The sequence below is a fragment of the Condylostylus longicornis genome, unplaced genomic scaffold (genome assembly GCF_029603195.1).
Source record: "Condylostylus longicornis isolate FDR11 unplaced genomic scaffold, ASM2960319v2 ptg000040l, whole genome shotgun sequence".
Lineage (NCBI taxonomy): Eukaryota > Metazoa > Arthropoda > Insecta > Diptera > Dolichopodidae > Condylostylus > Condylostylus longicornis.
In genome coordinates, this window is record NW_026578009.1 from 8,057,049 (window position 1) to 8,129,137 (window position 72,089).

Genomic DNA, 72,089 nt, shown 5'->3' on the forward strand with positions numbered 1-72,089 from the left:
TCCTTATATATAGTGACAGAAAAATTGCATGAGGTCGTGACAGAATTTAAATTTTCAATTCATAAATTATAAAAGTACAATGTATATTAAAAACTATTTGCCAGTACTGTATTTTATTACGTATTTATTATTGCTCATTATTATTATATTGTAATCAATATGTAGTTTATATGATCCATTTTTATACATTGTTTCTTCTACACACAATATACAAAGTATAGTTTTTATATTCTATTTATAACATGTATAGATGTTTATGTTTAGATTTTAAATTTCAGAAAAAAAAAGTAAGAGGCACTCTACTGTCTACAGCTACACAACACTAAACATACTACATATATTTATATTTATATTAATAAGAGATGATAAGAGAAGAGAAGAGAAGAGCAAAGAATATAGTAAAGAGAAGAGATGTTTCTTCTCCTTTTTTCCCTCCATAAGAAATTTTTATTTTTTTATATTTCTATTTCAGGTTTCTTTTTTTGCGGCACACACAAACCCAATACAAATTTAATACATACCGTACTGTAAATGTAAATATAATATATTATGTATATAGAAAAGCAGAGAAAAAAAAAATTTTATTTGATATGATGAGATAAAAAACCAGCAACAACAATACATAATAATATAATTTAAATAATAAAAAAAAAGGAAAAAAAAATTAATACACTGAAAGAAAAAAAAATTATTTTGTTTTTTTTTTTCTTTTTCATTTTTATACGGTATACGTACGAGTGTGCACAACAAACACAAACAAAATCGAAGAAACACAAAAAAAAAATATAAAAAAAAAAATTTATTTACTTTTTTTTTTAATACCAAAAAATTTTTATTGAAAAAATTTTTGAATGGTGGAGGGCCGAAAAATGAGAAAATAAAAAAAAAGAAAACTATAATAGAAAAAAAAATCTTCCGAAAAAAAAACACAAAACAGAAGAAGTGAAGTTTTTTTTTGTGCAATTTAAGAGCCAGTCGAGTTTTTGCTTTGATGGCGATGTGGTCATAAATATACATATTAGTGTTTTTTTTTTATATACACAACTTTTGATTTAATAAAAAAATAGAAAAACACAAAAATAAAAAAAACAGAGTGCCGTTTAAACGAGAAGAGGTTGGAAATATTTTTGCCTTTTTTTTTCCTTTGCTGCATTCTTTAATTATTATTGTCATTACTTTGGTAATTTTTTCTGGTTTTTTATGGAAAAAATTTCAAAAATAAATAAAAGAAAAAAAAAACAAGGAAAATCAAAATATAAAATAAAAATTATAAACAAAAATTTGAAAGTAAAAAAAAAAATAAATCGGTGTTTTTCGAATTAACTTTTAAATTTCAATTTGCGGTTCTACAAAAAAAATTTTTTCAAACAATTTTTTGAATTAAAATCAGAATTATTGTGTTATTTACCTAAAAATAAATAAATTATAACACGAAAAACCTACTAAGATATTAAAATTAAAAAAAAAAATAAAAATTATTTTTACCCACGTTGTTCATAATTAGAAAAATTTTGTGTGTTCCCGGATGACGGACAACAAAGCACAAGGCAATAATATTGTAATCGAATCGAAAAGAATTAAAAAATCAAAAAAAAAAAGCAAAGTACCGGTATTTAAAAAGTGAGTAAAAACATATTGAAAGAAAACAAAAAAATAAAACTCACCATACGCGCACCACCCCGTCGGATAAATGTGACATTTTAGGTGGTGTTTTGAATGAATTTCGTTTTTTTATTTTAATTATTTTTATTGAATTTTGAATTTTTATTAAACAATTTAACTATTATAATCGGAATTTTGAAGTATAACAATGTATAATATTATAAATAATTAAAATAAAAAAATAATTTGTCAAAATATTTTGAATTACAAAAAAAAATATAATTTACACATGTTGAATTTTTTTATGTGAGAATGCCCGCCCGGTGTGTGTAAATAAATTAGTGCATGCGAAAAATTTATTTAATAATAATTATAATCTAATTTTAAAAATACAAAATGTATTAAAAATTGATTCACCTTTTTTAATTTAAAAAAAAAAAGAAAATTATCAAAAATTCTGAATAAGGAATAAAAAAAAAAATTTCAATCTGAGTACTAAACCGAATTCATGTGAAATTTAATTCAATTTACCGATAATTTCAATTAAAAATAAATTTTATAAATAAAACAGTAATTAATTACGGATTCCCATTCAATGAAATTTAAAAATAAAAATACAAGTGAAATTTTAAAAATAAAACGTGGTTATTTAATTTTATTGCCAACAAATAATAAGATTATTATTCCGTGTATTAATTCTAATTTAAATAAATTAAAATTTTGAAGAATTATTAAAAATATTTACCTATCAATAATTATTTTATTGGATTAATTAACAACATACATACATACATACATAAGGTAATATAAAACAAGATCAAAAATTAATTATACAAAAGTTTTGTACAAAAAAAAAAAAATTCACAATTTTTTATGAAATTTTGAGAGAAAAGAAAAAGTGACATGAAAATTTTTACCACAATTTTAAAATAGAGAGAAAAAAAATTACTAATTTTGTTTTTTTTTTTTTTTGTTCCTCCATATTTTTTTTTATTTTCTATCGCTTTTCTAAAAGTTTTTTGTAATCATTTTAAACATTGTATAATAGTAGGTATATTTGTATATAAAATATGAAATGTTTAAATATCCTGTTATAATTATGTATATATGTACACATATTCATATTATTTTATTTGATATGGTTATGAACATATATACATACATATTTTAATGAAAATGTGTAAACTGTAAATACGATATAATATGTAATAAAAATGTATGACTTTAAATATAATATACATATAGATATATGAAAATGCTACATGGGTATATAAAAGTAAATAAATATTAAAATATAAAAAGTATGTTCGTACGTATGTATGCATATTTTTTTAAAGCATGCATACAACATAATGGAACCAAAAAAAAAAAAAATCCTAAAGTGTTGCCCCCTTTTGTCTTTTATTTTTCTTTTTTCTTTCAATATTCTCTATCTCTGTTCTTTTCGATTCGAACTCCTCTTGGCCCCTTTATCCGTTTATCATAAATATAGTTCAATTTAAATTCATATTTTTTTAATACTTTATATTTATATATATGTATATGTATACACACATTTATATTATATAATAATAATAATCATAGGGCAGCATTTTTTTGTTTCCCATTATATTTTTTTCTCTTTTACTCATATAATTTTTTTTATACATTATTATAATATTTTGTTAGTGTACTGTAAATATTAAAGGTACTCGTAAATATTATGCTCCAATATTGTGTGTAAAATATGTACTGTACTGTTTTTGTTATTGTGTAAAAGGGAATAAAAAAAAAAATTCTCTCGAAAATATTTTTTATTTTTCAAATTTTCTCTCAATTTCTAAACTAAGTATATAATATAACAACAACTACACCACCACAATATACTTTATTTTTATATTACTTATTTTTTCTGTAAATTTTTTTTTTTCTTCATTTTTGATTTTACTGTTCTTATTCTACTCTCCTACACCTCTCTCTAAAATATCATGTTAATATTGATATTTATTATAAAATATTATAAATAGCTACATATATATGTATATATATAAATGTACTATCATCTAAAAAAGAAATTAAAAAAAAAAATTACATTTACATATATTTTATTATACGAACTTTGTATACCGCCGCACCGCAATTTAAAAATATACATTGTAATTTTTATTTATAATAGGTGTATTATGTATGTACATATGCATGTACTCATGTACAATACAGTAATACACTTACAATATCTAGCTATATATTAATTATAATAACATAATAATAATATCAGCATGGCATTATAAAAGTTATTACGTACTAGATAACATTTTTGGGAATTTGTCGGGATTTGCGATACTAGAAATGATACATAGCCTAAAATTTTTTTTATTATATAGTCTTCCTGGCTGTAGAAAAACCTAATTGTAATTTGTTTTGCTTTTTTTTTTTTTGGAATATAGCGCCTTCGTTTTGTTATTTTCTTTATTCAAATCCGTAATAATTAAGAACATGAACGCGAAAGAAATTAATAGAAAATTTACAAAAAAAAAAAAAAAAAAACGTTTAATGTCACGGTCATTTGTGTCTTTTTATAATAAAAACGAATTGTATTGTAGTTATACGGTGGCCAAAATCAAAAACATAATACATATACATACGTTACGTATGTCTGTACATTATTTACAAATAGCAAAGTAGAGTTGGAATATAAAAAACTACTATTGCCTTTGAAAAATTAAGTTTAGAGCTTAATGTTCTTAAAGGTTACTCGTAAATAGTATGATCCAATATTATATGCAAAATATGAAACATTTTTATAATTTTTAATAAAACATTCTGCTTTACTCAGTTTATTTTAATAAAAATTCATAAGAGATGTAAAAAATATTTGCACATTCTTGTATAAACGTACTTGGAAGACAAGATTTCGAATAGAAATTAAATAAAAAAGCATAAAAAATATTAAGTAATAGGTGTGTCTTTGCTTTAAAATTTGTTTGATATCTAACACTTTCGTAAAGCGATAGCTTTGCTTTCCTTTTAAAAAGTCAGTTCATAAATTCAAATGCAATCCGATTTTATAAAAAACAGCTTTTAGCAATCAATTGAATTTAAAAATTAAAGAAAGTACTTACTTAGTTGATTTTAATTTGCTGAAATTTTAAAAAATTTCAGAATACGAGTAGAGAGTTCTTTCAAAAAATTCATTCGTTTGTTATAAGTATACTTATACAATATAAATTACAATTCAACTACTTCTTATTTTTATACACCTCAATTATATTTAAATTAATAAATTTTTGTATTAATTTGCATGCATATTATTCTTTGCTCTTGTGTAAAATGTAAACGTATAGAATTTGTTTCATGAAGAATCAATTAAAATTTATTCGAATAAAACAGCACAATTGAATTTTTATAACATGCAAGAAGTACCCATTTGTTGTTTTTTCAATAAAATATTTTACAATATTGCTATTTAAAAATGAATTAATTTTAGTATTGGCAATTTACGGTATTAAATAAAAAGTCGAACTCGAAATGTGGTAATGTAAAAGGTAGGGCATATGAGAAGATTCCGTAGGTAAAACAAATTTTTATCCAAATTAATTATTAAAATATTTTGGAGCTAAAATAATATTTTTGAACCGGCGGCAATTGAAACGATAATGCTGACGATTTTGTTTTCGTGTGCATTTTCGAAAATTTATTTAAAAATAAAAACAATTTAGAGATTTAAGCGAATTTTGTTCAAAATATACAATATATATGTATTTACAATCTTTAATTATTTTTGTACTTCAAATGGCAAGTATTCAAAGTCATTTTAATCTATATCCAAGAGTCTTTATCTTGTTCCTTTAAATAAAATTATGGATTAAGTCAAAAGTGAAAAAATATAGGAAATCCAAAAATTTTTTCCCCAAAAACTAATTTAACTAGGATTTCCGTCTGGTATTGATTCGTTGAATGTTTTTCGCGGAATACCCTGCAGTAGATTTAGAGTTCTATTATAATTCCTTCAGACTAACAAGCTCTTATTTAAAACCCTTAAAAAAATGGTCTCCCAACATTGCTAAAATAATTTTATAAGTTAAATAAGTATTGAGCAGCACTCTTCATCATTCCATACAAATATTTGCTAAAAAAATAATAAGATAATAAAAGTATTGCTAGATCGACTCTTGGCTATTTCAATTTTCCTTAATCTTCAGAATAAAAAAAAAAAATTTATAAATTCTTAAATAATTTGCACTTTTTTATAAAAAAAAAAAATTACTTATTTAACATTTTTTATTTGAAAATCACAAATAATTGTGCAATACTTAAATTTCATCAAAAGAGAGACAGAGAGAGAGAGAATGAGGAAAAAAAACATAAATTCATGAATTTTGCACATCACCCGCGCAATTTTTAGGCATAAAAAAATTTTATTTATTTTTTTTTTTTTTCTATTCGCTGCAGTACTGAGTTTGTTTTCAAATACATACCCGACAAAAAAAAATCTATACTTACAAAATAAAAAACTACAAATTACGAGAAAAAAAGCACTGACTTTGAATAATTTTTGCCCTATTCTCATACAAAAAAAAATTCACAAAAAAAATATATGTAATAATAATTTTATAAGTTGCACATAAATACACACAAATGAGATAGAATGAACAAAAAAAAAAAACACAAAACACTGTAGAAAACAAAAAAAAAATTATTTATTTAGGTAATGTTGCCAAATATACTTACATACTTACTTGTACCACACAACTTCACAGTAAAAGTTACAATATTATAATTACTAAGATTTAGAGAATTTATTGGAGAACAATCATTCTATATTCCATATTAAACCATTCTACTTAATACATAATATTATAAATCCCTGATATAGCTCAGATTTAATAAAATTCAGATTTCTTATGCCCAACAATAAAACGATTATGCCTGCTATTGCTTCAAATATTCACTGTCTCCTTTTTGTAGTTTTAGCGGAACAGCGAAATAATAATTAAGAATAAAAATTAAGAATAAAATCTAATATAAGTTTACATTTTATATCATACTGTGAAACACAAGTTATTCGCTAACCATATTTTCATAAATTATTTTAGTCAGTTACCATAAATTTGACAGCCTTCGGGAAGAAATTTTGAAATCTTTTCTTATGATAATAATCACCCAAATTCCAGTCCTACTCTTTTCATCAGCAACTTAAATTGCCGATAATTTAAATTTCATTTTCAATTTAACTAAATTTTTATTGTTTTTGGGTTGTCAATTGTTTAATTTTGTTTTTTTTTTTTTTTTTCTGTCTTTTGGACCTTTCTCCCACTTCGACTTTATTGTGAGAAATAAGACTGTTCAAATTATATGAGTATTATTTTACTTCTTTAATGTCAAACACTTTATTCTAGAAAATATTTTTTAAAAAGTAAAGAAACCTGGCAATGTCTACACAAAAAAAATTACAGCATTTTTTAAACACAATTCCATAGTCACAAACCACCCCCGTTCAATAAAAAAAAAATTGTTTTAGTTTTTAAACTTTTTTTTTTATTTTTAATTTTTTTTTTCTTTATTTACTTTTTGTCTTTCTCTTACACTTTCAAATAATAACATTGTTGTTTTCTCTTTCTATGCCAGTTTTATTTTTTTCCTTTTTTTTTGCTAAACATACATACAATACAATGTATGGTATAGATAGACTAAAAAAAAATCCTGAAATCCTGACGTTTCAAAATTTAGACCGAAAATTAAAAAAAAAAAAAAAATTTTTTATAATGCTATTCACGTGTTTGTGTGTTACCTTTATAATAGAGTTCATTGGAGAGAAGAAAAAAAAATTTTTTTTTTTTTTGGAGCATTAGCATTTGATTGTGTGTAGGAACAAAAAAAGTAGAAAAAGAAAATAAAAAAAAATTTTTTTTTTTGTATCGCGCCTTTTTTTTTGTGTGTTTTTGCAAGTGCAACTTTTACTTGCCATAAGTGCAATAGTGTGTGTGTGCGTATTTATTAATATTATTTGATTTTCCATTTTTTTTTTATTTAAAATATAATCTATTATAAAAAACCAAAGCATAAAAAAATGCCAGTGGTGGAGTTGGGTTTTTTTTTGTATTAGATTGCTGTTATGTTGGTTTGTGTCATGTGTGAGAAAGAAATAAAAATTAAAAATTAAATTTAAAAAAAACAAAAACTTTTGGGTAATTAAATAATTAAATTTTCATTTTATTTTTCACATAATAATTGAATTTATCACTTATTAAAAAAAATATTGAATTATTTTAATCATTCTATATGAAGAACGCACGCCCAACGCAAGGGTTGTGAACTGGTTCAGATAATTTTTTTTTTTTTAATGAGGCGCTACAATTTATGAAACACCTAACAAGTCACCAAATAAAATTAATTTAAAAGAAATTGTATTAGAGTTAAGAGTTATTTTTTAAAATAAAATTAATTTTCCAGTGCCGGAATTTTCCTCATCGTAGAGAATTTATCTAATAATTTGAAAACCTACTAGTCCCAAGCTTATTAGTTTGTAGATTTTAAACCATTAGTTTATAGATGTTTTGACAAAAAACAATAATATTTCATTTGGTAATGAAAACATATGGAACAATTTTATATCTTATTAGTTGTCACATAAAGGGCCTCCACGGAACAGTGAAAAATTGATCTAGTAGCGATCACTTAACATTTGCAATCATCTGTAATTTTTTATTTTGCAATTTCGTACTGTATTGTATGAACAGGAATAGGCTATTACATATTGAAAAAACTGTAGATATTAATCGAATTCACTTTTCTGGAGAAAGAAAAATTTGTATATATGTATATGCATAGTCAATTGTAGTAAGTACACATGGCCGGCGCTATTATTATTGTAAAACATCATTGACTATAAAAAATCTCCATTTGAAATACAATCAACTTGAAGCCGACGATATGTCGAATTGTCAATTTGCATAGTCCGATAATTTTAGTACAAGAGATTTTCAAACTTCTTTTGACTTAATATGCCACAAAAAACAAATAGAATGAACGAAGTCGGTAAAGAAATTCGGAAAGTACTACCTATATCAGTATTCGATTTGATCAAATCGAATCAATCTCTTGATTAGAGAAATTTTGTAATAAAAGTTGGTTAACACGCACATTATGATTTTTAGAGGCCAATGTAATACAAAAAAAACGAAAAACCACTTGTTTTGATTGTTTTTTGTTTTTCTATTGAAGACAAAATATCCTTAATAATTAGTCCTTTATTTGTTGATTTTTTGTTTGTGTTCTTAAAAAATCCTTGACGTGTAGTATGTGAACAACAACATTATAATAAAAAAAAATTTTTTTTTTGGTAGATTCCTGCCCATCCATACATTTTTATTAGTAAACATAGAAATCTTTTTTTTTTTGTAAATATGTCTGTTCATACATGCCTACATTAGTAGCTACATACTTACATACTTAATATAACTATGTTATTTGAGTTGAAAGTTATTTACATTTCATATCATAAACGGTTCCATACACACATTTACATCTGAATATATTATATAATAATATGGGTTTGATAAGGAAACTGTTTGTTGGGCTCGTTTTTTTTTTTTGTTCGACTATATTTGCACATTTTTATTTTTTGTTTCTGTCTCTGTCTCTTTTACTTTTTTTTTTTTTTAATTTGGATTTTTTTTTAATAAAAATTTTGTGTCTCTTTTTTACTTTATTGTGACAATTTTTATTGATTTTTATTATGTACTGTCCAAAAAACACAGAGAAAAAAAAAGAGAAAGAAGAGAAAAATTAGAAAAAAATTTCCTTTTTTTTTTGTGTTGTTTTTGTGGTAATAATTTTTATGCAACAAATTTTTTTTTCCTATTTTGATTGGTAAATTTTAATTTTATTTTTTAGGATTTTTTTTTTACTAAAATATTAAAAAAAAAAAAGAAGCAAAATTTTTTAAACTAAAATCATATTTTTTGTTTTCTTTGTTTTTTGGTTTTTTCAAATGGATAACAGCATTAATGGTGAATAGTAGGAAGCAGAGTTTTATTTTTAAAAAAAAAGGAACAAACTGAGTGAAATTGAAATTTTGAGCTGTTTGAAAACATAAATTAAAAAATTTTACTAATAAAAAATTTTGAATTAAAAAAAAAATAATAAAACAAAAAAATAGCGTGGCCTTATCCAAATTTTTTAAATATAAAAAAAATTAAATAAAAAAAATCATAATAGTTGAGCAACAGCAAGCAAAAGTGTATGTAAAAGAAAAAGAAAGAAAAATTAAAAAAAAAAAATTACAAGGAGAGAAAAACTCCTCAACAAAGGATAAAGGATTAAAGTGCCTTATTTTGTTGTTGTTTTTTTTATTATTATTTTCCAAGAAAAAAAAATAACAAAATATTTTTGTTATTTTTTTTTTTTTTTGCTTTTAATTTTAATTTTTTTCCTGTGTACTTATTTTTTTTAGTGAAAATTACTCAGCTCATATTGCTAAAAAAAATTTTGCAAGGTGTTTAAAATAAAATTTTTTAAAACAAGAAAGAAAAAAAAAAACAATATTTTTAAAATATTTCGGGAGAAAAAAATAATTTTCATCATTTTATTTAAAAAAAAAAAAATAAATTTAATTTTCTGTGCTCTAAACCCAAACAATTTTATTCAAACTGAATTTTAAAATTAACAAAAAAAAAAAAATATAATTTGAAAAATTAAAAAAAAAAAAATTTCCTTTTTAATAAAAAAAAAACTCTATAAAAATTATCACACTGGAAGGTCGTACTATTGAATACCGGCCCGGTGGTGGGCTGGATTATCACAATTCTCCATTAATGGCTGAAATACCAGGTGGTGATTATTTACATCGTTCAATTGATCAATTAAGATCAATGAATGAACGTGGTGTATTAGGTCCATTAGGACATTTAACATCAAGTGATTTACGTGCAACATTAGTACACGATTATAAACCATTTAATATAACTGATTTAAGACAAAATGTTGAAAGATTAGATTATGCTGTTAAAAATAGTGTTTTAGATAGACATATTTTAAATAGCAATGCTAGTCAACAGCAACAGCAACAACAACAACAACAGCAGCAGCAGCAACAACAACAGCATAATGGTAATATTAATGGTGGACAACAACAACAACAAAATAATGAACAAGATCAACAACAATCTCAACAACAACAACAACAGCAACAAGATATGAAACAATCATATAGTAATCCATCGACACCAACAAGTCCATTATCAGAAGGTCATATGCAAGATACTAAGGTAAAAAAAAATTTTTTTTTTAATTTAAAAATATTTAATTTTAAAATTGTTACTTATAATATTTTTTTGAATAATTTTTTTGAGAAAAATTGAAGAGAAATTTTAATTTCAATTTAAGCTAAATGTGATTTTTAAATAACTTCTTTAACACTCCCTTGAAATAGAACATTTTTATTTTCAATTACATTTCATTACCATTTCAACAAATTGGGACCCTTAATTTTCAAATATTTGCTAAAATTCTTAAAACGGGTGTTTGTAAGTATTTGTAAGCTTGTAGAAGTTCGTCTTGTGCATTTATACTTAAATTTGAGACTCGTATTTAATGTCAGCATAAGCATATTTCTTATGCATTAAAAATTTTAACCGGAACTTTGATTTATGAACAAAAATTAAGCTTTGATTCAATTGCCATGTTCACGAGATCTGTTTGCCGTAAATATGTGGACATGTTTACAGTTTGTTGGAATCCTAAATAACTACTTCAGATCAAAAAAATTCTATTAAAAATTAATAAATCTTCGAAGAAATGTCTTCATTTTTTTTTTTTTAACTTTATCGTCTAAATAAAAATTTTAAGTAATAAAATAAAAAAAAAATAAAATTTTTAAATTTATTATTAATAAGTCAAAAAGCCGCTTTTTTTACTACTAAATTTATTTAAAATTTACTTTATTAAAAATTAGCTGATTTTCGGTTGTCGTTAATTTTTTGGAAATTTTTTTTTAAATTGTTTCATATAAATAAATGGTTTTTCGATTCCCCGTTATATGAAATTTGTTATTCTGTTTCTTTAATAACATCTCATTACCTATAATACACTTAAATTTGTAAGAAAAGCTCAAAATATTTAGAAGTTTATATATGATTCTATACAATATCCGGTAATGAATTTAAACTAACAGACTATATTCAACACTCTGGACAGTAATAAATAAAAATTTGGCAATTTCCCAGAATGTCTTCAGCAAAGACAAAAGTCATGAATTCCAATATTTTTTGAAGCTAATGTCAGAAATTTAACTATAATTACAAAAACCTGCGGAAGCATTTGTGTGCTACTCTACTGCATTTTGAGGGTACAATTTTTAAAATATATTGCACCATTTGCAATTGAAAGTAATTGACATTATTCCTATAATCATCAAATTTATTAAGGTTTGGGAAAGTACCGTTAACGTAAATTTTTAGATGGGTAACTGTTTCAAAATTTATATCAATAGTGTCCATTTGTCAAAGTTGCTTGAGTAGTTGCGTGTTGACAAGACTTTGACCGATTTTTTTAAATCTTATTTTTATCGTAATTGTCGTAGATTGAAACTCCTGTCGCTTTCACTCATGATTGTTTTTAAAAATGCACCCTGTTTTTACTGTGATATTGAAAATTGAATTTTTTTTTCGATCACTTTGTACTTTGTGTCAGACGGAATGAATTTTTTGAATTTTTCATTCTAAAATTTTTGTTAAGAAAAAAAAATATTTTTCCCTCGTAATCGAGCGTTTATTTTTTTTTTTTGCTTACTTTTGTTTTCATCGTTTTTGCTTTTTTTTTTATAAAGAAAATAATCTTTTTTTTTTTTAACTTTGTATCTTTTTGCTTTTATTTATTTGTTTAGTATTTTTTTTTATCTCTTTACTTTTATTTTTTTTTTTTGTTTTAAAATTAGACCCACGTGCCAAAATAGTAGTAGGTATAAGTATGTATGTAATTTATACATGGTGTACATACAAACGCACACACATTTTTGTACGTTAAAATTTTTTTTTAAAAAGAAATTGCTATTTTCCGTTTACTTCTGCTTGTCTTCTTATTTTTTCATAAATTCTTAATTCTAAATTGGACATTCCAATATAATAATTTTGAAAATAAGAAAAAATAAAAAAAGTTTTTTTCTCTCTCTCTTTTCTTTATTAATAAATAAATAAATAAATAATAACGAAAAACTAAATAAGAAAATTTGTTAGTGAAATTAAAGCCGACATCGTCGCCTCCAACGCAAATAAAAAAAAAATTATACAATATCAAATGAGCAAAAATGTTATAAAATAACCAATTATCAGTGTGATTATTACATTTAATGTTGTTTATGCTTGTATGAATGAAAATAATAAAATAAAACGACTTTAGCCATATACCCAGTACGAACAGGTAGTTTGGTTCTGGATTTTGCTGATTTTTGTTGTTAAACACCAAGTATACACAGTGTCAAAATTTCAATCAAAGCCGAAGTTTGAAATGGACTTAATAATCACAATATTTTATAATCAATCTCAATTATTAATTATATTTTTCGACTGTAGAATGTTTATATACATACCTTATTAATTCTACAACATCTTCTGAACGAAGCATATTGTTTTTAGAATTTATTTTAACCATAGTTATTCAGGGTTAAAAAATTTTTATAATTTGATAATTAACATGTACATGTGCATGTATATATGTATGTATGTAAATATTATAATTTAGTGTAAAGGTACTATAAATGGCATTACAAGTTTCCGTAATGTTTACACGTTTACAAAAATTTTTTATTTTTAACTCTTTTATTGACCTATACTACTTACTATTAAAAGGAATATTTGAAATTTAAGTACTTAAAGACAAATATGAACCGAATACATACTGTGCGGTTCGAAATTTGCAAATAAAAGAAAATTTTATACCGTTATCTGAACAGCAAATAATTATTTGATTTACTTCAAATTATATTTGGTTGAATAAAATTGTGTTTTTACTATTATTTTAAGTTTCGGAAAATTTTTATATAACAATTTGAATATTAAATTTGCAATTTGAAAATACTTTTGCAAATAAACAAATTCATATATCCATGTTGCTTCAAATACGTTTTGAATGCGCTGAAAAAAAAAGACAAAGAACGTCAAAAAAAAAGAAAAAGTCAATGCTTTATATAAAATTTAAGAATGCAATGCTGGTAAGGTTTTAGTGTATTTGATTCATTTTATTATTCTTCAGCCTAAAACTAACTTCATTTATGACTTTTTATTTTTGTTATTCTCTTCATAAATTGAAATTAAAGTTTGAGAGTTTTAAGACAAGTTATCAAAATTTTAATTGTAAATGATATTTCAACGAGCATTCCTATATAATCTATTTCGAAATACATATTCAAACCCTTTGTCCGATATTTGTGGTAATAATTTGCTGTCCGATTTGTTTGGATATAATGTCCGAAACTAAATACGAATTGTAGAATTTGAATTTCGGCAACACGCAACAATGCCAATTCAAAACAAAATATTTATGTACGTATTTGATTGCATTCCAATTTTCGAAATTCAAAATTCGGAATTCGAAATAATATATCGAAAAGTGTATAATAGTACATATAGAATTTTTCTTGTCTTTATTTCGTAATTACTAGCATTCTTTCATGTTATTTAATTAAAACAAAAAAAAAAAAAAATCTAAAAAATCTCAACAAAAATAAAAATAAGAAAAAAATTCTTCATTTTTTATCTTTTCTTTTCTTTTCTATTTCGATTTTAAATTTTCTAAATTTAGAAGAAGAAAAACATTCTTTTTTCGCATTTTTTTTTTTTTTACAATTTTGTAGAAATATGTGTTTTTTTTTGTCAATATTTAATTTTTTTTTTGCCAATGTGTTAGTTTTGTTTGCTATACTTTAAAAAATATAATTACAAGTATATGTACATACATTGTTATGTATACCTATACTCTTTAGAGCTATGCTGGAATGAACTGAAAATTATAGTGAGTATAAGTATAACATGATAGATAATAAGCATAACATAAGTAAGTAATAGAAAAAATATCAAGTTATACACCCACCCACACATATGCAAATGAAAATTAATATTTTATTTAAATAAAATATTAAAAAAAATAAAAGCAAAAAAAAAGAAAAGTAATTTTTTATCGATTTTGATGAGGTTGATTTATTATTTTTGAAAATTTACATACAAACGGTTTATATATAAGATATATATATATATATATATATGCTATTTGTATATAATATATATATATGCTATTTGTATATAATTATAGGGCTACATATTATTGACTATTATAATATACGAATACGATATATATGAATAGTGTGTCTGTATGTTTAAAAATATGTAATCATTTTGCATATATCTGTACGCAATGTATGAAAGTATGTTAAAAATTAATTCTATTTTTTTGCTTTTTATTTTATTATTTGTTCGTTAAGAGAATTCTTTAATACAAAAATCTTAAATAAAAATTTTCAACATATCAACAATAATAAGTATAAAACGTACATATATCTATATTTGTAACTACATATTATATGTATGAATGTTTGAGTATTGTGTATAAAAATGAAATATAATCATGTGTGTTATATTGGATTGTGTTATAGAGCGACCCTTGTTTTGCAAAAAAAAAAAAATATAATAATATATTTTTTATACGATATCTACATTTCTATAGAGCTATATATGCACGTACTCGTATATTGTACAAGATTATTATATTGAAAGAAGGTATTTACATATGTACATATTTATTTACATTTTATTTTCTTACCTATTTATACTATATATACATAATAATATGTATGTATACATATTTCTAATACATATCTATATAAATGAAACTTAAAGCCTAATATATACATACATACATATACATAATGTTAAGTATTGTATAAGAAATAAATCGGTATAAGTATGTGCATAGATACTTATATACATTTTCTTGAACATATAGAATAATATTTCCTTAGGATATAATAATATCCTTATATGATGGATATAAAATATACAATGTAGTTACATACATACTTACTATAATTTAAAATCAGTGACGTTTTATCTCATTCAAAAATATTTTGTTTTTCGTTGAAAATATTGTTAATGGTTATCCTTTTTTTATTTATATTTTAAAGCAGGTATTTCAAAAATGCGGCCCACAGCTCCGTATCCTACGTCCCTTTACGATTTTTGAAAATTGTGAAATTTAATTCTAATATTTTTATTACAAATATTGATTTAGATCAGTAAGAAAGTGTTGAAACTAGAATGAAAGTTCTGTGTAGGTTTCTCAAACATCCAAAAACCAAACTTATGCATATGCGAAAAAAAAAAAACGATTGTATGTAGAATGCAGCCGAAACTGAATTTTCACGTTAGCTTGTTTCGAGAAGTGGAAAGCGATAGTTCTATAAATCAAATATTTAATTAGCTTTACTTTCTTTCTTTCTTATATTTGTAAACAGTAGACCAGTTAAGTAAATTCGAAATTTTCCGAATATTCTAATTAGAATAAATTCTTAAAATCATGAATTTGAAAGAAGATTTTTAGATTTTAATACATGTAAAAATTGAGACACATGATGGAAATTTACAGTTAAAATGTTGAGCGATTTTGTATTAAAACAATTTAATACAGAACTTTAACTTAGAGAAGTTACTAAATTTTATAATTACTATAAAATTACTAAATTTTAAACGGTTACTTGTTGAAATAATTCTCGGAGAGCAATAATGACGAAAGTTAGTTTTATATTTGTGGACTGACATATATTTTCGTATAGAAAGTTTTTGTGCGGTTTACGTATTTCCAATTCCGACATAACAACATTTTGTACTCTAATTCGTAATAATTATGATGGCGTAATGAAAACAAACCGGTTATTTTAGGCACAATTTTCAATAAAAAACAAATATTTCATGTACTAAATTAAATAGATTTCAAATTAAAATGAAAATTGTGCTTTCTTTCTATTAACTTGTTTCTTAATTTTAATTGTAAGGGATGAGAATTACAAAAAAAACCGAAATTTTGTAAATTACGATATTCAAATAGAGGAATCAAATTAGTAAAATTCTTTTCACAAGTCCAAATGGTAAATAACGTGATCAAATAGTTTTTTAAGAAAAGATGAATTTTTAATGAAGTATTATACATTTTTTGCTAATTGAATTGCATTAAATGTTGTAGGTTATGTGATGAATTCAAATTTCGCATATCGAATTTCCGTCAAAGATGTACTTATCTATTGCGGCGAAAACAGTATTTCGTTATTTAGCAGTATGTATTACTATTTTTAACTAAATGTCGCCCTATATATCAGCTTGGATATCTCTTTCTCAAAAGCCCGCACTTTAGATTTTTTACCATTTTTTTTTTTTTAGACCTAATGAAATAATTGACGGAATTTCTTGAAATTTAATATTTGTTTTATATTTGTTTTACCGAACAGACAAAATTTTTAGAAAATTTCAACCAAAAAAAACCAAAAGTTATATTTTTCTTTGTCTGTTAACTAAAAACTTACTAGCATCGTTCTTAATTTGAATGAAGTATTTTGAAAAATATTTTCATAATTTTGTGCAATACTATTAACGAATCAGAAAATGCGTTTAATGTGTTATTTCCTTTTATTGGATTTGTCTTGTTTTTATTGAATTTTTCGGAATTACTGTAAAATTAAGATTCTATATTAAGATTCTTTGATTTGTTTTTTGTAATTAAGGTTTTTTAGACTTGGTTTTATAAAATACTGTTCGGTACTGACTCTTCGAATTTTAATTCGGTAATTTAACAATAAGGTTTACAAGAAAAATTATATTTGTAATTTAAAGAGTCACGTCCCTGCTCCCTTCTCCCCATTCACATTCAATTATACTTACGTATACATGTATACCTTTCAAAATAAATAATTATTAATATGTAAGTATATTTAGAAATGTGTGTGTATATATACAAGAATATTATAATAGTTATGTGTGTATAACAAAAACAAGAAAAAAATTATAATAATATAAAAAGGTTGATGATATTATCCAAAAAATATTTAATAATAAAAAAAAAAAAACAAAATTTTTATATAAAAAATGTAAAGCAAAAAAATTAAAAAAAAAAAAAAAGAATAAGGAGTATGTGCGCATGTCAGCCTATAAAAATGTTGACTTTTTTAAGAGATGACTTTTTTAAAGGGTTCCAAGTTTTTTTTATTATTATTTTTCATATAGTAAAAAATATTCTCTTCTCTTGTGTTGTTGTACTTTTTGTATTTAGCAAAAAAATAAAAACGAAAAAACAGAAAAATTACATACGTATATAAAAAAAAAAAAAAACCAAAACACAAGGATAAATATAGTGTTGGAGGGATTTTTTTTTTTTTAATATATATAAACGTGCACATGTATGTGCGTATATAAAATATTTTAATAGGAAAAAAAAAATTATTTTAGATTTTTTTTTTTTTTTAAATACAAGTGGTTTAATATACAAACACACCAACTATATATATGTATATAAGCATTATATGTAAAATGTAAATATAATAAATTTTTTTTTCTATAACAGGATGCTTTAAGGGATTTAAAAAAAAAAAAAAAACAAAAAATTATTATTTGCACAAAAAAAAAATCAAAAACCAAAAACAAAACGAAAAAAAAAAATCTATATCATGTATAAAAGTTTAATGCTTAAAGGAATTGTAAGTAACAGTAAAAAAATATTAAAAAAAAAAAAAATTATTTTGCAAAAATATTAATAAAAAAAAATTGTTGTTGTCGTTTTATAATTGTAGTTGTTGTTGTTGCTGGCTTGCTGCTGCTAAAATAGCATTCTCTCATTGTTTTGTTATTCTCTTTTTTTTTTTTTTTATTTTTTTTTTTTTGCCTTCGTTCGTCCTCTCCTCTCTTCTTCTTATAATATTGCTACTTAATGTTGGGATATTTTTTCTAGTATAATATGCTAGATTAGGCAAAATACAATGCCATTTTATGCCAAATGGTATAAAACATTTGGAAATTTAAAAATGTTGTCAAACCTAAAAACATTTTTATTTTAATTAAATAAATATTGTTGTCAATTGAGAAAATTAACAACAAAATTTTAATCCTGATATGAATAAGAAATAATAAATTGACAAAATTCGAATCAATGACAATTGAAAGAAATAGATTATTAAATAAAAAACAAAAATATTGTCATTCAATACAACAAGATACAAAGAATACATGCTACAAGATAGGAATATCAAAGCAAAATAAAAAAATTATTTTGTTTACCAATTTTGAAAGTATTCATTTCAATACTTAAGATATAAATATTGAACATAATTACATCACTTACAACGGTATTCGATTGTTACATCCTTTTCAACCACAATTCTTTTTCCAAAGATATTTCAATAATATTTTAAAACTCTATTAATCAAAAATGTATTTGGCATAATCTCAGAACAAAAACTTAAATCTATTATGCCAAATTTGACATTAAAAATGACAATATTCCACCACTGGTTACTATTGTTATTACTCTCTCTCTCTCTCTCTTCTCTCTATCTTGCAAGTCTTCCTTTTTTTTTTGTAAATATTCGCAATTCGAACTCTAGTATTATTTTTGTTTTTAAGTCCTTTTTATTTTTTGTTACTAAAAATATTGCAAAAAAGAAAAATTAAAATTAACATTTAAAGAGCATCACACTAAAGTTTGTTTACTAATAAGGAATTTTTTTATTTTTTTTTTGGACAAAAATAATAAAAACTCTTTTTTTTTTTTTAATAACAACAAACAAAAATTTATACACACATACTTTCATATAAGTATACAGTTAAGAATAGGTATAGGTGCTCATATTTTTGTTTTGAAAACTAAATAATCAAAAGTTTAGTAAGTAATAATTAAAAAATTAATAATTAAATATAAAAAAAAAAATTTAAAATTAAAAAATAATTTTTCTTTATAAATATAGGTAAAGTTTTTATTGTAAATTATTTTTGAGAATTATCAAACAGGAAAAATGAAAAAAAAAAATAAAAATAAGAATTAGATTAGCACAAAAAAAATGAGAGAGGAGATAAGAGAGAGAGAACGGGGGATGTGATAAAATTAAAAAATAATTTTAATAAGTAAATAATTAAAACCAATTGAAAAATTTATTATTAATCTCTCTCTTCTCTCTCTTTATTATTTTATTTATAAAAATTTTACTTAATAATTAAAATTAATTTTTATAAAAGAAATTTAAGTGTACCCTATGTTTTTTATTTAAATTTAAAAATTAAAATATTTAAATAGTTTTTTTGAATTATCAACAAAGAAAAACTTTTATTTCTTTATTAACTTTATTTAAAAAAAGAAATTATTTTTTAATTAAATTTATTGAATTTTTTAATAAAATATTGTAAATGTTTAAGTTTTCGATTGTAATAGATTAAACATCAAGTCCATTCTCTGGGTTTTTCCTTAAAACCTAAAATTAATCTAGATCGAAACCATATTTTAATTCATAAATACTCCGAAATTTTAGGTTTATTAATATAAAAATTCTCAATACATTCTAATGCTTTTCCAAATGAAGAGATTTTGAAGTTAACCTGAAAAATTTCAAAGCCACACATAAGAAAACTATTGTTATGCAAATGAATATAATGAGTGATTATTTTATAAGTACTATCTGATACTCCTGATTGCTTGTACGTAGCCTTAAAATTTCAGAATGTATTGAAAGAAATGCATTTGTACTATCAAGCATTTTAGTGTGTGTTGAATTGTATGTAATTCATCACTTATATTATTAGCGTAATTTAAGTTATTAATTAAATGGTTCAAATACGATATATTCAGTGTTAATAGCGTTACTTACTTTTAAAGTAGAAAAGCATTATAAATCTAAAATCGATTTTTTTTTTTTTTGTTGCAATTAAGCAAGAAAAATTGAAGAGTCGGTCCGATCCACAAATTAATTTTATTCAATTTTGTTCGTAACAATTTTTTCATATTTGTTCGTCACAATTTTTTTCGATTCTCACCCATACTGTTGTCAAAAATGTGAAATTTTGGACCCCTATTCCGTACTTACTTTTTTGCCGCAAAAAAAAAACTTTATAAGTTTGTCATAAAAATGGTTTTCTAATATAAATTTAGTTTTTTAAACTTGATCACATCAACAAACATTTTCGAATTTTAACTTTAATTTCTACTCCAGTTAATTCAACACATAGGTATTAATATACAAACTTGAATAACTAGATTTTATGATTTTAAGTACCAATTCCTTTACACATTATATTTCTCTTTTAATATTTATTTTTAATTTAAATTATAATTGGATCTCCTGCTGTGCTTAAATAGATCAATTAATTAGTCATTCAATCTCAAAAATTTTATAAAATCTTTTTTTTTTGCAAATGTTATTTTTCAACTCAGTTCTATAATTAAATATTATTGATTGATTTTGTGATATTTTTAACAAAAATATTTAAAATATTCTAGTAATTTAGAATTTATTGTAGGATTATGTTTGGCTATACTGTTTACGAACCAAAAATTTTTTTTTCAATTTTGATTTGAGCAAGTTGTTTAATGGTGCAAACTAGTTTTAGTAAAATTGTTAATTTATAATTGTAAAGATTATTTAAAATTTAATTAAAACACTTAAGATATCAAATAAATTATAATTAAATATTTCGAAATCTTTGTGACAATTAGTATTGTCAAACCTTATTAATTTAAAATTATTTATTAAAAATTACAAATAAATTTATTTTACAACAAATTACAAGTTTTAATCCATGAGCTTTTCTTTTTGTAAATAAACAAGAATTTTATAATGAAAAATATTACTGTTATCACTCTTATTTAAATTTATCAAATTATTGTCATCAGTGTTAAGAAGAATTTTGAATGCTCACTTATCTTCGTTTCGTTTGATACACGAATCTCTTTTGTAAGTCGTCAGAATAATGCACTAATGGAAGAAAAGAGTTGGAACATGCTTATTATGAAAATTCTTATATTACACCGAGATTGTTTCCAGAATATAAAGAATTTAGTGGATTAATGTGGACATTTATGACTTAAAGGTTGTCTGTTTTAATAAATAGCGTGGTGATATTTATGTAGAGCTCGTTCATTATTTTTTGGTGAAATTAAAAAATGAAAAATTTAAAGAAATATTTAGTTAATTATTGAAATCTGAACATCCTGTTAAAATTATTATTTGATCCACTCTAATTAGTTGTCGATGTTCTTTATACATATTAGTATTATTGTGAAATTGCATTATATAATGATAGGTATGATCATACAATATCTTTATGTATTTGCAATAATATACAGTTATTATTTTATATGTAATTGCTTCACAATTACTTTACTCTTTTTATAATGTTTATAATGTTGTCTCATAAATTATGTATAAATTCTAACAAATCCATATTTCAATTTAATTCACTTCTGTAATTTTTTTTCACTTTTAAAATAGTGTTCCTTCTTATCCAGATTCAGTAGTACTTTATAACCTTAATAATCTATTTTGTAATTCACTCTATTTTCGACTAGGAGAGTTCTTGCAATTTTCTTTTTATATTCCTACAATATTTTTTTTAAATTTTCTTACTTTCTATTTCGTTCTTATCTATTAAATTTATATTGATTTCAAATAATATTTTATATACCAATGTACCATGAAAATGGCCCACGTGTACCATCTGTTCAGTTGCATATTTTAAACGATAGATAATTTTGGACTTCGTAATTAACTTATTAATCTTTGATCTAAAATCTAAATTACAAAACTCATGTTATCTTCTGTTAAAAGAATTAAAAAATAATAATAAATTCCGTAGGCTTTATAAAAACAACAAAAATATTCTTAAATTGCTCTCTTTATAAAGTGAGTTTTGTACAAATAAATGAATTGTTAAACTCAATTGACAGTCACCCAACAGTTTATCTGTCAGTATGAATGTATTGAAAAACACACACACGTTCTCTCTTCTCTAAATTTCTAATGGTCTTTTCATCGGGTCGGTGTTTTTTTTTCCTATTTTTTTTCTTTTTATCATTTTCCCACTTTTTTTCGCGATTTCTATATAAACAATTGTGTTAAAAAGAAAAAAAGAAGAAAAAAAAAAGCAAAAAGTTCAAAACGTGAACAATTTGAAATTGTAAAAAACACTCGAACGTTTTTTTGCTTATTATTTTTTCTTCTCTGTGTCTTTGATATTAGGAGGCACAAAAAAAAAAGCAAATAAACAATTCAATTTCATTCAGTTTTTTTTTCTACTCTTACGATTCCATTATAAATTGGTTCAGAAGCAAAAAAAAAAAAATAAAAAACAAAAACGATAATAACAATTTTTTTTCTTCTAAATGTTTTTTTTTTTGTTTTAACAACCGGTGTTATGAAGGTTCTTTCGTTCGAAAACAAAACTCAAACGAAATGAAATAAAAAAATGTAACAAAAAATAAATAAATAAAAAAAAAGAAAACAACTTGTACACCTAATAAAACAAAAAAACCAAAAAAAACGCGTAGGTTACGAAAAAAAAAGACAGGCACACACACACATACAATTTGCTTTGCTTTTTTTTCTTCTAAACGTCAAACTACACGTGATCAAAGTAAACCAGGTGATTGAAATACCATTAAAAACAATAAACGATGAAAATATGAGGAAGAGCAAAAAAAAAAAAAATTTAAAAAGAAAAAAAAAGAAGAGGAAAGGGTCTACTGAACTTTGGCTCTAAAGTCATTTTTGTGTTTACGTTTTTGGTTTTAGTTTTTTTTTTTTAGAAGCTATTCAGTAATTTTTTTCTTTTCTGTATTTGCAATGAAATGCTGACAAATTTATTATACTGGCATTTTAAACTGCATTTTGCAGCAGTTTATGAATTTTATGTTGCGAAAATTGAAATTGAGTGAAAAGTGTGTGTGTTACATATATATATGTATGCAAGATCTATGTGAGCTTGTATTTGCATTTGGTAAGTCGGCAATAACCTAAGTCGATTTCATAAAATAGAATATTTTGTGCAAATTCACATATTAATTTTTTCTGAGTGAATAACTTTTTTTTTTTTTTTTGGTATGAAAGTTCTCATAAAATGAGAAAATTCACTGTATTTTAAATGTCAATAAAAATAATTTGCTGTCTTTTATATAAAAAAATGTCATACAGAAGGCAAAATTACAAAATGTCACATTTAATGATTTGATAAATGACATTTAAAGTACCATTGGATACAAATAATAATAGGACTCGGCAGGAATCAGGTGAGAATTCTCACCGGGGTCTTGACGGGGCATTGTCGCCTTAGGGCTCACTTTAAAAGGCTTGGCCTGGGAAGTGTATGTAGATTTTGCGGGCAGGATGAGGAGCTCTTGGCGCACCTTCTGAGAGAATACGGGGTCACCGCCCGCATTAGAAGGGAGGTACTGGGGAAGTACGTGCTCACGCCGACGGAGCTGCTGTCTGTCAGCTCAAATTCATTAGCAGGGTGGGTCTCGAGAGGGTGTTGCAAGGCTTTGTCCCGCACCTAGTTTGTAGTGCGCTCTTACCCCTTCTTTGCAATTTAAAATCTACTTCTTTATTCTAAAGCATGTTTGATTAAAATTTAGGGTTGTACCTATAAAATATTTCTTAATTTGTGAGTTTCAAACCTAATTTTATATGCCGAATTGTCAGCTAAAGTAGTTTTTATCAACTTTTCTTAATATATTCTAAAACTCTATACACCAACTTAATTAATTTTATTTTAAACGTTGATTGCCTTCTTAGTTTCCAATTCACTTTTACATCTAAATGGTCTTACATACATCTAAATCTTACAAGTTTTGCTAGTGTTTCAATCAAAACCTTATACTTATTTCGATTACAAATTTATTTTTATTTATTTTTTAAATTTCATATTTTTTTCTCTCTACAATATTTTATTTTTTACCACACTTTTTAACCATAAAAAAAAAAAAAAAAAAACCGAACAATTTTTTTTCCTTTCGGAATTGAATTTTTTGTTTTACTTTTTATTCTTGATGTTTGTATTGCGTTGTGTCTTGTGGAAATGAGAGGCAGTAAAAAAAAAGGTTCAGCGCACACTTCTTTCTTTCTCAATGCACAAATGTTTTTTAATAACAGAACGCAGGGACGGAAGAAACGGCAGAAGAATGGTTGAATACAAGCCCATAAAAAAAATCGAAAAAAAACCATAATAAAAAAAAATGGTATTATCGATCTTGTTATTCGCGTTTAATACGGTTTAACAATGTTACACCTCGTCGCAGTTTTTTTTTGCTGTTTTTCATTTCTTTTATTTTGTTTTTTAAATTTATTTTTTCTTTTTTATTTGATTCTGTCATAACTTTAATTTTTTTTATTTGATTCTCTCTCTTTTTTTGTTTAATATTTTATTTGTCAATTAAATATTTGGAATTTTGGATAATCGATCTTAAATTTTTAGGACAGGAATAAATCAAGTTATCGTTCAATAACCGGGCTTGCATTGGTAAAGCATTAAGTTAATGAATTAATTATGGTTTTCTTACTTCCAATGCATTATGCATTTGTTGATTGTGTGTATGTTTATTAAGTAAGTTGCAATTATTGCTTATTTTGTGATTATTAAATACATACTTGTATAAATATTTATGAAGAATTTTGATAATTTTCGGAATTTTTCAAATTTGAAGTATAAAATTGCAATTTAATTGCTTTAAAATTCATTATTTTTCTTCATTAAAGCAACTTAATTGCTTTTAGACTCGTTATTCATTAATTATTGGAGTAGATTGTCTAATTATAAGATCAGATATTTAACATTTTTATATTTCGAATTTTATTTTCGATGTGGACTTTCAAAATGACGGTACCTTTCAAAATCATTTCATGTAGAGTCATTGATTTTGTTAACGAATTATTATATTTATTTATTTGTTATTCAAAAAATTCAAAAAAATAATTATATAAAAATTGAGAATTTTGAAGGAAGACAATGTTTACACTTTAATTTAATCACGCTTATTTAAACATTAATTAAACCCCAAAATTTATCGAATTCTCTGAAATTTATTCAGGCGATTTCGTAAGAATTAACTGCACAGTATTCTTCATGTGAATTGAAAATTTTTACATGCAAATAAATTTTATTAGTTTGTAAATTGCAATACGATAACAAATGCGAGTAAATGAAGCAATTAAATTGACAAATAAAGAAAATTGTTTGACAGATAATGTACAGAAAATTATTTGACAGAAAAATAATATTTTTTGTTATTTTTTTGTGGTTTATGTAATAGGAAATGCTCTAATTATAACAATCAGAAATAATTTTTCTTGCTATCATTACTTGAACACTTTTTCGTTATAATAATAATAATATAAATTCAGCGAACATTATAAAAATATTAGTTTGAGTATTCTTAAATTACAATTATATAAAAGCACTACTTTACAATTTTTACGATTTAGTGCAAAATTATTTATTAAAATTTATATTGGAACATACATGCATATGTATATTTTGTATGAGGGCTCCTGAAATAGGCACGTGGCAATTGCGTGTTTCAATTCGAATTTTCAATTGGAAACTGTAGAGCACTAAATCATTCATTATTGTTATACTTACGTTCGAAAATTGAACTTATATTTGACCTAAAAATTCTATATGGATATTAAAAACACGGTGTTTTGATTTCCAGCAAAAAATTGTTTGGGTGGGGAGGAATGGGGGTGCATATATTCTCATTTTCGAGCTACAGTCTTTTAAAGAAAAAAGTACCAGATTTTTCCTGCATATAAATAAAAGCTTATAACTTCAGAACCATGCGACGTACAGTAACTATTGTCGACTTGTTTTACAAGTGATTGATTTTATACAACTATTCATTCGTTATAAAAGAATAGTTTAGGTTATAAAATGTACTTGACAACTAATTCAACTAATTTTATTTCAGTTTCGCTTACGATTTTCATATTATTCACAACTGAGACTTGAAGCAACCCCATTCAAATTATCAAAGGCCGAAATTACACTCAAATACCAAATGTTCGTACTTATTCTCTATTTGTTCTAAAATACACTCATATACATATGTATAAATATTTATTTTAATATTTTCAAAAAAAAATATAAAAAAATTGAGTAAAACATCACAAATCATGTTTAAAATTCATGAAAAATTCAAGAAAAACTTGTAAAACATTTCATATTATTTCTGGTTCTCGCTAAAACAACCAACAAATCGAACAACATACTTGTATGAATGTATGTAAATATAATATTCGCGTAAATTTGTATTATCATACTGAAATTATCCTTGAAAAATGTGGAAATGTAACAAGAATTTTTACAAGTAAACATTGTGTTTGTATGTGTTTGTATATATGTGTGTATATATTGAAAAACTGAAAAAAAAAAATAACTAAGTAAATACTGATTTTGATACCCTTAGGAATACAATTAAAAATTCACTGCAGGAAATATCACTTGACATTCTTGTTCGAAGAAAAAAAAAAATAACAACTCTCGTTATCCTTCTAACTTGAATGAGTACATAATTTTTGTTTTTTAATAGTTTCTATTAAATTATTTAGGTACTTAAGGTACTTTTAAATTTTTGTTAAATTTTCACTTAAATTTTCTTTGTTTTTCTGTCATTTTTCAAATTTCTAACAAAGAGATTACAAATTTTTGGAATTGTCTTAAATTTTATTACTTTAATAAAAATAGACAGAGCAAAGACCTTTTATAAAACAACAACATAGTATAAAATCATAAAATTTGGAACCAATATAATAATTAAATTCACAACAGGATTTCAATTAAAAATGTTAGAAATAGAATATTCAAAAAAAATCCTTAAATAAATTTTAAATTGTATAAGAAATTTTAGAATTATTTCATTCCAGTCCACTCATTTAGGATTAATACTAAAATATTAAAGAAATATTTTAATTTTCCTTAAAAATTTTGAATATTTGTTTATATTTTTGTAATTTCTAAGAACCTGAACAAAACAGCAAGATATTTTAGAAAATTAAGATCATACTTACATAGTTATTTTTAGGTAAATCATCTTTAATGTAGTAGAAAGAAGAAAATATTTGACATTGAGATGATGCATCGAGTTTTCAACTCAACTATTTTAAATCATAAATGCCATATGCGTGAGTGCTTGATTAGGGCATCTATATGTGTACGATAAAATGGTAATTTCGAATTTCGATTTTGTTTTTCTAAGGAAACGATTTTTAATAAAATAAAAATTTCACAGTTTTATTAACAATTTATTTATAATTTATTTTACTTTTATCATACAAAATTAAATTCTCTATACAATTCAATATTTTTGTTAGTTTTCGAGCTCATTCCGTACTGTCATGTGCCGTACTGTCTTGACTTCATTTACTGTAAACCAAAGTGGTTGATTTACGAGTTGGAAATTAATTTACAAAATAAAACTGAATGAAACTGAAAGAAGTCATTTATGAATTTAGTGCTATATTTAAAAGTCAAATAATATTCAAATGGTCATTTAAAATAATAAAATTCACTAATCATCATTAGAATTTTTCCCTAAAACAAAAAAAAAAAAAAAAAATTCCTGATTTCTCCTTTATTCTCCTTACTTACATAAAATAAATTCGTTTATATGCTGAAATTTCCATAATAATTTTATGTTGCAGCTGCCGTAAATAATTTATGAATACTTTTTATAATATAATTTTGCATACATATACGTGTACTTATATAATATCAATTGTAAAATATGCACTTATTTCTGCATATTTAGAAAAAAAAGAATTACTCAGATCTTCTATTGTGTTCTGGTTTTAAGTGTGTGTTTTTTGCTTTATCCATTAGAGTTTCTTTCTTATGGTTTTATATAAAAATGCCCATATCTTATCATTATTTTATTTTTCGGTTCCTTTACCTTAAAATATTTAAAATTTAAATTTTCATATTTTATTTTTTCAAATGCTCATATTAAAATTTAATAAACCTTATAAGTATACAAATATGCATATTATATATATGCTTTTGTACAATATTTCAATATCTTTAAGAAGAGGATTTTCGATTTGTTATAAAATTCATTGATTTTAAAGAATCCCTCTTTATGGGAACCCCTCTTTTATCTGGACAGAATTTTAAAATGGACAATATTACCTTAAGAAAATTATTTCCCTATTTATTAATACTGTTATTTCTTAAATTTCGATTTTAATTTGATTTTTAATTTTTTTCTCTTTATCCCAGTTTTGTAAATGAGAAATAAACTCCGAATTCTTTTGATTCACACACAGTTGACAATAGTTTTGTTATGAACAATTCTTTTTTTTTTTATTAATTCAAATTGTAATGACCTTTGACAATATGCCATCATTTTATTGCATTCAAATAATAAAATTGATTATTCGTCCTTCATGAAATACAAGAAAATAATTCATTGACAGCAATTGCTTCAATTGTATAGCTCAATATTTTAAAATACATAAGCTATGTTTGTTTTAAAAATACCACAACTATTCAGTTAGATCTGCTATTCTCTTGTGTTTGAATTTAATGATTTAATAATTAAATGGAAACCAATTGGTAAATTAATCGAATTTCTAAGTTTTTCCAGAAAAATTTTGATCTCTATTGAAGAAAGCTGAAGGGTTTGTCTAAATGGTTTCATTGGTTTTTTTTACAATTGCTAGAATATCTGAGAATAATTTATTTTTAATTTTTTTTTTGATTTTTTAATATTTTGCATGTTTTATTGGTAATTGTTAGTAAAATAAAGAAATCTGTGTAAGCAATTGCAAACTTCTTGAGCAATTTGCAAAACAACAATTCCAGCTTAGTGTAATTTAAAATTTCATAAAAAATTTCAAAAATTTGAAAAAAAAAAAAATTTAACTAAATTAAATTTTGTTGTACCAATTGGTTTTAAACTTATTTTTTCCTAATTTCCAAATATTGGCTCACAAATTACTGATTGATTCAGAAGAAGTAGCTTCCAAAGACGTAGTTCAAAAAACAAAAATAATTTTTCAATATTATTCAAAAACATATTGCTGTATTTGTACACTTTGAAAAAATTTGTAAAATTTTCAATTCAAACCAAATTGGGCAATTATAATTTCTGAACAAATAACCTGAAATAACTTATGAGCACTATTTGTGAATAAAAAATGTCACTTAAATAAAAAGAATTTATTAAATTTGAAGTATTTCAATTTTACAATAATTAAAATTAATCTAGCTCGACAAGAAGCACCATCACAGTATTTGTGAGCGAGTTTTACGACTGTACAAATTTTTCTGACAAGTTATGTCAGTTCCGTCATAGAACGATACGTTGAATAATTATAAAAACTTTGTCCTTTTTTTTTTTACATATTCTTTTTTCGTTGCGAAAAAATAATGTGTAGAAAGAACATAAAAGCAAGAATAATGAACAAATGGTCTGTCTAGTTGGTCAAAGCATAAATAATTTCTAAATATGTGAATTAGTTTTTTTTTGTACAGTAGCTGGTATCGTACACAATCTCTATCATAAAATCACACATACAACAAAAATTTGAATATTTCCTATATATTTATAACCACATGCATATGTTGGATTCATTTACGAAGAGATAAATACTTATATATACACACATGCTTACGAATATTGCAAAAACAAAAAACAAAGTATTCAAAAATATCCAATAGGGTATTTTGCGATTGTTTAAAAAAATAATGAAAATCTACATAAACGAACACATGTGTACATACAAACATATTTGTATGTCCATATATCATCATTATATGCATACAATTATATTTAAATATATTAACCGAATTTTTACATACTTTTTTGCCTTTGGTATTTTTTTTTATAATATTTAAAAAAGGGAATAAAACACCTGGTCCATCTTTATATGGAAAATTTAATTGGGCATTTTATAAATCCACAATAAAAAGAGAACAATAGGGAAATTCAATGCAGAAAAAAAAAGAGAGAATTTGCTAAAAAAAACAAAAAGAGAAAATATTTTTATTAATAATAAATATAATTTATGTTTTATTTGAAAAATATATTTAATTTCATTCAATTAAAAAAAAGAAAAATAAAAAAAATTTTTTTCTAAAATTGGGAAATTTTTTACAAATTTTTGAATATTTAAAATAAAAAAATTATTTATAATAAGAAATTATGAAAGTTTAATAACTTAAGGCCGACAAAGGCATTTTTTTTTTTAGAAAGAAGGCCTTTCTGCCTGGTAGACTCCAAAAGATTTTCTTTTATCCATTAAAGTGTATTTTTTTTTTTTGATTTTCCTGAAATTTTTACTCGACATTTTGTATAAAACTGTCATGAAGAAGCAAACTAGTAAATATGTGAAAAGTTGACATTAAAATCACGGGAAGATTGTGAATATAACGTTGTTTGAACAATTAATTTCAAATTAAGTTTGTTACAGGAAGGTACTTCTAGGGCTTATTACACCAAACAGTTTTACTTATAAATTATTTTTATTTGTGCATATAGTTAATTAGTATTTCTACTCTTAATGATAAACAGAGATTCATCAAGTTTTTGCATTAATTGACTAAAAAAGTAAAAAGTGTTTGATGCAATAGGACGCCAGCTTTTATTTTTAGAGGTTGGATTAAATATTTTTGATTAACTGCTCCAGTTTATCCTTGATTTAGAAAACCACTCGTTAACTTTTAAGAAAACGTAGATAATTTAAATATCTAAATTTTTATCATTTTAATTTAAGCATCTTTGAATTAAACGAAATCTAAAAGAAATTTTTTTGTAGATTAAAGATTTTAATACAGAAAGATTTTAAATATTTTAATATCTCAAAACTCAACTTAATTTTGCCTGATAGCGAGCCAACAAATTGCTTTTTGAATATTTGTATGCGAAGACCATCCTATTTGCAGTTAATTTTATGCGTTTAAGTAGAAAATCCTATAATCAAGCACCTTCTTATAAAGTAATAAGGTCTTTTAATTTTTAGTCGCAGTTATTATGAAATTTATAGTTTATATTTAACAATCTTTCTCTTTACTTTAAACGTGTATTTTAAAATTTAAAATCATTTTTTTTTTTTTGTACCCTCAAATTTTTTTTTCCTAAATTATTCTAAAGTAATATTCATAAATTTACGGTTACGTTTATTAAGTATGACAGATTTTTTCCATTCTGTTTGCAACAATAACAATACATGAACATTATTCATTTTCAAAATATCAATATTAAATTTATTTATGAGAATTTCTAGAAAAAAGAGTAATAAAATTAAGAAATTTTGCAATATAGTAGCAAAACCCCATAGCAGTTATAACTTGTTCATTTCTTAATTGATGATGATTAATTCGTCTGCGAAAAATTTCGTATATATTTTTTCTTGGTTAAATAATAAATTTGTAATTTAAGTACAATTTAAAAAAAAAAGATATACTTTCTGCAGCTTTCCAATGTTTCGAAACTAGCAATATCCGACTTAACCACGTTTCGCTCATAATCAAAGAAATATTCTTAAATATTTTAATAATTTAGAGAATTTTTATAATACATACATAATAAACATTACATACATACACATATACTTATTAAAAATATCATAAATTTTCAATGAAATTTCAAAGAAATTTAAATACCATTACTGCGGATTATTATTTAAATATAAAAGATAATTTGCTTCCCTACCAACTGAAACGAATCAGCGACTGCTATTACAATTTCTTTACACCTTTAAATACATAGTAAGAGAGAAAAAAAAAACAATTTGATTTTACAGATACGAAAAAAAAAATATCGGTCATTTCCGTCTTGGTATCAATCGTTTTCTTTTTATTTTTCTTAAATATTATTTTTATGTAAATAAATCATAAATAAATAAAAAAAAATCTTAAAATACTTAGTTACTATATAAAAACGAGTTCATTTTATATAATTGTATACATATATAGGGTGTTTTTACTTTCATTAATTATAAATATTCTAATTTAACTGTTAAATGAGATATCAAATTCAGTTTGATCATAAATATCAGATCATTATATTTCTTGGAATATGAATGAAATTGATCCAAATGCCATATTGTTTCGTTAGGAGGACTTAATTTGTTGTATATAAAAAACATAACTTTAGAAATATTCGAATAAAAATTTGACAATAACTAGATTTCGATCTATAATTTCTTAATTGAGTTTCAAGTGTCCTCTAATTAACAAATTTTCGGTTATTTTCTTTAAAACTATCCTAAATTAGGGATTTATTTTTATTCATTCTGATGCATTGGTAAGGTAACACAAACTAACCCTTAGAATCTCATATTTTTTGTGTTAACAAATGTAAATAGAATGTGCAATTCAAAAATAACATGTCAAATTGTAATGGACTTACAAAAACACCCATTATTTTATACAGATAATGTAAGGGAAAATATATGTAGGTATATCAATATTGTATATACAATTTTATATTTTCTATTTTATTAAATAAATAGAATAACTTTATTGATTCTAAATGTAAGTATATGTTACCCATAAATTTTAAGTAAATTTCAGATAATTCCCTATCTTTATCTTATTATGTCATAGATTATTAGTTCTGTACATGATAAAAAAATTAAAAAGCAATTTTTTTTGACAGCAGAAGAATATTAGGCGCGAAAATTTTTTATACAACATTGTGTTAATTTTATTTACAAATATAAAAAAACTTCATTTTCACACATATGTACATATAGCAATATAAATTACTCATTATTTTTATACCCGTACGAACGTATGTTCGAAGGGTATACTAAATTTACCTTACCGTTTGTAACGCTAAGAAATAACGGTGTTAGATATAGACTCAAGTGTATGTTTTTGATCAGCGTCAAATTCTGAGTTGATTTAGCTTTGTCTGTCCGTCCGTCCGTCCGTCCGTCCGAACGATAACTCCAAAACTAATTGAGCTAAAATCACCAAATTTTCACAAATGATTTATTGTAGTAAGTGCCAGAACCCTATTTAAATTGGACATGATCGGGGTACCGGTTCGGGTAGCTGCCATACAACTTCAAAATTTATTTGGCTATATCTCAGAAACTATAAAAGTTGTGGTATTGAAATTTCACACAAACGAATATATTAGTAGGGCCAATGTGTCTCATAAAAGTCGTTGAAATTACTTGGCTCCTTCTGGTACCTGCCATACAACTTCAAAAGTTATTTGACTATATTTCAGAAACTATTAAAGCTATGGTATTGAAATTTCACACAAACGAATATATTAGTAGGGCCAATGTGTCTCATAAAAGTCGTTGAAATTACTTGGCTCCTTCTGGTACCTGCCATACAACTTCAAAAGTTATTTGGCTATATCTCAGAAACTATAAAAGCTGTGATATTGAGATTTCACACAAGTGAATTTATTAGTAGGGCAGATGTGCTTGATAAAATTCGCTAAAATTTCTTGGCTCTTTCTGGTAGCTGCCATACAACTTCAATAGTAGTTTGGCACAACCAGTATTTTGAAAAACACATAGTACTGAAATTTTGCATAAATTAATATGGTAATACGGCAACTTAAAGTTATAGTCTGCCCCATAGTTAGTTATGGCACATTAGTTATTCGTACATAGGATAACAAATTCGTACGGGTATCACAGAGTTGACAAGGTCAACTCTACTTTTTTTCTCGTTTTTCTTCTATTCAGCTTATATGTATACGTGTGAGTACTTAATTAATTTTTTTCCCCTCTGTAAATTGAATGTATTCACATACTTAAATACATTTTATAAATTATGCTATTATTATTTTAAAAAGTAAACTTACAACAAAAATAATTAAATTAAATTAAAATTTATAATTTCATAGTAAATCAATTATACCACAATGTTGGTAATTTTTTTTTATATATATATATAAATTATTAAAAGTAATTACAAAAATATTGTAAGAAAATTCAATTGAATTTTTCTTACAAACATGCATGTTACTTAAATTATATTCGAAAATTCAAGTAAATATAGGCATTATACACGTTAAAAGATAATTGATTTATGCATGTGCACATGTATGTATGAAATATGTATATTAATGTGCAAACATACATATGCATGTTGAAAAGTTTGGTGTATTGCATTTTAAACCTGGATAATTTATTCCAATAAAATTAACTAAGTTAAGTAAGTTTATAAAAAAAAAAATTAAAAATGTTAACTAATAACTTAAAAATAAAATTTTTATAATAATAATACCGACAGGTTCTATTTTAAATTTATTAAATATATTAAAATATTATATTTAATGTTGAAAATACAGTTGAGTCTCATTAAATAATTTTAGTTTTAATTTTAAATTTTCGCTTTTTATTTGAAGAAAATCTACTTTCATGAAGTGTGTATGTAGCGCACGAAATTTCCGAAGAAAACGGAATTTTCTCTGTCCTAATGGGAAAAAATGGGAATGTAATATTGTCATGTCTTAGTATTCATATGTGCTGTTATAAATTATTTTCTTTGTGATATATGTAGCTAGCATGAATTTTAATTAATTATTTATAAATACAACAATCTTACTTACACTAAGTTATTAAAAATATTATTTCAATAATATTCTAATTTAAAATAAAAAATAAGAATTATTCTAATATAAAATATAAAATAAAAAGAGTAGAAAAATTTACACAAAATAAAAAGCACACTGCCTTTCAAATTTCCTTTTTCATTTGTCCAGCTATTGAGCTCTTTTTTTATCTACTTGCCTTTAGACTTGTATTATAGAAAATTTTAATATTATGTTTGCAATAAGACGCCGTCAATCGTCTCTATGAACTTCTGATTAGGTCACAAGTATTTTATAGGTTAATAAAATTCCTAATCTTAAAATTTGTGAAGGTTAATAAAATTCCTAATCAGTAAATTCTAAAATTTTGAAATTTTAGCAATAATACAGAGTAAATGTGTGTAATTCTTAAATGGAAATAATCAAATAAGTTTAAGAAGTCCGAGCAACAAGCCTAGTAGCTTACTTTTATTACTAAATTTGAAAATATTCTTGTGTTTAAGTTCGACTTATCATGACTCGCCTGTATTACAAAAATTAATTTCATTTTATTACTTAAATTATCTTTTTTTATACCTACATAATAACCAACTTAGTTTTTATTTTTTTCTAAAAAAAAAATTTATTACTCTTATTACTCAACCACAAATTGATGGTAAACATTATGCACCGCAAAACATTGTTTCAAATTCACTAAATACGTTAATATGCATGTATGTATGTGTGTATTTAATTTTTTTTTTTCTATTCATTTCAGCGCTAAAGTAGTTTTTTTTCTTTTTTTAAATGAAAAATTCACTTATTTCACCTAAGAATAAAAAGGTAAATGTATATGTATATGTGAATATATGGTATAACCACGTTCATGCATAGTTAACTATACCATAATTATGTTGTTTTTGTATATACATACATACATATATGCATATTTTATATAGATAATGTATGTATGTATAATGTGTTTAAATAATATTTTCTCAAAACATTAGTTTATGTACACATAACGTTAACAATTTATGCTAAATTTTATGACTGCAATAAATGATTAAAAAAAAAAATTACTAAATAAAATATAATGAGTATGTAACAACTATACATATGTACTTACTTACATTATTAATTTGTTTGTGTGTGTATTCAAATTGTAAAAACTGCGGGCTGATAATGAAGTGTAACTTTTATTTTTCCTTTTTTTTTTATTTCTAATATTGTAATATGTAATTGCATATGAATATATTTATTAATTTTTTTTCATTCATTCTTAGATACAGTGCTTTCAGAAAGTTTTTGTACAAGCATTTATATATTAATTCTTCTTTTTAAAATAAGACATTAACGGCATAATTTTGACATGATTTTGATTTCACTCATTAGTTTTTATAGAAAAAAATGCGCTTGACTACTCTCATTTTCTTGTGCCCATTTACGAAATTTCTACACCTTTCAAGATTTTGGTATGCAAGAACTTACAATGAGAGAAAAAAATTTACGCAACAGTAAGTTGTAACAGATGCCAGTGTAACAGATAATTTATAAAAATGGTAAATTTTGTTACTTTCGGTACCTTAAAAAATAAATGTTATACAATTGTTAGACTTTAAACATTCTCAACTCTTTTAATTTAATATTTCTCTCCTGCACGAAAACTCGGAGAAGTTTCAAATTTTACAATTCAATTTAATTATTTTATTTAAACAAATTTTTTTACTGTCCCCTTTTGCCATTTGTTATTTTGACGCAAATTTATCAAAATGTGGATGTTCCGTCACCTATTTTGAGAAATATAAATGTGTTTACTAAGTAGTTGGAATTTTATGAATGAAATTTTATTTAAATTTAAAATTTTCTATATTAATTTCAGTTTTTATAGAATTTTTGATCTAATTTATGTAAATAAAATTGAACGCAAACTTTTATTTTTGTCAAGAGCGTTAAATGATTTCGTTAAGTTTATGACCGACAAAATAATAAAATTTTGCAAGAAAAATAAAAGGTTCGATTCAAAATTATTTACTCTATAAGTAAAATCACCAAATTAGTGATATCAACTCAATTAGAGTAAATGTTCTAAAACTTTTTTAAAACAATGTAGAAATTTATACACTACGCTTTATTACATATACACATACTTATATAATATGTATGTACAATATATTATTATGAGCGTTATTTTATATGAATAAATAAGTTCATCAAATTTAAAGCAACATAGAGAAAGAACAGAAAATAACAACTGCAACTATAAATTGAATAAAGAATAACGCTAGCTAGCATAATAACAATAACAATAATAACATCAATTACTCATTCGCTAATGGCTAACTTCTATTGCACATTAAATAGTTTAAAAATTATTAACAACTGGTGCCACGTTTATTTTTTTCAAGAAAAAGTGAATACAAATTAGAGTTTTTTTTTTTTAAATAACTTAGCATTATGAGGGGAAAACTGAATATAAAAAATATACGAAAATATAAATATATACGGTTAGTTAAGTATAGCAATATTTTAAAGGGTTGCCAAATAGTAAACCGTGATATATATGATAATGCATAACTTTGCTTTGAAATTTACTTGAAATTGTAACAACATAACTATCAATGAAGAACACTGGACAGAAAAATTTTGCCATTGCAGGGTCTACAAATCGTGAAATAATTTGTTTCTCTTCCCCGTCAATAAAATTATAATGAGCTTTAATTTTCACAATTTAAAAATTTGTTAGCTTGTATTTTTAAAATTAGAATTTAGTCTTTAGTAATTTTGTAATTTTAGAGAATTTGGCAATCTTTAAATTTTTTTTTCATATCTGTTTAATACAAAATGTATATATATATATTTATACACCTATGGATGACCAATTCAATTAAAAGAAATAACTTTATTACAAACACTTTTTAATAACATTTTAATTGTGAAAAAAAAATTAATTATTTTAAGAAAAAAACATAATAATTTATAATTTTTAAAGATTTAATAAAGTTTACTGAAGTATTAGATTTTAGACAGAAATTTTTTTGAAATTATTGTTCAACATTTCTTAAATACAATTTTAAAACTTGAATTTCTGAAAATTTGTAAAATTTGATTTGATCCCAAATTAATAAATTCAAATTAATTTTTACAAATGGCACTAATAGAGAAAAAAATGTTTTTGCGTCAAATACGAGTCTGTTATTGGACTAAATATCAGTTTTGACAATCTCTTTAAATTCCAATTAAATAATAAGTTCTGGTCAACCCAAATATTTAAGAATTTGGGGCGCCGGAATAAAATCTAGCAAACCTTCACATGTCGTTTCCTGTACAAAAGAAATTTACATTCGAATTTATTTGTCCTATTTATTGGCCTAATTTAAATCGAAATTTGCACGAACCCTTCTCTTGCAAAAAAAAATTACAAAATTTGGAAAAGAGAATGGCATATTGTTATTGAATTTATTATAATTTTTGGTCTACGATCACCTTTTTTTTTTACAGAAATCAACAAAAATCTTTTCGTAAGGAACTACAATTAAACTCAAAAATTTGTAAAATATTATTAAACTTGTTTGTACATTTGCATTTTAAATAATCAAAAAATTTTAGGAGTTTCTTGGATCCATTGATTCTAAGATATTTTTTTTGTATAATAAAATTATAACATTAATAATTAGTGTATTGTTTTCAAATATAGTAATTTAATTTTTAATATTTAAAAAATTATAATTGAGAAAATTTTAATAAAAAAACAATAAGTAATAAATTTTCGATTTTATATTAAAAAATAATTTCCTATATTTGATAAGTGTGTATGTACGGTACCCTCTATGCTTACCACTTTTATAACTTTCTCTTTTAGATTATGCTACCACAAATTATGTGCTTTCAAATAAGTAAATATTATTATTGTTGTTTTTTTTATATTCAGACACCAGAGTAAAAAAAACAACAAATACATAATACTTACATACTTTTCCTTATAGCTTATCATAAGTTCCAAACAGATTAACCGATACAACACCGACATTTTTTATGAACAATACCAACAACAAGCAACAACAACAAATCAAAATAATACAGAAAACAGGACTGATTATTTAAATTAACAGACAGGTGCAAATTTTCATTGAAAATATTTTAACTATATTGTAAATTTATATTGCAACATGGTACAAATGTATACAAAAAAAAAACATCAAAAAAAAAAAAAAAATATGTTGTTGTTGTTTTACATTTCATTGCTATTATAAGCATTTTAAATGGGAATTCAGTTTCAAAAAGAGTCTTTGAAAAGAAGGAAATGTATGGTACTTAAAATAAATACCACATATGTATGTACGAATATATACACGCCGTACCTGTAACTAAACACACAAATTATTTACAAATATACACAATTGAATGTATGAGTATGTACGTATGTATGTACATAACGCGAGATAAAATCCATTTAAGGATATTATAAAAAAAAAAATGAAAATACGATGATTTCAGCAGAGTGCAGACTTCGGAGAGTGTTTTAAATGTGAAATATGCTTTTTGGTGTTTGACCGAAATTTAATGTTATTTTCTATACGTTTTTATGTATGTAAAATATCCAAATATTTTACAATATTCTTGTTATGTTGTGCATTTATTGTTTCTATTTTAAATTTGTAGTTTAAACCTGTTGAATTATTAGAAATTGTTAAAATTAGTTTGTACGTTTACTTTTTCGGGATTCATTTTTTACATTATTTTCATAATATGTACATGCATATATATATATTTGAATAGATAATAATAATATAGAGGAATTTAAGTATTTATTTTCAAAGATTTATCATTACATTTTAAAAATTTTTAATTTTTTTTTTGAAGTTGTTAAAACAATTTAAACAATGATTTTCACCCATATATTTATGAGCACTATATATACTTACTATTAAAATTATAAAATCATCGGATCGCGTATATATTTTTTTAGCTAGCATTAAGAAGTGAAAGTTAATTTTTTTTTAATTTAAAATTAAAATTTATTTTACAAGATTATTTGCAATAAATTACTCGTATCACAAGTACACCGCCAAATTTACAAGAGATTATTCTTAATAGTTATTTTTTAAAATTTTATTATTTAAAAATGAGAATGAAATTAAGTGTTTATTTAAAAATATATTTCAATTTTATCTAATATTTGGCAGGGGCTTTCTCATTATTCTGTGATTAAATAGTTTTAGTACAGATTATTAAGACAATTTCCATGCAATAGAAAATACGTGATATAATGCAAATTTTTAATAAGTTTTATAAAAATATTGCCAACAAAATAATTTAAAACTTTTGACTCTAATAATGACTTAATGACTGATTCTTTCTGACAAATCATAGCTATTCAGAAATTATGATTTTTATTATTATGGAATTTTACAGTACTGTTACAATCTTGTAAAATTTCGGCTGATTAATATCGGCTGAGTTGATTGTAAAATTTCGGCTCAATAATTTTGACTGTAATTTTAAAATTTGCATTTTACATAAAAATTGTTAAGCTTATCAGTCTAAATCCTGTCACAATTTCGAACTTTGGCTAACTAGAAATCCTTGAAAAACCGATTCTGCGATTTTAAATCTAATTCTGTAATTCTGAAATTTGAAATAATTTTGAAAATTGCCTTGTTTTCGTATTATAAATTTATAATAATAATTTTTGAGTTTAAAATATTTTAGATTAAATATTAGTTTCATTAAGTGTCGCCATTGTTATTTGAAAAGAAATTCTAATTTTTTAAGATTTTCCATTTTATTAGTTTTTCCATCATTTTAACCATGCTCATGACACTTTTACCTCATTGATATGCATCTTGAAATACTCCAACAACAGGTTATTGTATGAATTTTACCGAATTATAGTAAACTATTTAATTGGACGGAAATTTATTAATAATTACTAATCATTCACACTTACATGTATCATAAATTGTATGGATTGTCAAAAACTTGTTATATTTTTGGAAAAAATTAGTATTGTGTGTGATTATATTGCGTATTATAATTATTCCCGTTTTTTAATCCTCTCTTTCTCTTTCCGTATTGTATTTTGTCAAAATACGACATTTACACTAATAATTATTGCAATGATTTATTGAATTGTATGCAATAACACAACATCTTTAATAAATTTTAATTAATTGCAATTAAAGAAATGAATCAAAAATGAAATTTAATAAGAACAAATTTCCAAGGGTTTATCAATTTAAGGGCTTCAATAAATTTTTCATAATGATATTTAACACTACATAATTGTAACATTTATGCAATTATATATGAATTAAAATATAGAATGTGTTCATGTTAACGCTCAAATTTTGTTAAATAAATTGCAACAATATAATATGCACTTTATTATGTACATATTATGGGTCATACATTATAGATGTCGTTATAAAATGTTTTATGTTTATTCATTGCACTGTACACATATTGGTATTGTTTTTCATTACTAACATATTTTGCCAATAGGGGTAATTGACTGTAATTTGGATTGTTTTCGACTTTATGAACACTAAAAAAAGAATAAAACAAAAAAAAAGAATTATAATTTTTCTTTTTCCTTATAAATTCGTGTAAAAATTATATATATGTAATTCACATTCTTATGTATGTACCATACATAAATATATTCACATGTACATAATATGTACATACAATTCATATATAATATATACATTATGTATGTATGTGCTATTTTCGTTGTTTCGTTCACGAGTAAGAATTTTACAATATTTCATATTGTATGCATGCATGCATCGGCAATTCAACAAGCTCACAAAAATAAAATACTTTTAAAATTAATGTAAGAAGCACTTGAGAACAATAATAATTGCGCTAGCATACATGACTACAATGTTTATAAACATTTGTTGTTTCATTTTTTTTTTTTTTGCATAATTTTTATAATATATTGTTTGTTATTATTGTTATTTTATTTTTATATACTTTTGCATCACCATTGTATTTTTCTCAATTCTTTAATTTTTATCACTTAAAAATTGTGTGTTTTTGTGTCGGTTAACTTGTGTGTTGCTATTTATTTTATATTTTCATTTTTATTATTTTATTTGCTTTAAGTTATTTTGTAATTTATTTCAAATTAATTTGGAACAAAATTGAAATAAATGCTGAAAAGAAGGTAATTGATTTCAATTATTTGTGTGAATTTATGTATACACGTTTGTATGTATACATGTAGATAATTTATACATGTAAACTGCATACAATTACGTTAGCCGTGTTATTGTAAACGTAAAAAAAAATAGAAATCAACAAATTAAATGTGATTATTGGAATTTAACAACTTAAATAAAAAAAGAAAAGAATAATAAAAATTCAAATGAAATTCTTGACGTTTACACAATCACAGTAGCTAAGTATACATCCATAAATGGATGTGTAAATTTTTGTCACATACGGTACAAAAAGCTGTCAGAACATAAAATAAAATGTATGTTTTATAATGTTATAAAAAATCTTCGTAAGTTTGTAATGATACAATGTTGACTTATTCATTCTATGTGATTTGCTTTTAGAAAAAATTTTGTACAAGACAATTTTTGTACTGTTTACCCTACATAGGGGGAACATAATAGTTAATTTTAAAAATCAATATTTTCAAATTTTTTCACAAAAATTTTAACACTCGTTGCTGAATGAAACACTAATTTTGTTAGCAACTACTCAATGAATTTTAATTATTAATGTTCAAATCCTAAAACTAATTCAAATCGTATTATAAAAACATTGGAATCATCTACTGGAATAAATTGAAACCACAATTTCACTGAATTTGATGTATGTATGCATATGTAATTAAAAGTAGAATTGGAAATGTTTATACTCTTAGAGAGAACGTGATAATTATGTTTGTGTTGTGCATTTGTATAATGTAATTTGAGAGGATGACGTGCTAAATCAAATATTAAAACAATTTTCATATTAGAATTTTGACAACTGGCGACCGAATTTTCAGTTATTGTAATTTTTGAACAGAGATTATAATTTTAGTAAGATAAAATTACATTTTTACATTAATATTGTAAGTAAAATTTTAAATTCCCTATATCCTATTTTTATTGGACATCTATTTGATTATAAACAACAGGCGACTATTTATTTGTCAATACAATTAATAAATATACAAACAATCGCCAAATAATTAAATTAAATCTTTCTTAAAGAATAAATCGTAAAGGACCAAAAATAAACCGAATAATGCAACAATTTCAAATATTATTCTTTCATTTGTATACATGTGTGTATATTTATAATATTAAATTTAATTCATTTCAAAATAATAATAATAATATTCTGTTCTGGTATTGTTAAAATGTTATACTTTTGCTGATTATTGTATCCCATATGTTACAATGTGTGCATAACATATTTTGGAATGCATTTCAACAGGTTGTCTATAATGAGAAAACCGCAACCAGAACCAGAAAAGAGAAAAACAATAAAAAAAAAAATCATCAAAAAGAAGACAAAAATTTTAACATAAATACAAGAGAAACAAAAGTAACCAAAAGAAATAAAAAATAACAAAAAAAAAAAAGTAAGCAAAGCAAAATAAAAAGAGAAAAAAGAAAAACAAATATAACATAAACGTAACGTGTAACGTTATATTTGGATCGGATCGGAATCGGAAATAATATTGCAAATTAATTTATTATGAAAGACTTCAGCCCAACACCAGTAATTTGACATTTATTGAGTCTTTTTTGTGTTTGTTTTTTTCTGATTATTATTGTTTTTTTTTTTTTGTTTTTCTTTATGTATCTTTTGGCATAATTTCATACTTCATTTAAATTAATAAAGTTTACATATATGTACATATGTATACAAAAATAAAAATAAAAACTGATTCTCTTTAACATGTAATTTTGATGATTATTATTTTCAGGGATTGAATAATGTTAAAAGGATAATGGCAGGATGAAAAGCTATTAAAGCAATAAAATTGAAAAATTCATACATTATTAAATAAAATGAAAACATATACTTTTATACAATAATTGTGTTTACATTTAAAATGCAAAATGTATTTAACCTTATGACTTTAAAAAATTTTATTGAATTATTTTTGATAAAAAAAAATTTAATTTAATTTTTTAAGAGAAAAATTTGTTCATTTTAGTCAGTTTCCAAAGTTAGTATAGAAATAATGCAAATTTATTAGTTAGAAATCAAGGGGTTTTGGATTTTAGGGCTTTAGTTTAGGTACACAAAAATTAATTGCTGTAAAACTAGCGGGACTTCATTAAATTTGAATCAAGAACCTTACAAAAAAAAAAGAAATAATTTTCTAATTTATGCAAACGCCTCAATTGGGGGGTAATTTTGTTTTGGCCTATTTTATTAAGGCCAAAACGAAATATTTAACCTATTTATTTAAGCCCTATTTAGAATGCGTGCTAATGTAATATCGACCGGATTTGATTCTAATTTGAAGTAAAAAGGGGAAATATTTGCTGTTAAAGATATGGCAGTATAGTTGACAAAATTTGTGACATATATGCTGTAAGTTTGACATAATCTATAAGAAAAAAATTAAGACTCTTTTTGCACAACTCGGACATCTTTAAATATCTAAAATTGGTTCGAACACAAAAGACGAGAAAATTCGAATTCGAACAAATTAAGAAGAGAGAAAATATTCAGAATAGAGAAAAAATTAATAAAAATAATTCGATATAAAAAGAATTTTAAATTTTGTACCATTTAAAAACACAAAAATCTTGCAAGTTAATAATTTTCCACATAAATTCTTAGATTAAACAAGATAGGAAAATTCGAAATAAAATGCATGTACGGAACTCTAAATAAAGAATAAATAAATTTTATTTAATAAGATTAAATTTTAATTTTATATTAAAAAAAAATATCTTTTAATTAATTAATTTTTAAGTCGTAATTTTTGAATTAAAACATAAAATATTTTTAAAATTAAAAAAAAAAAAGAAATCATTAAAAGAAATTTATAACTCATATTTTTTTTCCAATAATCTTTGCTGAATTTTTCATCACCTTTCAAATTGACCTATGAGTTTTTGAAGCATTAAATTTCTACAAAAAAAAAGAAGAAGCAAAACATTTGAAATAGAAAGCATAAATTTCAAATCCAGAAAATTATCTGTAGAATTCCTTTTTCCATAAAAATTTATATACAATCATATTTACTTATTTATGTACATGAATATATAACTACTTATTTAAATGTGTACACGTATATATGTAAATAAATACATAATTTTTGAATAATATTTAATAGATAAGAAATGAACTTTCAGACAACCCTACAACAATAATATTGTAGATATCCCGCCCGTCATAATTTTAATGAATTGAAAAATTAAATGAAACGTATTTTGCCAAAAAAAAAAAACATTTTTTTTGAAACAGACGAACAATTTTATTTTAATACATACATACATTCATTCATTCGTTTCATTTACACATAATTATAAAATCTAATTCTATACAGCATAAGCATTTACTTATGTAAGCATTTGTGTGTGCATGTAAATATTTACAGTTATATAACGCCATTAAACATTTAAAAATTTTATAAGTAAACTTTATATTTTATTTTTTGATAATCATACAATTTGTCGCCCAGTAAGACAAAATATTAGACATTATAGGGAATTATTTTTTATTCTCTCTTCATCTTGATTGATTTTTAATTTTAATTTTTAACTCGACCGATTTCTTTCATTAAGGATCACTCACTATTTGCCAAAAAAAAAAAAACCTAAAATAAATTTTGCTTTTAAAATTTTCTATAGTTTTTTCCAGTTAGTATGATTAATTGAAGCTTCACTAAATTGCACAATTTATAACAATTATGGTATATTAAAAAATTAATTTATTTGTCTAATTAAATCTTACAAATTAGGTATACTTGAATTAAGTACTTATCTATATAACAATTTCATATAATAGAAATGGATTTATTCAAAAAACTATTCTATGTTGACTGAAAATTCATTCGCATAAATCTAATTTAAAATTAAGAAAAAATTCTTTAATAATAATAAGTAAATAAAAATATTTGCTATTTAAGTCTACCTGGGTAAAATTATAAATTATTATCTTGAATTTTTGAACAATATTTAGGAGCTTTTTCGAATTTATTTATAAAAAATATTTCTTATCTCAATTTTTTTTTTCTATACAATTATAAAAATATGGTACATTATTTGAATAACTGTAAAAGTATGTATGTTTAAATATGCATACATATACGCACATATTTACATGCACATACATATATAATAAGTATGTATAAATTTTTTAATGTTATTACCGAAATGCATTAGTATGTATGTATTTGCATTATTTAATAGTGTGGAATAATCAAAATTATTAATATATTTTCTTTTATAAACTTATCGGGTGTAGTCGATTTAAAATGTAGTCGATTTACTGCATTTTTTTATGTTAAATATTATTAGCGGTATTTTTCTTAACATACGTTAATTACTATAAACTAAAGTTACACTTATTTCTTAATGGTGTTAATGAAAAAATTTTGAATTATCATTTTTAAAAACGTCACGTAGCTGGCGTATCTACATTACGGACTCGAATATCAAATGGCAAGCATACGTTGTCAAAACTAGAAATTTTATTTTGTCATTTATTTATTAATGGAAACAGATTATTAATTACCCAACAAATGATACTAGTTTGCCATTGCATTTAAGTAAACACCACCAGTTTATTTCTTGTGAAAATAGTTGAGTTTACTAAATACAAACTTAAAATAAATTGTAATACTACTGTTCCATTATTTTCATACATATATAAAAAAATAATAATGGAACACTAGTGTTACAGTTGGAATATGAAATGAAAGGGAAATATTCGTAGTATAGGGCTTTTTTCGTGTTTTAGTTTGAAATAGTGAAACTAAAACCAAAAAAATTATGGCGCCATTTTTTTTTTATTTTATTTTGTTTGGAACGCGCCAAATATTTTTTCTAATTTTTATTTTAATCATTATTGTTATTTTTATTTATTATTATAAATTATTATTATATTTTTTTTTCTGATATAAAGAACCAACCATGAGGTTTTCATAATGATTGGATTGGAACGTACACTTCATATGTGCTGCGATATCTCAAGTATTTATTTTTAGAACAAAAACAAAAAAGTTTTTATGGATGAATTCATGAAATTTTTCTGATTGATAATCGCGCTAGCATAATAATTTTTGATTATTAATTACGTATTTATTTTTTTTTTCTAATTTAGTAAAATAATCTTTTTTAATTGTTTCTCTTGTTCTGTTCTACGCTTAATAATATTGTAAAATACAATATTAAAAGCGGATATTTGATATTCCATATCAAGGGGATTTAATAAATTAAAAGTATAAAATTTTTGTTGTATTTAAAATTTCAACAATAATTAATTGAACGTAATAATGCTAAATTTAAATAAAATTTTATATAAAATGTTAATTGAATAAATGAAATTGAGATTTTTGAGATTAAAAATGAAAATGATTAAAAATTATTACTTATTCTTTTTTTATTTGTTTTTATGTATGTACGCATATGTGTATTAGATTTTAAAGAAATTTTGTTTTCTTTTCAATTTTTGCAGTGGTCATTTTATGAATGTGTTCCAGATTATGGTTAATTATTCAAGATTCGAACCACTTTCATTTCACAATTTAATTTGTTCGTATTATTTTAAAAAATAATTCTATTGCAAAGTCATAAATTTTAAAATTGTCAAAATTTACATACAATAAAAATTGTCAAAATGACTTTCTTTCCTGCCTTAAATAAAATCTTTTAGGTATGGGGAGTAGTTATGGTTACCATGAAATTAAGGTAAAAATTGCAATTAGTTTATCTAATTAATAATAAATTATAAATAATTAAAAAAAAAAGTTTTAAGAAATTTAGCACAAGCAATCGATGCCTATATACTACGAAGTCAATTGATAGTTCAAATTATTGAAGGTTAATTAATGTGAACGCTTGTACAACTATATTGATAAGTACTTCGTTCTATTAAAACAAAATTTCTTGCTGCCTCCTTTCTTTTTCAAATTGTGATCCGTCAAAATTTGCCAAATAACTTCAATTTTCAGTCAGCTTAGTATTTCTTTAGGATGCCAACTTAACTGATATATTTTGCAATACATTCTTGTGAATGAGAGTTTTTTATAAAACAAAATTAGATCTTTATTATTTGCCTTAAAATATTTTTTTAATTAAAAATACCAAAAACTTCCAATTGAAATTTTTTAACTTATTTTAACTCAGTAAAATATTTAATAGCTCTTACTTTGAATTTTACAACTTTTAAAATAATTTTATTGAAAAATTAGAATGAATTAAATTCTTTTTTTAATTAAGAGAGAAAGAATAAAAAGATAATTATTGCACTCCATTTGTTCAAATTTTATTTAAAAAAAGATGACCTCCAAAACTTCATCATTTTTCATTATGATTTTTTTTTCTTTCTTTTTCTTGTTTTAATAACTTATCACTTTACATTTTTGAATTATAATAAATTTTAATTTTTAATTCGTTTTATCGTTTTTTATTTTTACAATTCTAATATGGAAATTTTTAATTTCTTTTTTTCTCCCGCCTGTATGTTGTTATTTCTCATACTTATTTTCTTAAGTGTATTAGTGTTCATGCATGTTGTACAGTCGTTCCACACTTTTGTACACATACGTTTAAAAAAAAGCACATAAATTTTGATATACGCTTAAAGAAAACGTTCTCTTTTTTAATGGTTAATGTATAAAAATTAATTTTATTTTTTATTACTCCAAAAAAAAATCTTATTCGTTTTTTTTGGAATTTTTTTGTTTTTTTTTTTTATCATTACTTACAATCTTAATATATGTTTTTTATGCTGTCAAAATAACAATTTCTTTTTTTAAAAAGTTTATTACATTTAAGAAGAGGCAACATAGTGTGTCATAAATGTATCGCATTTTTTTCGATTAAAAATCTTATGTAATTAACGGATTAAACTTAAAACATTAACTCATAAAATGCATAATATAAGGCGGATAAAGGCCATGGAATATTTTCAGTTATAGATGAAAGTTGTTCATAACAATTAAATTTAAAAAAATCTAGGAGAAATGAAAAAAAAGCTAGAACTTTCCATAAGACTTTACAATCAGAGCATTTTTCCGTATGGAAATTGTGTTATACAAAAAAAAATCCTCTTACGAATATAAATTTTATATATCAAAAGTTTTGAAATATATAAAGCCATCCATTTACTAGAATAAATTAGCATAAAAGATCTTCCCTTCCTTTATTGAAACAATTTGTCTTAATTGTCTAATAAAATGTCTAAGAACACAACCAACAACTAAATTTACTAATTTAATTTAATTTTAATGATTACTAAAGGCACTGGCAAATAAGAAATTTAGTTTTGCAACTGCTTGATTGCTTATCATACACCATAAATGTAAATTCAAACGCACACGCATGCAACTGTATGATTGTCTCCGAAAGCAATCAAACAGTTTTTAAATATTTTATAAACTGATTGCAATTTTTAACGCAATAGATTTCAATTGACAGCATAGTTTAGTTGCTTAGATGTGCTCATAACGATTCTACAATCAAGCAGCAATTTCAAAATCTGAAAATTGCATGTCTACCTGGGCCTTAAATATAATTTTGTTCCTTATAATGAATTTGTATTTATACTTTTTATACATACTGTAGAAATTTAGTAAAAAATTTTAAAGAGATTCTCTAAAAATGCATATTTATCACATACTTTTTTTTAGTGGGTTTGCTTTTTATGTACATTATAAAATCGCAATTCCGTATTCATTAGTGAATTTTTCGCTTTTTTTTTTTGTTTTTTGGGGTTTCTGTGTTTTTTATTTTGCCTCGTATTCGTATACAAATTTATGATTCCTGGTAAACGAAAATTCTCTCTCCCTTAAAGTGTAAATGAGAGAAAAAATATCAAAATTTAAATATGAAAGAAAAGGAATTAAAATTAAAAAGAAAAAAATTCGTGTCACTTTTCTACACACGACGATAATAAAAAGACAAATTAAAGCCATTCAAAAAGGAAAAAATAAAATGATGTGTGCGGTGATGCTCATCATTATGACAGTCTATATCTCATATTATATCCCTATGTTATTATTGCATATACGAAAACACTAAAGTAATATTTTGTGTAGGTTTGTATGGAATCTACCTCGTCTTTAAACAGGATTGCCATCTAAGACAATTGAAGTCGAAAATATAAAGTAAAACATTAAAATAAGAAGAAAAAAATAACTATATTATTGAACTAGGTTCTTGTTATTTACTGGAAATTTTCCTATTTGCAATTTTAACATAGAATGTTCAAAGACTTGCCGAAATAATTTTCGAGATGATTGTATGTACCCTTTTGGTATTTTTGTACACAGCAGCAATAGAAAGTATTTTCGAAGTCGTAAAGTATCTGTATTCTTGCTCAGAAACGAATTCTAGGTCAATCTAGTTATGTTTGGCCCTCTGTCTATTCTATCTGTTATTAAAATACTCTCTTGAAAATCGAGAGAACTGGATACACAAAATTTAGCATTTATTATTAATATTATTAACAATGATTAAAATTGATTACGGTAATGACTTTGAAAAACTTCAGAGGAAATGTCGTTCAAAAATCTCTTGAAAAGTATTAGAATAAGTTCCTTGAAATTCCTTAAAGTTGAAGAACGTTTCCTAAAATTGCTTTTGGAATGGTTTATATTAATAAATGATCGACAATTTAATTATGTTTGAAATGTGTATTTCAAATTTTTTCGAACTTACATAATTATGTTTGTAAAGATCGTTTGCCTTTTTGATTTCAGATAAGGAGAAATTATTATTGGACATGAATGGCAATCTTATATCTGTAATTGAAAATTCAAATTAAGTCCAAGTCAAAATAAATGGGGCAATGAAATTATTTAATATTACTTACGTATCTTATACATATATACAAAATCTATGTAGCTATAAATATCTACAAGAATATGCGATTGTTCTCAGGCAAGATGTGTGATTGCCTGTCAATGTTCTTATGCTTTTGCGTATATGTATATATGGATGTGTAATAAATGAAAATGACGATTTTAGTTGTTCTTTCCTTTTTTGCGGCACTCATTTTACATTCTTTTTTTCTTTTTATCTTTTTTATTCTTATGTGTATTACTTGTTTTTTTTTATGACTTCTAACATGTGTGTACCGTGTATGAATTACTGTGCTCTTGTATGTTTATATGCATGTCATACATGTATTTTTAGATGTTATTTTTTTTATACTTAATTTTTTTTATTTTATTATGTATTTTATTCGCATAATGTTTCACTTACAACAGCAATAAAAACCAAAAAATAAAAACTTTATGCTGAATGAATAAAATTTGCGATTTTTTTGACATTTTTATTTTTTTGAATATTTACCCATGAAGATTGTGAAAGTATGGTAGTACTGTCAACAAATTCAATTCTAAATGCAATAAAATGTCAATAAAGGAGTAAAGTGAAATTGTTATGAATTTTGAAGGTTTTTGATACAAAAACTAGTGATGTATTTTTGCCAAAATTAATTATACATAATATAGATTTTTTAATTATTGGAATTTTAGTTTGAATTTGACATTTTAATTGAACTCAAATTTGGTTTGAAATGATTTTAAACTTGTTTCAGTTTTAGGGTAAATTAGTTAACAATCTTCATAAATGTATTCCAATGATGACAGTTTTTAGCTGCGGAATAGCTTCACACTTTAAATTTTTATTTTTTCAAATTAAAATATTTAAATTGAATACACATTTAATATTTATTTCTATACAATGTTGATACTTTCGTGAATATATATGTATACAAAACTTTTACTGTCCATTCCTTTTTTATTACCATACAAACTGTATTCGAAGAGCGTCTTAAATTTGATATTTCGTTCGTAATATACAGGAAAAAAGGGCTAAATACTGTGTAATTTTGACTATAAACGTCAAATTTCGAAACTGTCCCAAACATTAATGTTATTTTTTATATATATCTTTAAAGGAGTTAAATAAAATTCCATACTCAGAAGACTTCATATCTAAATTTAATACAATTTTGAATTTTGACTATTAAAAAACAAAATCGGCGAAATTTAAATAACAAAACCCTGTACTTTTTTTTCAAACACTTAAGTACAGGCCCGAATTTATCAAAGTTCTAATTTTAATTTTAATTTAACTCCTAAATTTAAAACAATTAAAATTGAAAAATAAACTATGTATACTTTAAAGGTTCATTTTAATTCTTTGAGTTTATAGCGCAGAGAGTGTATAATAGCGGACTTGTGTTCGAAATTAATTTGACAATCACACTATTTTCCGTATAATGCGAAATTTTTTGGAGGAAGGTTCAATGCCAGTTGACGTTCTCACCAGCTTTCTCACTTAAATGGAGGCGCTCTCAAGCCATCTGACTTGTTCGATTCCTTGCTTTGTATAGGTCACCGTTCTGTTCTGTTCTATGGTTTGGAGAAATATTGCAATAAGTTTTTATTGCTGCAGTAATCTGATTAGTGGGTTAACCCCCATATTTATCTAGATATGTAACGTAATAGGATTTCTTACCTCAGAGTTGAATTATTCACTTTTATTTATATCAATACTTTTTTCATTTAAATTTTTTGGTACTTATTTTTGTTTTATTTTCTCTTGAAGTTTTTTACGGTCAAATATGGCAAGAATATAAATGAATTTACAAAGAAAGAGAGGGTATATTGAAATAAATAAGAAAAATTTTTTCAATTTATATTTAATTATTTTAATTTAAATATTTTATTGAATAAAAATTGCAACAAATTATTTTTTGATTGAATTTTTGGTACGTCTTCATTTTACTGGTTTTTAAAATTTGATTGAATTTATTTTTAAAATTTTATAATTAAGTATTAATTTTTAATTTTTCCTATAATATTTTTTAAATGTAAAGACAACATGGTCTCGAATATCAAATATTGTTCATAGATATTGTTTTTTGATGAGAATTGGATGACGTTGACATACAAATTTTGCATCAAATTTTTATTAAACCCTATAAAATGAAATGAACAAAATTTGATAGTGTAAACCCCTACCTTAATAATAACGGCTTAAGTACGATAATAATAATTTTTATATTGACAAAAATTTCTCTCTTTTTCTTAAGAATTTTAAGAAAAAAAAAATAAGAAAAACAAAAATTTAATAATTCTTTTTTTATATTCTCATTTCAGGTGAGTCATTTAATTCATGTACATACAACAATTTAATTTGCTATTCAAAAACGAAAAACAAAATTTAATTTTTTTAATTTAAGAAAGAAATGAGTAAGTTATGAGATCATTTAATAAATTTTCTCTTATTTGTGATTCTTTTTTTTTTTTTATTATTATAAAATATTTTATCTGCATAATTAAATATTCAATATTTTTAAAATTTTATTTTTATTATAGATTATTTAAATTATAGATTTGTTTCTTTTTTCGTTCTTCTTAATATTTTAATAATTTACATTTTTTTTTATATTCTTTTGACGTCATTTAGATATTATCAATTTCTTAATATTTTTGAATATTTTTGAATTAAAATTTGTTATGATGTTTACAAAAAATGGTTTTACATTAACGTTAATATTCGAAGTTGAAATTATATTATTTTCTGCACTGTTTTAACAATCATAGCAATATCGTAGCAAAACACTGAATGCACTCAATATATGTTTCAATTTTCGGTCATTTCATAACTCACAATTCAAGATACCATGTTAATTAAGGCTCTAATAATTTATTTTAGTAAATAAAAATGTTTAAAAATTTTTTTTTGAAAATTTATTTCTTAAAATTTGAACTTCAAATGTTTCATAACACATGCACGAATCAAATTAAGATCTTTTAAAGATTGATAAAATTGCGATCCTTCCTTCCACTGAAATTAAAGAATCTTGACCTATAATGATCAATCGACGATTCTGATATCAATAACAAAAATCATCAACATACGATCGTCAAATCGTTATATATGAGAAGTACCATATATAATGTCTATTTGGAGACCCCAACATTTTAAAAATCTAAAAAATTTATCATTTGCAATTTCTATTTTATTGCAAGATTTATAACAAAAAGTATGAACAAATTTAATTTTTATTGTATGAACAATTTCACTTATAATAATAATAAATACATACTAATATTATTATTTATTATGTATTCATTTACTTCAATCATCAAATTTCATCTGATTGATATGGATTGTTAGCAAGCTACTATATAGTACACCCCATTAATTGGAGTACAGCAATGTGTGCAAATAATTAGGATAAATAAAACCATGCATGACTTTCTACTCCGATTCTAATTTTACACGTTTTGAATGAGTGATAAATTCTTCACGATTTAAATTCTCCATATTTTCATAAAAATTTCGGAATATTTTTTTGTCATAAATTAACTTTCTTCACAAAATTTTTCTATTTTTAAATACAATAATTTATTTTTACAAAAAATATTATTAATTTGAAAATTTAAAAGTGGTTGTTCCCCAAAAAAAATCTTTATAAATAATTTGGAAAAAAAAAGAAATAATAATCAAGAGAAATTAAACCTGTTTATAAAATTCTACAAGAAAAAAGTAAAAAATAAAGTAGATCCTTTTTTATATTCTTTCTTAAAAATAATAAGCTTTATACCGCTACCGATAAGTATATCACAAGAAATAAAATTTATAATACAGTTATAATCAAATACGGTATCATTTAATCTTAATTTAAAATTAATTTATTCACTAATTTAAATTTACTTTTGTATTAGTAAGTGTCAGTGAAACCGGTTCAAATGACATTTTCTTAATTATTTGTAATTAATTAATTTTATATGAACATTAAGAATATATTTATAAATTATATTACAGTTATATTTTGTATATGTACAATATTATAAAATCAAATAATAAAAATATATTTATTATTTTATTGTTTATTATATAATATTATTTAAAAAAATAATATCAAATTTAAAAATAATTTAAAAAATTCCTGTTTTAAAATTTCTTCATAATCTCCTAATTTTTTATTTGAAAAAAACAAAAAATATTAATTTTAATGCGAAGTAAATAAATTTTTTCATTTTAGAAGAAAAAATCTAAAAATAAATTATAAAAAAAATTTATTAATAAATTTATAAAATTTTTATTAAAATTAACGGTACTTAATATCGGTCTCTCTTTATTAGTATGAAGTTATTAAAATAATCTATTTTACATACATATCTACACATCATATTTAAGATGCAAACATGTAAATTACAATGAAAAATTTATTGAAAAACAGTGTTACCAATACTTACAAATCATCAATGTCTTTCTGAATACATATTTGTTTCATGATAACAATTATTAATTGATTTGCCGAATACTTGCCAAATTATTAATTGATTTGATTGGAATTTAAGGAATATTAGAGAATAATATAAGAGAATATTTTTTCGTGTAATTCATACTTTAGGTAGATGTGTTCTTTCTACCCATAATTTCGAAATTACAATTATGTTATTAAACAAATAAGTAACAATTACTACATTTTTGTAAGCTAATCTGTATTCGTATAAATTATATGGTAAAACTTTGTAATTATACGATTAAGCTTGCAAATGTTAATTGATATTTTGTGTAGTACAACACAGTAATTCTTACTTTAAATGTATTACTGCAATTTTAACATCAAAATATTTATGAAAAAATTAACAAATCCCCAATCCATATTATAATATTTACGCAGCAATTAAAATTATTTCACTGAATTAGTTCACGTAACCTTCATCTAATAATGCTATTTGGGACCACCTTCATCTAATAATACTCAATATCTTTTCCTGACTTTTCTATTTCTTTTACGACTGCCTCTAAAGAAATCGAAATGAAGTAAGGAATTCATATAATTTACATAAGACATAGAATTACGAGTTTAAATTCAAACTTGTCACAATATTTCACTATATACAATTATAAATACCTTATAAATTGTTGCATACTTGTTGGCAATTCTTCATTTTTAAATTTTTCCTTTTAAATTATTATAAAATTAATTTAATAATAAACTAAACTATTATGTTAATTGTTATAAATAAAACAACAAAAAAGTGTAATGAAAAAAAAAAAACCAGAAAACAGTAGAAAACACAATCATGTATACAAAGTATAAGACGTAACACTTTTTTTTATATTTTGCATATTCACAGTATATAGTTAATTAAAAGTTCAAAGCTCTCTATATTAATAGGCTTAAAACTATAAAAATGAGAAAGAAAAAAATTATTATTATTACAAGTTTTTCATATAAAAATTATAAAAATCTTGTATTAAGAAGTATAACAAATATATTCGTATTTTTATTATATATTCGTGTATAAATATAGACTAAAATCAATAAAAACTAATTTTACTGTATAAAAATCGAATTAAAAATTTTTTTTTTTTGAAAATGAGGGTGGTTTCAAGGTCAAAGTATTGAATATTTTCAAAAAGCTTTACTATTATAATATCTTATTACTCACATTACGAATTTACTAGTCAAATTTCGAATTTTATTATAATAATTTCTCTTAAGCAATAAAAAATGAAATCGGATCAAATCAACGATTTTTAAAGAAGCACTTTTTCCTTGAACAATTAAAAATATACTGCTTTTACAAACAATTTATTTGTAGATTATTTAAATTACTTTCATTATTATACGAAAAAATTTCAAAAATTGCATACATTGAGGATGAGTAATAATTGAAAGAGAAAATAACATAATGTTCGAATTCTATGGTTAATTGTGTGAGTTAAGATAAATATTTTTATTTTTTGATGACAAGTTGTTTACCGTTAGTTTTTTGCATTTGTAGAAAATTGAAAAACCGTGCAATTTCAGAAATGTAAGGTAACGAATATTCAGATTTTACAAATTTCCAGAAGAAGTAGGTTGAGAGGGGGTGTAGATGGAAACAACCATTTTATTATATCAATGCTCACCTACATTATACAGTAGTAGAAGAATCCGGTGACAACTATTCTGCTTTTGCAGGATTTATTAAATGTTTGTGGTTTCGTTATAAAAAACTGTCAAAAATTTATTTCTATAGTAAGTAAGTTTCTAGTAAAGATCTCTTTCATATAAAATTTCAGTTTTCTATTTTACAAGGTGTAGGATTCTATTTTGTAAACATTTCCACAAACGGACGTACGGACTGACGACCAGAGTAAAACTAATAAGTACTTTTTTCAATTTTTTTTTAGAAAAGCCCAAAAAATTAGATAAAAACAAAGAAAATAATAAAAAGTATTCAAATAATCTCTAAAAAGAAATCATCATTAATTAAATTCTATACATTCTTTATTATTCTCTCATTCTTTCATTATATGTATATACATACATACATACTTATATAATTTGTAGATGTACATGTAAACATCTTATCTATGTATTAAAATAATAATCTTATTCTTAAAATGTTCCTTGACTTTTATAAAATTATAATATTTAGTTTTTTTTTTATAGTTTAAAATATATTTTAATTATATGCAAAAATATAATTAAAAATACATTCAAAAATATTTACACTTGTACATACAATATACATATGTACATAAAATATATGTAGTAGCCATTTATTTAATGTTTTGCATAAATTATTCTAATATATTTTTTTATTATAGAATTATTAATTTATTGTTTTAAAAAATTGATAAAGTATGGGATATTAATTTTCTTTAAAAAAAAAAATAATAATAATAAAAAGTTAAGAAGGGGAAAAACAATGAAATTATAAATTTTTTTTTCTCATCCTCCTCATCTTCATAATCAAAATCACCATAATTATTCTTAAAAATAAAATCAAATTAAGTAATTAAAAATTAAATAATTTTAAAATTAATTAAAAATTTAATATTTCCAAGGTTCAAAATTTTTTTTTTCATTTTAAAAATTTTTACTTTAAAATTTGCTATTTGAATGGGGCTTTCCAAAATTAGAAAAAAAAAACGTGATTCTCTTATTATTTTTGTACAGAGACAGTGAATATATCATTACATAGTAATAGTAATAAATCGTTAAAGCAGTGGTGCTCAACCTTTTTTAAATGGTGGTATCCCCAAATTCACACTCAATACCAAACAATAGGGTCGAAAATCAATAAGACTGCAAGAATGACATCACAAAAATTATTATTTTATAAGTTAAATTTAGAAATATTTTGTTGCAATATGATTGTATACGAGTATAATGTGTTGCAATAACTCATAATAATTGTTGATTTTTATTCATATATAAGAATAAAATTATTAATATAAGGTTCGAGTTCTTTAAAACAATAGTTCGTAATAAAACATAATTCGTTTTTTAACATAAATATTTGAAAAAAAAGGCCAAAAAAAAAAAGCCAAAATATGTATATAACATTTTTTGTGATTTACCTAATTAAAATTCTATATCTCTTCATCACCATTATCAATTTGAATTTCTCATTTGTTCTTGTTAGAAAATGTTCTAAAAATTTTAAAACGTCGGCAATATTTCTCATTTTCAAACGTTTTGTATGCGTTTACAAAGCACATACAAATTTTTGGAACAAACACAAGATATATTAACATTATACAAAAAAATTCAATTTTTCTATAAAATTGTATATTCTGTGAAAAGTTTATAAAATATCCATTCTGTAACTTTCTTCCCAACCGGTGAATGAGAAGTGATATACAAAATTAGATTCCAAATAAATATTGATGCATTATAATAAGTTTTACACTCTCGAATGCGCTATTGTTTCTCTAATATTTTAAAAATAAAATAATTTCATGGGAATACATGAAATTTAAAATTGCACAGAATAAAATAAAAGTATTATCTGTAATAAGAATTTCTAGAAATCTAATTTTGAAATCTCAAAAAAAAATTCATAAATTCAGGAAAAAACCAAGTTCAACTTTTGACCTACTATAAAATTTAAATAAGTTATGCAAAATTGCATAAAATCTAAACATTGATGTTAATCAATATTAAATATGTTAATAAAATTATTTAATTTAAAAATTATTAATATCGTATTTTACTTATACATACATACATAATTTTTATTTAAATAATGTACATAAAGTTATCATTTATGTTTATTAATTGAATCTTACGAAGACATTTTCAGTCACGATTTATTCAAATTCTTTTGTTTTTCTATATACATACGTGGATATATACTTATATTTAGTCTAAGAGTATTACAATCTTTTATTATTGGAGTATAATAAATTTTTTTAATATATGTACTTAGATATATGTATGTACCTATAATTGCTATATTTGGTTTGATTGCAATTAAATTTCACAATTGAATGTGTGTATATGCTGTGCATTATGCTGTAACTATAGTTTGTAAATATGTATAAAAACATTAAATATTAAAATCCTGCATTAAATATTTTATTTAAATTCAATCTTTTGTATATATTAGTTTTAAGTTGAGCTTAATCCAATTGTATACATATGTATAGAGGAATATTATACAGAGACATAATAAAGATTACAGAATTTTTTATTAAGAAGAGTTGTATTTCATGAATCTGGATGTATGAGACAGTGAATATTAGTATTTTTTAATTCCGTGAGAGGTTGTACATAACTTTTAAGTGGTCGACTTTTTAATGATGGACTGATTTTAATTAACCTTAAACAACTTATGCCAAAAATTGACATAATACGCTATAATAGACTAATATTGACTATAATATTGTATGTACAAATATATGTTGACGTACGAGTACATATAATATAAGTAAATTAGCACGAAATTCTATAATGATAGTTAAAAACATTTAATTTAAAATCAATATGAAATTAAGAATCAAAATTTTAAATATAAAAAAAAATATTGAAATCATTTTTGTTAAATTATGCTTTATTACTGTATACAGCTTTTTAAAAATATGTAATTTTCTAACTCAAAACTTTGTCCTATTTCCATAATTAATGTTGCATCATTGTGTATCTCGTCGTTTTAACTCACCGGGTGAAATGAAAGTGAACGATTTTCACTTGTTCGACGAATGTTATTTTCAAGCGCGTATAATTTTAAACGCCTATACCAAAATTAGTAAACTCACTTAGACTCTTTTAGAAGCTGTCAAGTTAAGTCGATATTTTCAGAAAACATGAGAAAATTCAATTGAAAAATTTATTTTATCACTGTTCTAATTGAAAATATAAGAATTTCGATTTAAAAATTATTAACAATGATGATTGAAAAATTAAGATTCGCATTCAGGTTGTAAGAATCCAAATAAACGTGCCGAAAATTTAATTAATTGTAGCGCATTCGAAAAGAAAATAACTTGGTCAAAAATCTGATGTGGTTAACAGATAAGACCCGTTCGTATTGTATATTTTCTGGATTTTATTAAAACAAGTTGAACAAGTTAACTAAAGAATGTCACATTATTTTAATAATGTATTTTGTATATTTATTTGAAATTTTAATAAAAATTGTTAAACTCCGATTGGATATTAAATTGTACTAGCTCAAAAAATTTTTTTCCTAAATTAGCAAAAATATAATTTAAATTTTTCTTTTAATTAAAATTCTAAAATTAAATTAAAACTTTTTAAATATGTAAGTTAATATTTTAAAATAATATTGATGACAAGTAATTATCGAAATTTTTATTTTTTTATTTTAATTATAAAAGTTTGCAAAGAAACTCAAATAAATTCAATATTAAACACAAATTATAACAAATTATTTTTGCAATACAAGCAAATCGTTTGCATTTTTCCTCATTTTTTTGTTTTTTATTATAAAATAATAATTTAAAAATAAAAAAAAAATTGCCCACAATTTTTTGAATTTTTCGCATTTATAAAAAAAAAAAAAATAAAATTGAATTTTATAATTTAATTGAGTTTTTAAAATTCGATTTCTTTTTTTCAGAATTAGACTTTGCACATTTGTGTATGTATGTGTACGTATATACAAATGTGCATTGAATAAAATAAATAAAAGAGTAAAATGAACATTAAAATGCTGAAAAGCACATCTTTTATTTCATATTACTTATTTTTGTTTTTCACTCATTTTTAAATCCCCCCCCCCCCCCCCCCCCCCCCCGTTCTCTTCTCTCTTTGCAATTACATTACTCTTTTTCTCTTAAAGTAAAAATACGATGACATTTTGTTTAATTCATCCAAAATTATAACAATTTAATATTATTGTAAGTTGTCAAATTGACAATTTAATAAAAATAATGGTAAAAATAGTAGTATTTTAAATAGAGACAGCAACAAGCATATTGTTTTATTAAGTAATATTATAATGTATGTTTAAATTTATAATGTATATTATATACATATGTATGTACTTATTTATATGCAGTTACAAATTTATATTATTACATTAAAATGTAGCACAGGTTTTAAATAGTTAGTGTTCGCAATCGTATACATTTTGCTATAACTATTAGAAAATGAATTATTTTCAAAAAGAGAAAGAGGTATGCTATTTGATTTCTACTCGTACATATTATGCAGATTTCATGTTACTGTCAGAAATTAAACATAAATATCTTACTGAAATTAAAAATAATCTTATTGAATTAATGTCACATAAATATTAGCAACTTTTCTGAAACAATTTAACAGCCAATCTGAATTTTTGTCAAATCGAATATTGACCACATCGACTTTTCCTTGTAAGTGGTGTATTATTAAATATATTCTCATAATCTAAATTGGATATCTGTTCTTGTTTATAAGATTATTAAGATTATAAAAATTATATTGTAATTCGGCGAAAATGGAAATTTTGGTCTAGAAACCGCTACGATATTAAGCGATCCTCACAGTATCGGTAAATTTTAGAAGGGAATCCAGCTTAATTATTTGTCAAATATTTGGACTGTGTTGAAAAAATATGAGTATAAATTTAAAGATGTTAGTCATTACTCAGAAATTACCAATCAAACTTTTCGGTTAACCCAATAATTGGCAAAAAAAAAAATGGTTGGTTGTTAAAATGTTTCGACAGCGTTGCACGTACAATCACAATTTGGCTTAAAAAAGTCAATTATGAAATCATTTTGATTAAAATTAAATCGAAAATTCCAAATTTATGTAATAGACTTTTCTAACACTATATATTCTAAAAAAACTTATAAACTGCTAGCACAAGAATGAATACTAAAAATTATATGTACTACTTAGCATAAATTATATATATATATATATATATATATATATACGAATAGCATGATATACACATATACATTTGTATACTTCATTTATATCCATTATTTTTATCCTCAAATATGTATATAAGTACTTATTTCGAATCGTTTTCAGTTGAATTAATTTTATAAATTTCTATTTCTATATCATCAAAAGAATTTGCGAACACAGATCACGTGTGATTTACACTATAATATTATATGAACCAATATTAATATCTGTATGTATATACATATTATGTACGTAACATTAAATTAGAATTTCTATATGTATACATACGTATATTTTTCTATACAAATATAAATTTAATATAAAAGTACATTTGTACACGTACATTTAATATTATATACATATGTATAAAGCTATAGAATTTTTTTAAGAATTCTCATTCAAAAATTTAAATGGAGCTCTCTTAAAATGTTTATTATTTTTTCGAGTGAATAAATCTCGTGCCGATTTTTATTAAAAAAGAAAAATATCAATTTAAAAAAAAATACATACTGTGAGTTCGTCTTATATGAGTATTCTTTATTGTTAAAATATATGTACATAAGTATGTACAATATTAATGTGTATAACTTTTGTGTAGATATTATAGGTCAAACATAAAAAAAAAAAAAATCAAAAATTAACATTTAATTTATATCGCCAAAATTACTTTTAAACATTTTCTAACATCGACACAAGTAAAAGAAACAAAATTTATTGATCTGATTTAGAATTGTCAGTTAATATTATTAACCCTTGCATGCACTCATAGTAAATACAGTTTACTAAGGTATTATTCTATTACAAATTATAATTATGATTAAGTTCGTATGTGTAGAGATATGGAACAGAATTCAGTATACCTTTGGAAGTGTTGCGGGACTCTGGTTTCAGAAGAGAAGGGGAACGCTGAATAATTACACACCCACTCATGACAATATTCAGTTATTTGAATTCATTAGCCATTCTGAGTGTGGAGGAGATGTTGTAAGGAATGCCTAGTATCAAGACGAGGGACACAATAATTTGTATTATAATTTACATATTATTGCATTTGAAAATATATTTTCACCTTTATTGCTTGTCTTCCAATTAGATTGCGGCGAATAATCAAATTTCCAGTAACAATAATCAGTCTTGACAAATTATATTGCTTTACATTTTACTGTAACATTTATGACGACTATAACATTTCAGCTTTTTTTTTCTTTTTTTTAATGAATTTAAAATTTTTAATGAATTCAATTATAATTTTAAATTTTGGTGCAACTAAGTGAGTAGAAACAGAGCTTGTGTTTAATATCATTCCCGGACTCTATTTGTAAAACTTGTTTAATTTAAAAATGATTATTTTTCTTTATAATTAAATTTTTTTATTTACAAGACACTACTACTACTTAATATTATAAAAATTGTCATGCCGTCGTCATAGGTTAAAAAATCAGTTTCATATTTTTTAGTATATTATTCATGTTACTTCTTCTTAATTTTAAATTATTATTGAAATTAAATTAGAATAAGTAATAATAATAAATTTTGATCTGACTATTAAATTAAAATTGAACTATTTAAAACATGTACAGATATATATATATATATATATATATATATGTATGTGTGTATTTAATGTTATTTGAGAGAAGGGGAGAAAGAGAGAATGAGAGGATTGAAATAAGAAAAACAAAAAAATTTGTAATATATAAATTATGTGTTTCTATATTTGTGTGTATGTTCACAGAACATTATAAATTAACTTCAAAAAGATTGCCATGTTTTTCTGTTTTTTTTAATAAATTTGGTATTTTAACAAGGTTGTCATCGTGTGATTATAAATAAATGTATAAATAGTAAAATATTAGACACCTCAATTTTAAAAAATTTACTTCAATTTTCGCTTTCTATATACGACCATTCATATTTAGAATGTACTGATTTTTGTTACATTATAAATGGATTTTGAAATTTTACCAACTTATTCAAAAATATTTAACAATACGAAAAAACAAATTTAAATTCAGTGATTGTTACAGCACGACAACACTTTATTTATAACACGTATACGTATATGGATATCTATACGTATATTCGGCGGGCAATTTTATTCGTAATTCTTTTGCACACTTTTTATTTTGATTCTTAAATTTGGTCATTGTATTTTCAGAATTACAGACAGCAGTAATTAAATTTTTAAAAATTATTTTAAATTTTTGTAGATATTAATTTTTATTTAAACTTGAATCCAAATAATAACTCTAATTCTAATAGTTTCCTGACAATATTTGTAGAAACTTGTCCGATAATCTTATTTTTCGGTCAATTTTTGTTAAAAATAAGAATTTAATGCATGCATAATATGAAAAAGGTGCCAAAAGTAGGTACTAAGTAATGGTTTTTAAAAAATTCTATTGGAATATTGTGGGCTATCAGATTTTAACAATTTTCCAGAAAAACAAATTTTATAAATTAAAGACATAAACTTAACCGTTAGAAATAAATATAAATATAATTCTGTCCCTAAATTTAAATAATATGTAAAACAATTGATATAAATTTAAATGTGTAATAATTTACACAATTTATTTTCCTGTTTCCTGACTCGCCAAACAATTTTCGGCATTGACTTAAAACCCCTACATGTATATTTTTGACATAAATTCCAGTATAATTATTCAATAATTGGTCGTTGTGAATTAGTAAGAAATTTTCGATATTGGTAGGAGTAGTAATTCTTTGGTCATCTATATCCTCGTATCTTCGTTAAAGCTGTTTGTTAAAAAATTAAGCAGTAAGCTTCAATAAATCTTAATAGTTTCTCCTTTTATTTTTATATTTTATCATTTGAAAATTTTATTATAAAATATTTTTGGATGCTTTGTGGACGACATTTTTAATTTTTTTTTATTGTGAGGAAAAAAATTCGTAATTTTGTACCTTGTCTCTTAGCATGGGGTTATTATCTGAATAAAATCTTTATTTTGTTCTTGTTTTTTTATTTATTTTGGTAAAGTTATGAATAAATATACCAATATATTATTATTGAATTTTCAAAATGTTTTTGTTTTTTTTTATTTATATATATTTATTACATGAATTCTATAATAAATTTTATATTTAACATTTTATATTTTATTTCAAAATAGAACAGACATAATATTTTTTTTATTCTTTAAAGGAAATAAATATATGTAGATATAATAAATCTTTAGTTAAAAATAACTTTATATAGAGAAATTAAATTTATTTGAATATAAATTTTAATAAAAATGGGGTATAGTCGTGAGTTTTAGTGGGTATTCGTGTATGTATGTGTATGTGAAAATATCATAAGTTGAAACATAATTTTATACATAAAAATTTAATAATTTTTTAATATTTTTATGAAAAATTTTTGTATTGTAGTACTTTAAAATTAATTTTACCTTTAAAAGTGATTTAAATACCTGCATAGATATTTTGGACATTTGGCTAATGAAGCAATGGTTGTACAGAGGTCTTTTAATACAAAATTCTCCATCAGAGAGTCTTCAAGAGGATTTCACCTTTGACTTTCAGGTTGGCTGGTATTTTTTAGAGAAGATATGCAAAATTGCTTATTAAATGGTTTTGTGTTCCACAAGAGGTCTTATAATTATTATTATAAAACCCCTTGTGGATTTGTAAGCTAAAATGCTAGAAAAACTTCATAATATCAACGAGGGCAATAATTATCTCATAACTATTTTCGAGGGCAATACAACATAGTTTTACCAAAAATTTTAATTATGACAATTAATTCAATTAATATTTAAATGATTATAAACAATATCTAGTCAAGGATTGCATTAAGTTTTTAGAATTATTTTTTTTTTTTATAAAAATTTCTAAATTAAATTATATAAAAATTATATAATTTTTTTTCGTATTAGGTCACAAACTCATTAATTTTACTAGTTTCCTTTATTGATGTTATTCAATTTTTTTTTTTTTGGAAAGTGGCCAACTTCAGAATTATGAATAATTTTACTATTAATAACCAAAGTACATCCTAAAATAAAGAAATCATATTTAAAAATATAATTTGATTATTCTCAAATTAAGTATACTACCCTAACCACTCTTAATTCGGCCATAACAGGAAAATCACATTCATATTTAAATATTTTTGTGTTTAATTCGATATGTACATATATATATAATCATAACAATATAGATACTAAATTTTTTTAAAACAATATTGGCAACTTTTCATATTCTTATTCATAACTAACTGAACGAATGGGAAGTGAATGAGAAATACACATAAATACACTAATCAAATTTTGACAGAATATTAAACAAATTGCAGAAATTTCGAATTCGGACCAAAATAAAGAAATATTGAAGTCTATTTAGAAAATGTTAGTGTTTTGCTTCTAGAGAATTTATAAAGAATGTTAGGTTTTCTTAATTTTCAAAGAATTTTTTAATTGACAGGAATAATAGCAAAAATAATTGCAAACCTTTCAAAATTACATGTACTATACATATATATTATGTTAATTATTAATGATTATTTATTTAAAATATTTTTATATTAAATATAATTTTATTTTTTAAAAATAAATAAAATTATATTTAAATAATTAAATTGATTATTATTAATTATAATAAATTTTTAGGGTAAAAATAAATTTATTTATCAATTGATGGAGAGTGGGTAATTAAAGCTAATTCATAGACCAATTAATAATGGTAGGGGATGATACATTTATACAAATAATGTAAATACAGATATACACTTATATACATATATTTCTAACCGCAGGATTTATTTATTACATAATAGATAATTGTATTAAATAATAAAATAATAAAAAAAAAATAACACATAAATAAATAAATGGAAAAATAAAATTAAATTAAAAATTCATAATTAAAATCGCCATTTTGTTTTTTTAAATTATTATTACATATTTTATTATTGTTTTATTTTTCTTTTCTAATATCTATCAATTTATATATATATATATATATATATGGATTTGTTTATATAAAATACAACTAATTAAATTTGAATATTTTTTTTGTACATGAGCATAAATATATAAAAAATTAATATTTTCTGCGGGCTAAATCGATTATTACGGGCTAAAAAAAATTACAATAATAAGTACCAAAAAAATGTGTAGAGTTTGTATTTTCCTACAAGTATGCACGCATGTATTTACATATATAATTTAGATATGAAAAAATAAACCCCTTTGAGGTAAAACATATTTACTTTAATTTATGTACAAAATTTATTTAAAAATATTATGACCAAATATAATAAATATAAAAAGGAAAAAAAAACTTATATTAAAAATTTTATATTTTATTTTATTTATGATTTTTTTTTTTTTGTAAAATATTAAAATGTACATTTACTATTGTTATTATCTAAAATTATTTATATAATCAAACTGAACAAGTACAAACAATAATTTTAATATTTTTATTTTAAGCATATTTAAATAATTAACAAGTACTTACAAGGTGATTTTTAAATTTTTAAATAGACAAGGAATATTTTTCGAATTTAGCTAAAAATTATTCTAAGAATTCTGATCAAATTTATATAATTCTCAAAATTTTAATGTATGTAGTTTTTATAACTGTACAGCAAGTTGTTTTAAGATTTATTAATTGAACTTAAGGAATTTGTTCTGAGCAACAATGTCATTTTATATTTTATTAATAAAAATTACATATAATTTTTTTCATTAAATAAAATTTTTAGTCCATTTTTTTTTTTTTAGAAATTCAAACTTAATTTTTTTAAAATTAAAATTTTTTCTCTATTTAGTTTACCTGATAACACCCTGCTGCACACTCTGTATACAATTAAATTTCTATCATTTTTATACATAATGTATAATAAGTGTAATATGGTAATGGGATATACATACATGTGTACACACATATGTACATACCTGGTTATACTATCTATATTCGTACAAAAATTTAAAGCTTTTTATAAATGATTAAATATATATTTTACATAAAATATTGTATAACTATAAAAATTCAAATATTTATACAAGTATACGTGCATGTATAACTCAGAATTCAATTGGTGTAACTCACTTTCTAATCAAAAATAAGTTATTTAGTTTTTAAACTAACATTCGCTGACTTACACAATTGATTGACTTCTGAGCCCCTGAATATATATCTGTTATTTGTTGCAAAATAGTCGAACTATCGAAAATAGATTTTTGATAGTTCATTTCCAACTTAGTTTTTAATATAAAGCTAGTTCGATAAATCCACAATGCAAAATCTTCAAAAATGTTTGAAAGCGACAGTTGTGCTTAAAATTTTAAAGGAATTTTTAAGTTTTTTTACAACTTCTGCAAAAAAATATCAAATTAGAAGAAGGTCATAATGAAAAAAATGTTGGATAAAGAAGAATTACTCGAGTTTGTTACAATTTTGCAAAAGTAAAATATTCAGTTTCTGCAAATTTGTAAGTATGTTGGAATTATAGAAAATCTCCAAATTTTTACAATGATAATTTAAAGTTTTATCTGCCTTTTTTTTTTCAAATTAGGGTTGGTGTTTGAAACAGACACGTTTTTGAGTTGTTACAATTTTGCAATAATCGAGCGATGACAAAATTAACATATATATATAAGTATGTTTAATGTGCATTCAAATCATGGGGTACATATGTATATACATTTCACCACATTAGAAAAATGTGCCATATTACGTACACATTTTTATAATTCACATAAATAAATTTATATATTTTTTTTAATTAACAGATTAAAATGTATTCATTAGTTCTAAAAATACACAAATGTATGTTTGTACGCATGTGTATTTTTTTTCAATTTAATTAGTTTATTAATAAAACAAAAAATCATGAGAACTACAAAAAAAAAATTTCAACGCTTAAAAGGACGCCCTTTTAATCCTTTATTTCCGTGATATTTTTCAAAAAGAACACTTTTTTTGTAATTTGTTTATTATTTTAAATATTTGAAAAATTGAGGAAAATTTGATAATTAAATGAATAATTTTTACAATTATTCGAAATTATTGAAAATTATTGAAATTCATATTCTAACATCTCGGGTCTTTATAACAATTAATTTTCTGAATTAAATACAAAAAAATTGTTCATTCTTTAAGTTCATTTAAATTTGTTTCGAAACTAATTACAATTCAATTCCATGACTTTTAGAACTATATGAAAACAAGGGTATTAAATTTTTGCAAAGGTAAAATTAGCACCAAATCAATTTACTAATATAGTAATTCCAAAATATTAATTCAATTGAAATTAATTATCTAGTTTTCATACAATTTATTATTGTTCACTTCATTACAAGCAAATAATATTTAAATGCATATACATATATATACATAAACATTTACACAATGTTTAAGAATCATTAAATTTTATTATTATAATTTCATTATAATTTCATACTTATATATTTAAATACCATTTACATACTATGTTATATTACAAAATTATCATGTATCATCATCATAACATTACATACATTTACATGCATACATTATAATATGGATACATAAAATATATTGAAGAGTTTTATATTTTCATATATGTATGTACAAAGACTAAAGAGCAGTTAGTGAGGTGAAGGACAAAGAAATTATCACACCATTACTAAAATTTAATTTGCAATATTTAATTTTACATTTGTGTATATACGAGTATACTTACTTACTTACTTTACTAATATCAATAAGTTTGTTTTGTACATAGTGTTGTTAAACAATTTTCAGATTTTGTTTATCTTGCTTTATTGTTAAATCAAAATCGCTCTGATTAATTCAATTTAATATTAATTACATTAATTGGTATTTTAATTTAAAGTCAAACAAATTAAAAATAATTTACGAAAATTTCTATTTAAAATTATAAATTTACTATATAAAGTGATTTTTACAACAATAACTATAATAGTATTTTTAATCGAAATAACATCGATAATAATAGAAATAACATTTTTAATCGAAATAACAAAATAATTTTTAATTTCCATTGTATTTTCTAAACTTCATATTACATATTGTTTCACAATGTCCAAGAACGTTGAGCTATTTCAATTAGCTATGAATTAAATTCTTACATGTTGTCAAAAATGTTTAGCCATTTGTCCATTATGAACGTAGTTTATAATTAAATCTATTACTAGCAATTATTACTTAATTGGTATTGGGTATAATTTTCATTTGAATTAGTTTCGAAAATTTAAGTGTAATCAAGTACGTTAATCAAATAATCTGACATGTTATTATAAAAAAATACCAAAATAATTTCTGAAACGGTATTTCATATTATGCAATTTTAAAAGTTGTTAAAAAAAATTTATTATTAAATTAAATTGGGTAGTGTTACACTCACAAAATAACTGTCAAATTGTCAAATTATTTTAGATTTATAATATTTTTAAAGTAAATAAATATTTTGGAAGTCTTTCTGTAGAAAATTCGAATTGTGTTTGAATTTTTACAATTTCTTTGAAATTAAATTCTACTATACTACCAAAGTAAAAATTTTTAAAAATATTTCAAATTGTAGATGAAAGAATGCAAAAGGTTTAATATTAAGGGCGTAGGCTACCTACTATCTCTTTTCAGTGACTTTGTAAACACACTGTGTATATTATTAATTTTTTCTGCGAATATTTTAACTAAGTACTGGCTACGCAACGAAGCATAATAAATTTTTAAATTATTTCATTTTAATTTAATTTTTTTTTTCATACTTACTAATTTTAAAAAGACCTTTTTTATTACTTTAACAATAATTACCTTAACACATTTTATATTTTTAAAAAATTAATCAGCAATAATGAAATTAAAAATACAAACTTCCGTCACTTTAAACTTTTTTTTTTTTCGCTATTTTTCGCGTTATTTCCTAATCATACACAAACATGTTAAACTAACTTTAAAGTTATTAATAAAATTTTTGTAAATTAATAGTAGTTATTTCTATTTTTTTTTTATTCAAAAATTAATTTCTATTTGAAACTTTTGGAATCTTCAACAAGTAATAATTATTTACTTATTTTAGTTATTATTGATTGTGATTGATTTGATTTGATTAAAAACTTGACAAAATTCTCTTGTTTTTTGAAAAATAATAATTTTAATAATTTATTTCTTCGTTATTTAATAATATACGCAACATATACGTACTCATGGGGCCACTAATTTACTACACCACTAATTTTGCTGAAATAAGCGATAGATGTACTCACACATATGCCATCTGTATGCATGGAGCGAAGTTAGGTGGCTTTCTATTAACAATTTTTTTTTATCACAGCTTGTCTTATATTTTAATTTAATGCAATCAAATTTTATGTAACAAAGTTAATCAACTGTCAAATGTAAAATTTAAGAGGAAAAAATAAATTTTAATTTTATTATACTGAAATTTTCCAAACAATACACACAATTATTGCCACAATATCGTTCAATTGTTAATAATTCCAAGAATTTCCAGACTTCAAAATTATGTTACATGCTATTAATACACAATTTAGTAATTACAGGTTATAAACTAAAACTTGTATTAATGTCAAATTTCAACGAATTAATTTTGGACAAATATTTCGGACTTTAAACTCTTTTGCTTGATTTTTGCGCTCAAT

At 23.0% G+C, this 72,089-nt stretch overlaps 1 protein-coding gene across 4 annotated transcripts; it reads left to right on the forward strand.

Annotated features, from left to right (window-relative positions):
* Window positions 1-762: 762 nt before the first annotated feature.
* LOC129609601 (zinc finger protein squeeze-like) lies at window positions 763-53,737 on the forward strand. Of its 4 annotated transcripts, none has more exons than XM_055521620.1 (4): window positions 763-2,403; window positions 9,586-9,907; window positions 10,037-10,850; window positions 53,447-53,737. In XM_055521620.1, the coding sequence occupies exons 3-4, from the start codon at window positions 10,398-10,400 to the stop codon at window positions 53,480-53,482; spliced, it is 489 nt and encodes a 162-aa protein (XP_055377595.1). In that variant the 5' UTR covers window positions 763-2,403; window positions 9,586-9,907; window positions 10,037-10,397; the 3' UTR covers window positions 53,483-53,737. The 4 variants fall into 4 exon arrangements, with proteins under 4 accessions (XP_055377595.1, XP_055377596.1, XP_055377594.1 ...); XM_055521621.1 differs by having other exon boundaries at window positions 9,586-9,823; XM_055521619.1 differs by having other exon boundaries at window positions 9,586-10,850.
* Window positions 53,738-72,089: the final 18,352 nt, after the last annotated feature.

Excerpts from the sequence above, each read along its gene's own strand:
- LOC129609601 (XM_055521619.1), top strand. The coding sequence starts at position 10,398 with ATGGCTGAAATACCAGGTGGTGATTATTTACATCGTTCAATTGATCAA. Across the intron at positions 10,851-53,446 it reads GTCATATGCAAGATACTAAG|GTGAGTCATTTAATTCATGT; the intron begins GTAAAAAAAAAT and ends TTCTCATTTCAG.